The sequence below is a fragment of the Scardinius erythrophthalmus genome (assembly GCF_964197995.2).
Source record: "Scardinius erythrophthalmus genome assembly, chromosome: 3".
NCBI classification, from domain to species: Eukaryota; Metazoa; Chordata; class Actinopteri; order Cypriniformes; family Leuciscidae; genus Scardinius; species Scardinius erythrophthalmus.
Window position 1 is genome coordinate 46,187,603 of NC_138223.1, and position 72,089 is coordinate 46,259,691.

At 37.7% G+C, this 72,089-nt stretch overlaps 1 protein-coding gene across 1 annotated transcript; it reads left to right on the top strand.

The window, feature by feature from the left end:
* Positions 1 to 874: 874 nt before the first annotated feature.
* On the top strand, positions 875 to 36,792 carry LOC308687923 (uncharacterized protein; the record flags this gene model as incomplete). Its single annotated transcript, XM_081360743.1, has 15 exons — positions 875 to 896; positions 4,371 to 4,805; positions 4,965 to 5,933; positions 6,010 to 6,041; positions 6,116 to 6,193; positions 6,321 to 6,495; positions 6,640 to 6,759; positions 19,258 to 19,433; positions 19,769 to 19,930; positions 26,826 to 27,032; positions 27,110 to 27,342; positions 27,561 to 27,627; positions 27,709 to 27,800; positions 27,893 to 28,055; positions 35,700 to 36,792. 15 exons carry the CDS (start codon positions 875 to 877, stop codon positions 35,814 to 35,816), a joined length of 3,048 nt encoding a protein of 1,015 aa, XP_081216869.1. The 3' UTR covers positions 35,817 to 36,792.
* Between the last annotated feature and the right edge of the window lie 35,297 nt (positions 36,793 to 72,089).

Below are 72,089 nucleotides of genomic sequence, written 5' to 3' on the forward strand. Positions count from 1 at the left end.
GCTGCCAACGTTACAGCAACATCACAGTCCTTGAGTTAAAACTGATACAATCCTGATATTGAATTACCATTAAGATGCTGCTGTATAGAAGGTCACAGAAAATGCATTGTATAGGAACTATACATGTAAGCTATTTTTAGGTATATATATTTGCATTTGAATTTGAATTTGAATTTGAATTTGAAGAGGAAACAACAGACTTGGGTTCATATTTCCTCATCCACTTGAAGGACAGATATCTTCTCTATAAACATCACATCTACTGTAAACACACACAAATATCAGTGTTGTGTGTATATGATCACTGAATATCAGGTAAGATCTTATTTATGTTCATAATGATTCCAATAAGTCTCTTTAAACCAAAAACACTGTGGCATGTGTTGATGTGTGATTATGGAAGTGATTTGACATAATTTGTGTGGAATTTTAGTGGAGTAAATTTACAAGTAAATTGGTCAGCACTCTTAAGCCATTTACAGTATTTAGAGAGAAATCTTTATGAATTTCACAAAATGTCAGGTGTGATGTTTTTGGAAACTACATGTTTAATGATTCATGTATAATTTCTGTCCCCTGTTTAGGCTTACTATGATTTTCCATAATTTCAATACAGTTTTTAATTACCCTGAAAACATTTGAAATCTGAGAATCCTTTCATGCTTTATTGAATTATTATTTGACAATAAATGATATAATCTCTTTATACTGTAACATTTAAATTCGTAAATGCAGAGCAGATTTGGTATGTTTGACACAAAGGGGAAACAAACAGCAGGAATAAGCATCAGCGGCAAAGCTAATTTGTTTTTCTCCAACTGTAAAGGAAATTCTTTTGGATAAAGAGAAATACATCAGACTGTCAGAATTGACGATGACGTCCTCTCTTCAAAAAGGTGAGCATTTTGTCATATTTAGCATTTAAAGATTGGTTCACACACTGAAAAAAAAAAAGATACTTTGGATTAACTTAAAAAAATTGATGTAATTTGTTACAGCAATTTTTTTTAGATTTTCTCAAATTGTATTTATGATTTAGTTAAAACCATGAATTTTGATTTAATGTCAAACCAAAAATTAAATTTTTTCCAACTCAACTCAACTCAAGAGTGTTAAAGTTAATGAGATAATTAAGTGATTAATTTAGTGATGATTGAGCATTATTGAAGACACCTGATGTTAACAAGCAGAATCACTGAAGGAGAAAAGCACAAATTGTAAGTCACCGTTATGGCGATCAGTGTTTGCTTTAGTTGGGCTCTTGACCCTTATATGTTTACTTTAGATTTAGTTTGTCTGCTGTTATTGATTTATTACAGTCAGATGAACAAAGAGACAATGTGATCTGATGGTGTTGGTTATGTTTTTGCTGTGTATTTTGGGTTAAGGTAAAACATTGAGTTGGAAAAAAATAAAATTTTGGTTTGACATTAAATCAAAATTTATGGTTTTAACTAAATCATAAATACAATTTGAGAAAATCTTAAAAAAATTAGCTGTAACAAAATTACATCAATTGTTCTAAGTTAATCCAAAGTATTTTTTTTTCAGTGATAGAGGGCGTAACACTTACTTTGAGGCAAAGTGAAACCAGAAGGTATAAACTGAAAATCACAATTTTCCATTGGACCAATGTAAATATATATTTTGAATGAATTGCACTGATGTTTCACTTTTTTCAGTGCACTGCCTCAAAAACATGTATGAGAAAAACAGTCGATTTATGAATTTCAATTCAATGCAATACATTTTAATTTGCTTTATTTTTTTTTTAATTATTATAATTAAAATAATAATAAATGTATAAAATAATTTCATAATTATATTTACATTTTTTTAATGTCAGGTTTTATAAGAGCACCGATCTCTGTTATGTTGTGAAAGTATAAACTGTGATTTTTGCTTGTCTTTTTTTATTGAAAGTTAATATAACACACAAGCATAACCACAATTTATTTGTTTAATACATATTCTGCCCAGTCTGGTTATTCTTTCAGGCGTTAATAAGAATGTAATTGTAAATGTAACTGTATATTTGAACCAGAAAGTGATTCAGAAGAAGCTCTACAGCGTCGGGCTCATAACGGTAGTTAATATGATCAGCCTTTCCTTCCTTCTAATAATCAGCATCCTTACAAAGGCTTTGAACAACTCAGAACGTCATAAACACCTTGTGAAACATTTAATGGGTTGATATAATCCCTCTATATTTGTGATAATATCTTGCACTTGACCAGGGGCGCAACTACCCAGTGTCAGAGGTGTATGCATCAACTCTAGGGGGGTTCGGGGGCATGCTCCCCCTTAAGAAAATGTTGTGCTTTTTAATGTTGAATTCATCAATCTGGTGCACTTTGAGTGTTCAAAATTAAAATCTCCAACCCATATTCAGTGTGCAAATTAAACAAAGAAAAAATTCAATAGCCATATATTGTAAAACAAATGCACTGAAAACTAAAGGAAACTTTCCTAATTAGTTTTGTACTAATTTCTATACTTCACATTAAAGATGTGATTGGGCCAGCCCAGTGTCAGTCAAGATCGAAAAGAAACAATGGGCTGCAAATTTACGAGTGTAATGAAAAATGCAAAAAAAAAAAAAAAAAAAATTAAAATAATGCTGACTTTTTTTTTTTTTACCAATGCATTACAACGGCACTAAGCCAGCGGCGCCAATTAAGCAAAACAAAACGAATGGGCCGCCGATGTACGAGTTAAGACAAAGAAAAAAAAAAAATAGCGTATTACGTAAGATGCAGCCTACCCCACCGGGAATCTCCTAGCCTGGACGTCACACTTTAAATCCTACCTGTTGCCTTTGACCATCCACTTATTTAGCTGCTGGCGCATCAATTGACATGCCATCTCCTTTTCCCTCTTTCTTTTTCTATTTTTAGTCCCGACAGCTTTTTTGCTTTATCCATCTTTTTCGACTCGTGCCGGCTCGCTCAGCGCTCACGGCACCCCTGCCTGCTCCGCTCGCAACGCGATATTACCCCCCCTCTCTATGTCAAAATTATATGATGGAATCTTATGAATATACTACTCTATCCTGTTAGTCCTCTAAAAAAGTTATATAACATTGAGGAAATGCAGAAAATATTTAGAAACGCACAACAGCAGCTACGTATAGATAAAAAAAAAGAAAAAAAAAAAGACCATTGCTTTGGCACCCCCCTGGTGCTGCGCGCCCCTATGCGTCGCATATAGCGCATACCCACTTTTTGCGCCACTGCACTCGACCAAGCTTGAGTCACACACAGACTTCAACATTCAGCATGCAAAACACAATGATACAATGATGTCTGAACACCTGTGGGCGTGACAACGATGCGATGATGCGAAATGAGGCGTAGTTGTCTTGCGCTGGAGGCGGTCATTTGCAAACGATTGCTATGTCACTTCGTACCATGACATCACTGCGTACCATGAGTCCCCAACGAGCTGTAATTAGAGCTTGATTAAATAAATGCTTTGTTTATAATGGACGTCTTAAGCTATGAAACTTGCAGGAAGTTTTAATGGTACAAAGACCTCTTATATACCATAAGATCTAGGCAAATTTGGTTTCTCTTGTCATGACCCCTTTAAGTATTTGCATATTCAAACCAGACCTGTGACTGACATTTTATATGAGTACATGGTGTGAAACCTCAATCTGTCTTTAGGTTTTTAGGAAAAAAAATGGATTTTAGTGTGTTTGGTTTTATTCAGAGAGACAGAAAACATCTGACTTTAATTAATTTAGTTGTTTGTAGTCTAAACATAAAAATACACAAGATTTGTTTTATAAGAGAAAAACTCTCATGGCATTGTGCTGATGTTTAAGTCATTAAACATTGTTATATTTGTCCTCTTTTTTCATGCCAGGTGTTGTACGGTCACTGTTGACTATCATCACTTTAATCCTGTGTAAGTGTAAGCCAGTGGTGTTTGCTTCAAACTCTCGGTTGACCCTGTGAACTGTATTACATTTTTTATACTATTGATTACATACATTTCTCTGTGTTTAGTCATTGTCAAATACGCAGTTGTCTATGTAACTAATACACAGTTAATCTATTACAAGACTCTACAGAAATTACAAGAAACTACGGAATTTGTGATTTTAATTTTTTTGGGGAATTAATTTTGCTTTAGAATGTCACTCTCATAAATGTAGAAATTTTTAAAATATTTTAAACATTTTAAAATTTGATTACTATATACATCATTGAGATATAACTATCTGTTGAACGAAAAGGACATTTCTCAGTTTTGTTTAACAGTGTAAACTCATGTGTTTCAAATTACATGTGCTATGCTGAAGATACATTTACCTGGTTTGTATTTGTGTATTCTGACTTTGATCACATCTTTCTGGTCCTCAGGTTTAATATCCACCACTTCCGCTGAATCAAGAGCAGAAGTTAGTCCGGTTTTGGACTGTGATCTTGATAAAGACACGTACATCTGCACTGGTGCTCAGTACCGCATGCACTGCAACACAACAATGCATCGTTTCTACTACCAGAGATCCAAAAACCAAGACCAGTACCAGTGCACGAATAATAACTGTACCTGTGTTGGTAATAATGACACCTGTAACTGCTCTATTAGCACTTTGTCCTCCTGCTTCTGTGAGACTTACATCAATAACATCACTAACCCTGCATCAGTTACTCCAATCACAGACCCTGACTGTGAGCTTTATAATGACACATACGTCTGCACTGGTGCTCAGTACCGCATGTACTGCAACACAACAATGCATGATTTCTCATACCAGAGATATCAAAACCAAGACCAGTACCAATGCTGGAATGGTATCATCAACACAAATATTTATTTGAAAAAATATTTATTTGACTTTATGAGTAATGGCTGTAACTGTATTGGTAATAAGGACACCTGTACATGCTCTAGAAACACATTCTCCTCCTGCTTCTGTGAGACTTACGGTAATATCATTGCTCTCACTACAGCAGTTCCTCCAGTCTATGACTGTGTGCTTTATAACGACACGTACGTCTGCACTGGTGCTCAGTATCGCATGTACTGCAACACAACAGTGCAAGATTTCTATTACAACCAAAATGAGAGCCGTTGTAGAAGTAATAACAGTAACTGTGTTGGTAATAAGGACACCTGTACATGCTCTAGTAGCACATTCTCCTCCTGCTTCTGTGAGACTTACGGTAATATCATTGCTCTCACTACAGCAGTTTCTCCAGTCTATGACTGTGGGCTTTATAATGACACATCATACATCTGCACTGGTGCTCAGTATCACATGTACTGCAACACAAGTGTACATGATTTCCATTATAATATAAACCATTACCACTGTTTGAGTGATAACTGTAACTGTATTGGTAATAAGGACACCTGTACATGTTCCTATAATACTTCATCCTCCTGCTTCTGTACTAATCATAGCAATAGCATCCCTGCAGCAGTTACTCCAGTCTATGACTGTGGGCTTTATAACGACACATACATCTGCACCGGTGCTCAGTACCGCATGCACTGCAACACAAGAATGCATAGTTTCTACTACCAGAGATATCAGAACCAAACCCAATATCAGTATGAATGTATGAGTGGTAACTGTGAATGTATTGGTAATAAGGACACCTGTACATGCTCTAGTAGCACTTTGTACTCCTGCTTCTGTGAGACTTACGGTAATATCATTGCTCTCACTACAGCAGTTCCTCCAGTCTATGACTGTGTGCTTTATAATGACACGTACGTCTGCACTGGTGCCCAGTACCGCATGTACTGCAACACAAGAATGCATGTATTGTATTACAGTAGAAATAAGCATCGCTGTACGAGTGGTAACTGTAACTGCATTGGTAATAAGGACACCTGTACATGCTACAGTCGCACCTCCTCCTGCTTCTGTGAGAATAACACCCCGACCACACTCAGTCCAACTACTACTACAGGTGAGCATATGTAGACTGGAATGTGGTGTTTGATTATACTGTATTCATGTTTTAATGATGAATTCCCTCATTGCAGTTCTGGATAACATACTGCCGGATCAATGCAAGGTAAGCTGATTTTTTTTTTTCTTCAAAGTGCAGAGTCTTTCAGTTTTATTTATAAAGCTCAGTTGTGATTTCAGAGTCAGACTTCTGCAGGATGTTTTCAAAATCTTCTTGACAACATAGAGAACATTACAGCTCAAGTGCTCCCTTTGGATGTAAGTTTTAAGAGAGAAATCATAAAATAACCAAATATCAGTAATTTATGATAACAGAACATTTAATGCTGCTTGTCTGGAAGTATTGATATTCGTTCATAAGTGTTTTTGTATCATAACCAATTAGGTTGTGACTACAATTTTGGATGTGGCTCTTAACACTTCAGAGATTCAATCAGCTGACCCAACGGAACTAGTGACATTTGGAAACCGTGTAATAAAAGCCAGTGAGAAGCTCATATCTTCACTGGTGAAGCCAACAGACACAAATGACAGTGTCAGTTTTACTCTTGACACCGTAGGTAAGTGAAGACGCAACTGTATCTAGAACTACACACAATTTTCATACTTAATATGCTCTAAAGGGTTTGTGAACTAATCAAGGAATCAATCATTTTTAGTTAATAAAAGTAGACTGACAGATGCATTCCCATTATTTTCTTTAGAGGTACAAATCTTCATGATTGGACCAAAATTCACTTCCGACCAAATCCCTAAGCTGGGCACAAAAAATGCATCTTTGGACATTGATCTTGTTGGGATTGCAAAGAGTAACAATGGAACAAGTATGTAAAACGTATTTAATAAAAAAAAAACTGACATTCACCATAATTACTGACAGTGAGCCTACTGTACACTTTCTAAAATTAACTGACAACATTAACAAACGGTTGCCTGCACTTGTTATACAATCACTGATGAACATCTTTGGTTTAATGAAAACATTGTCCCCTAACATTCTTATAAAGTTTTTAGTGGGAAGTTTCCCAGCAGGCACTGGACATGGACAAATCCAGAAACATGCCAAATATAAAATTAATAACACATATGATCAATGTTTAGACACTGGATGATGAGATCAGTGATTCAGGTCACTATATGGTGATCAATAACTATCCAAACCACCTGATCACATTTTCTCTTCGCTTTTTCAAGACAATGGATGTGTCTTATAAACACACTGTCAAAAAAATAAAATAATGTTAAAGAGTCAAGGGTTAAAAGGCCAATTAAATCAAAAGTGGAAACATTTTCAACAAATCATCTACAACATCTAAACCTCTGTTTATACTCAAATCTTCAACATCTGATAATTCTCTAATTGTTCCATTTTCACCCCTGCTTAAGTTAAACTCATGTGCCTTAAGCAGGGAGAATGCTCTCTCAAGGAACATTTAGGAACATTTCTGGATCTCGCCCATCAGACCACGTTCCCGGATAACTGCCTGTGCACGTGTGGCGGCGTCAGTAACTTCAGTAGTGTGTAAATGCATTAGACTAACTGTTAGTAATGTAGCCAGGTTTAATAATGAGAAGCCCTATTTAGCTGTCTGACCCAGTCATGAAAGGGTTAACTTTAATTTTGTATCTTTGATGGACTTGTAAGTGAGCCAATGGGTGAATTTTATGAGGCACTGAACTAACCAATCAGCTGCCATCTAGGCTCCGTTACAGTTACGCCTCTAGTTTTGCGTCACTGCACGTTCTTTTTGGCGCTTGCACTTGAGCATAGGAGGCTGCGTTATCTGCTTGAGTGTAAACGAAAGCTGTGCCTGAATCCACTGTTGTCACAGAGCTAAAGGCAGTGAATTCCGTTAAAATGGTCAGGTTTTGGTAAGAGTTGGGAACATCGTGCAGAGATCCTTTCCATGGAGTGATACAGATCCAGACGTTCCAGACGTTCTTCCAGAGATTCATTGATTCCCAGTCCAGGTGGCTGGGTGGCGAGCCAATCGTGTTTGACAACGAATCAAATCGCTTTAGACGAACTGCCCGGATCATCCTCTTCATCTTTGTTGTGGTAGGACAAACACTAACTCAAACGAAAAAAAAAAGGGCCCCAACGGTGAAACTGAACTCTTGTCAACCAAGGCAAGTTGAACCGAGGACGAACTGAGCTCAAAGATACTGAAAAGGAGGGTTTTGTTTTGTTTACGTGCGCACTTTATTATTTTAGTTTGTTATTTTTCATAAATGTGTTTTCTTTCTTTGTATTTATGTTCCACCCTGTGAATTTAATACAGGTTATCTAAACTGTCATTCTGGTGTGGCATTTTTTTTTTCATATTGATATTCAATTCTCAGGCTCTTAACAATTTAGCGTCTTCTGATTCTGGTCCAAATCATATTCATGATAGCCTCTACGACTACTTGGACTATTAAACCTATGTACATTATTTCTACTACTTCGTAATAAGGGTTACATTATTGGCGAGCCAGCCAGGAGCCAGAGACATTGAATGTCAATATTGAAAGAATATGCAAAATGGATTTCATACAGAAGTCAGGTGTTAAAATTCCGAATGCAGTGATCGTTAGTTGGGTAACACAGGTAGCAGATCAGGATGAGAAAGTTGTTGACTTCCTTAAGAAGTACGGTTCCATCGAAAGAGCCCTTCTCGTTGATGATTCTAAATCCGAATTTTACCAAAACCTGATCATTGAGTTTTCGAGTGGTTCAGCTTTAGTGAACTTAGAGCCACTTCTGCCATACACATTCACAGAGCAAGGTGATTCATGTGCTAAATATGTTGTAAACGCATTAAGCAGTGTGTACACTACGCAGATTGGCAGTAATGTTACAAAAACATATCTAGCTGAATTAAAGGGCTTAGCCAAGCTAAGTGGCAAAGACTATGGGGAGGTGTTGAAAGAGATGATGTCCCAGGTTGGTGAAGATATCGAAGCTATGAAACCCATAGGTATACATGTCTCCCCTTCACATGTTGAGACTCCAGTTGTGACATTTCAACCTCCTACCCCCGAATATCAACAGCCCCTCGTCTCACTTATGGATGCCCCCCGGGAAGGAAATTGCTTAAGTACCACTGATTCAGTCCTGTTCACTAATGGAGGGAAAGCTCCGTCCCTTTCAGTGAGTGACATAAACCCAGCAGAAATACAGAAGGTGGTGGTTGAGCATATTGTACGGAGGGAAGATGTTAGCCCACACTTGCAATCTCCAATGAGGCTTCGTTCCTTTTCTGGAAAGATTCCCAGACCGAGTAACGAAGCTGATTACGACACTTGGCGCTCACACATCGAACTGCTTTTAAATGATCCCAGCATGTCCCATCTTCAGATTTCAAGAAGAATTCTTGAATGTCTACTTTCACCTGCAGCCGATGTGGTCAAAGGGCTACGGCCTGGATCACCCCCCATCGCTTACCTGCAGCTCTTGGACTCAGCCTTTGGTACTGTTGAGGATGGGGAAGAACTTTTTGCCCAGTTTATGAACACCCTTCAAGACCCGGGTGAGAAACCCTCTACTTATCTTCATCGATTGCAATTAGCATTGAACCTAGCTGTGAGAAGGGGTGGGGCTGCACCGGCTGATGTAGATAAACACCTACTCAAACAGTTCTGTAGAGGATGCTGGGACAATTCTTTACTTTCTTGCCTGCAACTTGAGCAGAAGAAAAGCAACCCCCCTTCATTTGCTGACCTCTTGCTGTTACTAAGAACAGAGGAAGACAGACAGTTAGCAAAAGCTAGTCGCATGAAAAAACACATTGGCACCACCAGGCAGCGTGGCCAGCTTCAGCTCCAAAGTGCGTGGGCCTGTGCAGAGTCAAAAGAGAAGTCAGAGGTCAGTCTCAGTGTTATTGAGGATCTTGGGAGGCAAGTAGCCAGTTTACAAAGCCAATTAACCTATTTGATGGCACAGAAAAAGACAAAGGGGGCTGATAACAGGGGAGCAGCAGGGAAAAGTTCAGGCAAAGTACAAAAACTAGACAGTGCTAACACCGACATGCTAAAACAGACCAAGAAAAAGCAGACATACAGACCCAGGCCTTGGTACTGCTTTAACTGTGGGGAGGATGGGCACATTGCCCCAGTTTGCACAGACAGGGCAAACCCTGCTTTAGTAGCTGAAAAGAAAAGACAGTTAGAGGAGAAGCAGCACATGTGGGACGCACAAAACAGTCTCAACTTGCCTTTAAACGACTAGCAGTTCCTGTTGGGGGACAAACAGGGACTGAAGAGAGCCAACAACGTCCCTCAGACGTAAACAGTATAGACAAGGCTGAAGTATGTGTTAATCTAAAACATGCAAGTAAGAACCACCCTTTTAAACTCCCTAAGGGGTTGGTCGGCACCAAGAGTACCGCTAAAGTCAACATAAAAGGTGAAGAAGTCAGCTGCCTACTAGATACGGGTTCCCAAGTAACAACAGTTTCCCGGTCATTTTATGAACAGCACTTTCCAGAGCAGGAGATTAAGCCACTACATGATCTCTTGGAGGTGGAAGGAGCGAATGGACAGTCCGTACCCTACTTGGGTTACATAGAAATGACTGTAACTTTTCCAAAAGAGTTTATTGGAGCGTCAATGGATGTAAATACACTCGCTTTGGTTGTTCCTGACATTCGAGCCACTTCACAGTCTCTTGTGCTTATAGGCACCAATACGCTGGATGTACTGTATGACATGTATTTCGAAGCCGGATTGACACGCCATCAACCAATCCCACATGGCTATAGAGCAGTTCTTAAATGTCTTGAGCTTAGACAAAAACAGACCAACAACAGTCAACCCAGTGTAGTAACATTGCAAGGCAGAAGTTCTAAAATCATTCCAGCTGGTGAAACTGTAGTAGTTGAGGGAGTTGCTGTAGCTTATTGCTTGCAGAATGAGAAGTTTGTAGTAATTGAGCAGCCATCATTACCCTCCTTGCCGGGTGGCTTGCTGGTAACAGCTAGCTTAGTCGACATTCCCCAGCAGCGGCCCTATAAGCTACCAGTGGTCATCAGTAATGAGTCTGACCATGATATAGTCATTCCTGCTAAATGTGCGATTGCAGAGATAAGTGCTTACCAGAGCATCTTGTTACAGGAGCACAGTGTAGTAAAACAATCAGAACCCCTCTCAAAGTCACCAGAGGCACAGTCAAACAACAAGCACGACCTAAACTTCAATTTCGGTGAGTCCCCAGTTCCATCTGAATGGAGAGAACGCATCACTCAGCAGCTCAACAACATGCCCGACGTGTTTGCACAACATGACTTGGATTTTGGCAGAACAGATAAAGTGGCACACAACATAAAACTCTCAGATGAAACTCCTTTTAAACAGCGTGCGAGACCAATACACCCACAAGACATCGAAGCTGTTCGCAAACACATTCAGGAGCTTCTTGATGCAGGAGTCATCAGAGAGTCAGAGTCACCGTTTTCGTCACCGATAGTGGTGGTCAGGAAAAAGAATGGCCAAGTCCGGTTGTGCATAGACTACAGGCGTCTGAATCTCCAGACCATAAAAGATGCATACTCTCTTCCAAAGCTAGAAGACACATTCTCAGCGCTCAGTGGTTCCCAGTGGTTCTCCGTCCTTGATTTAAAGTCTGGTTATTACCAGATCGAAGTTGAGGAAGCAGACAAACCCAAGATCGCATTCGTGTGTCCGCTTGGGTTCTGGGAATTTAACCGGATGCCGCAGGGAGTAACTAATGCACCGAGTACATTCCAAAGACTAATGGAAAAGTGCATGGGGGACATGCATTTAAAGGATGTTCTAGTCTTTATTGACGACTTGATTGTGTTCTCAAAGACTCTAGAAGAGCATGAAGCAAGGCTGATGAAGGTGCTCACACGCCTTAGAGAGTTCGGATTGAAATTATCACCTGAAAAGTGTGTCTTCTTCCAGACGTCAGTCCGTTATCTTGGGCATGTAGTTTCCAGGAATGGAGTCGAGACTGATCCGGAGAAGATTGCTGCTCTTAAGACTTGGCCAGTCCCAAAAAACCTGCGAGAGCTGAGATCTTTTCTTGGGTTTGCTGGGTACTACAGGAGGTTTGTTAAGGGCTACTCTAACATCGTTAAGCCCCTCCACAATCTAACCTCTGGTTACCCACCTTCTCACAAGAAATTAAAGTCAGATGAGAAAGCAGGTCAGTACCGCAACCCAAAGGAGGTCTTTGGGAGTCGCTGGACACCCGCTTGCCAGCAGGCATTTGACCTGGGTATTGAGAGCCTTACCTCCGCCCCGGTGTTAGGTTTTGCTGATCCCCAGAAGCCCTATGTACTTCACACCGATGCAAGCACCACTGGACTCGGTGCTGTTTTGTATCAGGAACAGGAGGGTCAGTGTCGAGTCATAGGCTATGCAAGCAGAGGGTTGTCAAGGAGTGAGAGTCGCTATCCAGCACACAAGTTGGAATTTTTAGCACTCAAGTGGTCAGTGACAGAAAAGTTCAGTGATTATCTCTACGGCAACCACTTCACTGTTGTTACTGATAGCAATCCACTAACGTACATACTGACCTCAGCAAAACTTGATGCGACAAGCTATAGGTGGCTGGCAGCACTGTCCACGTTCTCATTCAAACTTCTCTATCGTCCAGGAAAGCAAAATGGCGATGCAGATGGACTGTCCCGCAGGCCTCATGGGAAGCTGGCTGATTATCTTAAATCTCAAAAAGAGAGAGAGCGCATAAGACAGTTTACTCAGGGTCACCTCTCTGATCCAGAAAATATAGATGCAGTAGATCAAGCTGTTGTGCAAGCAATCTGTGAGAGACAGCTCATTTACAGTGTCAGTTATGATGGCCAAGATTCTTCAGATGGTGTTGCTTTAGTTGAAACTCTTGCCATCTCAGCTACTGCTGTGCCTGACAGTTATGGGCAAGAAGATCATCTTGGTGGGTTGCCAGTTATCCTCCACCTAACTGAGGCAGAGCTTGCGAGTAAACAAAGAGCTGATCAAAGTATAAAGCATGTCATTTCCCAGATTGAGCAGGGAGAAAAACCACCCCCAACCTTGCGACATGAACTCACTGAGCTTCCACTGTTGTTGAGGGAGTTAAATCGCCTTGAACTCCGTAATAACATCTTGTACCGGAGACGCCAAGTGGGATCTCAGACCTTTTATCAGCTTGTGCTCCCAGCTGAACTGCGTGACACAGTTTTGACCAGCCTACACAATCATATGGGTCATATGGGGGTTGATCGTACACTGGATCTTGTAAGGACCAGATTCTTTTGGCCAAAGATGGCTCTGGATGTCGAGAGAAAAGTCAAAACATGTGGCAGGTGCGTACGGAGGAAGGCGCTGCCTGAGAGAGCTGCACCTTTGGTAAACATTAACACCACCAGACCCCTTGAGCTCCTCTGTATGGACTTCCTCTCCCTTGAACCTGACAAAAGTGGGACCAAAGACATACTGGTGATTACAGATCACTTTACTAAGTTTGCGGTTGCCATACCAACATCTAACCAAAAGGCCCGCACAGTGGCAAAGTGTCTGTGGGAGAACTTTATGGTGCACTATGGAATGCCAGAAAAGTTACACAGTGATCAGGGACGTGATTTCGAGTCCCGCACAATAAAAGAGCTCTGTCGAGTGGCCGGCATACACAAAGTAAGAACAACCCCATACCACCCTAGGGGCAACCCCGTTGAGCGATTTAATCGCACGTTACTAGACATGCTAGGTACTCTTGAAAGCCCAGAGAAATCTCGTTGGCGTGATTTTGTAAAACCCCTGGTCCACGCCTATAATTGCACCAGGAATGAGGTGACAGGTTTTACACCACGTGAACTGATGTTCGGACGTCAGCCTCGTCTGCCGGTTGATTTGGCGTTTGGATTACCAGTGCAAGGGGGTCAGCAAACATCACACGCAGAGTATGTGCAAAACCTCAAGTCACGACTTGAAGACAGCTACAAGATAGCAATTGAAAATGCTGCAAAAATAGCACACAAGAACAAAATGAGGTTTGACAGGCGTGTGACTGCTTCGGACTTGGAAGCTGGAGACCGAGTATTGGTCAGAAACGTTCGCATTCGAGGAAAACATAAGATTTCAGACAAGTGGGAGTCAATTGTCCATGTGGTGGTGAGGAGAGCAGGTACCCTGCCCGTCTATACAGTCAAACCTGAAAATCAGGATGGTCCTTTAAGAACACTGCATAGGGACTTACTCCTTCCATGTGGTTACTTGCCTACAGAGGTCAGCAAGGCGCCTGGCCAGCAGCCCGCAAGACGCAAGCCAGCAACCCGTGCAAATCCTACTGTGGATGAGAATCATTTCTCAGACGATGAAGATGAAATTATTCCTGTTTACTGTTTCAGAGAACCCCCAAACGCTCAGTTTCCCACAGTCCATGACAGTCTAGTGCAGCCTGATCCAACTATGTCTACTGTGCAGGATAAACAGCATTCTGAACCTCCGAGCAATTGTCCTGTTGAGAGTCCTGTAAATGCTCAAAATGTTGATTGCACTCCTGAAATTAACAAACCACCTGATATGTCCAATGGTGCCTCGGACAGTCCCCTCACACTTAATGATCCTAACTGTCACCACCACGACACTGAGGACCTACTTACCGAAGGAGTCATGCTTGATGAACAAGTTGATGAAATTGTTATGACCGAAAGTAACTTACCTGCTAGTAAAAACCCTGTGGAGGAACAAAACTTACCTGATGATGACATTCAAATAGAGCAGTTTCCAGTGTTCTCTGAAATGTTAGAGAGTGAAAAGGAGTTGAGTCACAATGGAGGTAAAGAACCAGAAGAGGAAATAAAGGATACAACAGTCAGGAGATCAGAGAGAAATCGTCAGCCGTCAAAGAGACTTGATTATACTGAACTTGGAAACCCCTTTGTCACAGTTGTTAAATCATTCTTTCAGGGGTTAACCACAGCTGTGGCTGACATTTTAAGTGAGGGTGAAAACTCATATCCTTCTGTCCTGTACCCTGAGATACAAACAGTTCAACCATTGCCATGTACAGGGACGTACATGAGTTCAAAGGGGGAGAGTGTAGCCAGGTTTAATAATGAGAAGCACTATTTAGCTGTCTGACCCAGTCATGAAAGGGTTAACTTTATTTTTGTATCTTTGATGGACTTGTAAGTGAGCCAATGGGTGAATTTTATGAGGCACTGAACTAACCAATCAGCTGCCATCTAGGCTCCGTTACAGTTACGCCTCTAGTTTTGCGTCACTGCACGTTCTTTTTGGCGCTTGCACTTGAGCATAGGAGGCTGCGTTATCTGCTTGAGTGTAAACGAAAGATGTGCCTGAATCCACTGTTGTCACGGAGCTAAAGGCAGTGAATTCCGTTAAAATGGTCAGGTTTTGGTAAGAGTTGGGAACATCGTGCAGAGATCCTTTCCATGGAGTGATACAGATCCAGACGTTCCAGACGTTCTTCCAGAGATTCATTGATTCCCAGTCCAGGTGGCTGGGTGGCGAGCCAATCGTGTTTGACAACGAATCAAATCGCTTTAGACGAACTGCCCGGATCATCCTCTTCATCTTTGTTGTGGTAGGACAAACACTAACTCAAACGAAAAAAAAAGGGCCCCAACGGTGAAACTGAACTCTTGTCAACCAAGGCAAGTTGAACCGAGGACGAACTGAGCTCAAAGATACTGAAAAGGAGGGTTTTGTTTTGTTTACGTGCGCACTTTATTATTTTAGTTTGTTATTTTTCATAAATGTGTTTTCTTTCTTTGTATGTATGTTCCACCCTGTGAATTTAATACAGGTTATCTAAACTGTCATTCTGGTGTGGCATTTTTTTTTCATATTGATATTCAATTCTCAGGCTCTTAACAATTTAGCGTCTTCTGATTCTGGTCCAAATCATATTCATGATAGCCTCTACGACTACTTGGACTATTAAACCTATGTACATTATTTCTACTACTTCGTAATAAGGGTTACAGTAAGGACACTGTTTAAAATATTGCACTTCATGAGTGGTAATTTAATAGAATTGCAGAAGGTTCTTGTGTGGTTCACTACAGCTTTCAGTATTGCAGTGATAGTGTGTTCATTTAGACACAGGATTACTGCAGTTTCCAGTGTTGCACACTGTTAAACCTTGCTGTAAAACCTCTGCCAAATTCTGGCAATAACACACATTTTTCCACTAAAACAATAATATACCGTAGAAAACAATGCATTCTGGGAAATATTTGCAATTTTCGAGAAAGTAGCCCACAGGAATTTAACTAATATAATATTTGCTAATATAGTCCACTTGACAGAGTAAATGAAAATAAGTGAGTGAATTGAGACACTGATGAACACCTGATAAGCAGAATCACTGAAGGACAGAGAAACAAGAACAGAAAAAAGAGAAACAAGAACTACAACTGACTTCCAGCAACACTAAGTGTGAAAACAGTTTACAAACCAGTTTAACATTATTTCTTTCATACATGCACGAACATTCTTGTTGAGAATTAACAGAGGTTTAGATGTTATGGAAGCCCGTTTCCGCCACATTGAGTAAAAAAATAAAGATTCTTTAAGTCATAATAATGAGAAACTTTCTCATAATAATGACTTAACATCTCGTAATAATGAGAAACTTTCTCGTAATAATGACTTAACATCTCGTAATAATGAGAAACTTTCTCATAATAATGACTTAACATCTCGTAATAATGAGAAACTTTTTCATAATAATGAGAAACTTTCTCGTAATAATGACTTAACATCTCGTAATAATGAGAAACTTTCTCGTAATAATGACTTAACATCTCGTAATAATGAGAAACTTTCTCATAATAATGACTTAACATCTCGTAATAATGAGAAACTTTCTCGTAATAATGACTTAACATCTCGTAATAATGAGAAACTTTCTCATAATAATGACTTAACATCTCGTAATAATGAGAAACTTTCTCGTAATAATGAGAAACTTTCTCATAATAATGACTTAACATCTCGTAATAATGAGAAACTTTCTCATAATTATGACTTAACATCTCATAATAATGAGAAACTTTCTCATAATAATGAGAAACTTTCTCGTAATAATGACTTAACATCTCGTAATAATGAGAAACTTTCTCGTAATAATGAGAAACTTTCTCGTAATAATGACTTAACATCTCGTAATAATGAGAAACTTTCTCATAATTATGACTTAACATCTCGTAATAATGAGAAACTTTCTCATAATAATGAGAAACTTTCTCGTAATAATGACTTAACATCTCGTAATAATGAGAAACTTTCTCATAATTATGACTTAACATCTCGTAATAATGAGAAACTTTCTCATAATAATGAGAAACTTTCTCGTAATAATGACTTAACATCTCATAATAATGAGAAACTTTCTCGTAATAATGACTTAACATCTCGTAATAATGAGAAACTTTCTCGTAATAATGACTTATTTTCTCGCACTTCTACGCATGCGCAAAGCAGCGGAGCAGAAGGGCGTGCCACACTAGCGACATCCGCTGGTCAAAGCCGTGTAAATGCATCACAGCAAACTTGGCACGCTCTGCAAAACAGTTGTTTTCATTAAAGTCAGTTTGATCTACTTAGTGCAATCTGTAATATCATTAAATAACATCATCAGTAGGCCTATATCTTCCATACTTTTCCATGCGCACGATAAGGTGTGAAAGTGGAATGCAGAAGCAGGACGGTTACCATGGTAACGAAGGACGCCTGCTTGTCCACACCGATGAAAATTGTTACATGAATTTACAAAACTATCAGATTAAAGTTGGAATATTACATTTATTCGTCAAGTTTAAGTGTAACACATATGTGTGTTAATATAACACGTATTTTGCAGATGCTAGGATATTTGATGTGCAGGTTCATCTGGAAGATATCAATACAGAAATCACCTTTAAGATGTTTATGACTTTGGGGACATTTAAACATAAGTGGGCAGTGGAATGGGGGAAAACGCAAGGTCGAGACGTGTTTTTAAAAGCTGAACTTCTTTTCAATATAGAACGCCGTGTCATGCGCAAGACGCTGCAGAAGAGCGAGCGCAACGTCCGTCTAGTGCGCGTATGCCTAGAAAAGCAATGAAAAAGCGCGTTCTGTATGAACGGACCCTTACACAGATTTCCAGATGAAGTGTTCTTAAACAGATTTGGAAAGGTGTGCTGTCTTATCATTCCTCCGTCTATTTGAAATCCATGGATCACCCTTGTGTTGCTGCTTGTTCATACACAAAAATACAAATGATTACAAATGAATAAAAGACTATCTAGTATGGAAGCCTGTCTCATATACTGATCATTTATCTTTAATGTTATTCACTGCAGAGCGTGCCAAGTTTGCTGTGATGCATTTACACGGCTTTGACCAGCGGATGTCGCTAGTGTGGCACGCCCTTCTGCTCCGCTGCTTTGCGCATGCGTAGAAGTGCGAGAAAATAAGTCATTATTACGAGAAAGTTTCTCATTATTATGAGATGTTAAGTCATTATTACGAGAGTTTCTCATTATTATGAGATGTTAAGTCATTATTACGAGAAAGTTTCTCATTATTATGAGAAAGTTTCTCATTATTACGAGATGTTAAGTAATAATTATGAGAAAGTTTCTCATTATTACGAGATGTTAAGTCATTATTACGAGAAAGTTTCTCATTATTACGAGAAAGTTTCTCATTATTACGAGATGTTAAGTCATTATTATGAGAAAGTTTCTCATTATTACGAGATGTTAAGTCATTATTATGAGAAAGTTTCTCATTATTATGAGATGTTAAGTCATAATTATGAGAAAGTTTCTCATTATTACGAGATGTTAAGTCATTATTATGAGAAAGTTTCTCATTATTACGAGATGTTAAGTCATTATTACGAGAAAGTTTCTCATTATTATGAGAAAGTTTCTCATTATTACGAGATGTTAAGTCATTATTACGAGAAAGTTTCTCATTATTATGAAAAAGTTTCTCATTATTACGAGATGTTAAGTCATTATTATGAGAAAGTTTCTCATTATTACGAGATGTTAAGTCATTATTACGAGAAAGTTTCTCATTATTACGAGATGTTAAGTCATTATTATGAGAAAGTTTCTCATTATTATGACTTAAAGAATCTTTATTTTTTTACTCAATGTGGCTGAAACGGGCTTCCATAAGATGTCAATGTTTTATTGAAAATTATAAAGTTTCAGTATCAGTATTTGCTTTAGTTGAGCTCTTGACTCTTTAACATTAGTTTTTCTCTGGCTGAGTTTGTAAATCACATTTGTTATGGCAAGAGAAAGCCGGGGGGGCTTTTAACATTCATTCTACCACTACCAAATTTACATTTTTATCTTACACAAAATCAGCTGCTGTGGCTTTCATGAGTTACAACACAATGGAGAATCTACTGAAGCCAGACTTCTTCAACACATCAAATGACACGATTAAAACCATGATGTCCACTGTGATCTCAGCTACTCTTCCCAAAACCACCAACACTAAACTCACCAAACCAGTCAACTTCACCCTCAAACACATCAGAGTGAGTGACTTTCATAGACTTAGACTAAATAGAATGAAACTTGATGTAAATGAATATTTCTTTTTTTGTTATTTTAATTGTCTAGTTCTGCTCTTCCCTGTTTTATTCAACACAGCAATAACTTGAATTATACGGAGAACTTACAGGGAGCAGGTGTTGTGAAAGTGCAGCTATCTTAAGAAGCTATTTCTACCTAATCTAGCTTAAATATTTTGTGCAATTTTACTTTTGAAATCATAATTGTTTGTGTACCCATGCAGAGGTTAATTACTGAGCGAACCATGATACTTAACAAAAATCCTTGCACATTTTCTGATTTTTACTTCTTTCTGCAGGAGTTTGAGCCCAACGGTTCTCTGTCCTGTGTGTACTGGAACATCAGCGAGTGGATTGTAGATGGTTGTTCTGTTTTAGAGACCAACAGCAACTACACTGTGTGTTCCTGTGTTCATCTGTCCACATTCGCTCTCATCATGCAAACCAGCCGTCCACCAGAGGTACGAGAACATGTCAGACAAGTAAGATTTATGACGCTGTGTACCAGAAATTTGGTGGACTAGTCATCCACAGACTAGTTGATCTGAATGGTATAGATATTTGTTTTATCTTTATGTTGCCAGTTAACAAAATCAATTGACATTGAAGCACATTTTAGATTAGCTTTATTATTCTCTATTAATTTAACCAATTGTTTACATTTTCTTTGTTAAGATCTGCAATGCTTTGAGCTGAATCGTTCAACAAATAACAGGTGATGATTTAGTATCACTCAACCTCAACCACTCAACCACACTACTCAAATTCCCCACACGGGGTCACCATAATTATATAACCAAGTTTATAAACTCAAAATGGATAGTTCACAAAAAATATCCTCACAGAAAATTAAAGCCTTAAGTGTAAATTTCTAACAATATTTCTTAAACAATAGACTTTACACACACACTGTCAGCATTTATCACGTGCATTCAAACACCATTACACGCAAATGTAATATAACACTCATATGATATTATGCACGTCATTCACATTTGTTATTGTTATGCACATACACATTACATTAACGACTTACCAAACTCTTTTATAGAGACTTCGTAATGCCTGCCATGTGCATCGATCAAACATCTTCGATCATCTCGAACTCTAACCACAAAATACACATTATACATGTTACACTTTTAAGGAGGATGCAATGTCACTTCCTAGGGCAACACATTTATTTCTCTACAAAAGACATGAAAAACACAGGTCAGACAAGGAGCACTTTTCTTTGCATGTACACCGCACTTCATCACGTACTGAATGCTACTTCTATTCTGTTTTTGTGTGATACCTTAAGAGATTATCATAAACAATCACATGTCTGCAAATGTCTAAGCAGGTACATAGCACTAGACATATTACTCTTCATACCACACTAAATTCTCAAGAAATACATACATAAACATCATAACATAGATCTGAACATGTGCTCTCACATGGCGTAAAGGAAAGGTCTGACGAATAACGTCATTAAAGTATCACAAACTCCTTTAAAGGGGGGGTGAAATGCTCATTTTCACTCAATCTCCTGTTAATCTTGAGTACATATAGAGTAATATTGCATCCTTCATATCTCCAAAAAGTCTTTTGTTTTATTATATTTTTAATTGAAAGATTGGCTGTACCGAGTCTTTCCGGAAAAAAACGAGCGGCTGGGGGCGGGCCGTGTGGGCGAAGCTAAAGCTGTGCTAACGCGCCGAGCTAACAACACACAGAGACATTTGTTCAACAGTTTTACTCACCGTTCCAACGCACGACCGCGAACCTTTATCATTGTGACTGCTCGATCCTTAAGCATTAGACGATCTGGGCTTTGTTTATAAAACAATCATCGTCGAAATGCAGGGAACAACAGTCTTACACAACTCTGTTTATGCTCAGGAAAACAAACTCCATCCACGGGTTCCTTAACGCTGGGTTCTTTGGGAATCTGTGCAGGGTTGTCTTGCCCTGGCAACCAAAAACACACTACTTTGGTGACATTGACTTCCCAAAAGCCGGGCAGGGCGCTTTGATGGCGAACTGCTTTCACTCTCTTGCTCTGTTCTACGAGTGCGCGCGCGCCCGCGATCTTACCGGAGAAGTGCCCTTAGGACCCATATAGGGAAATTCCGCTCTATCTTACGTAAGACAGAGCCATACTCGAAAAAAACTTTCCGAAACTTGTGACAAACTGGAAGGAGTATTTTTGGAACAAAAATACTCCTTCAAACGTACAACTTAGTTTTTGAAACTTTGTCCATGTTTAGCATGGGAATCCAACTCTTTACCAGTGTAAAAAACTCAGAATGCATGAAATAGCATTTCACCCCCCCTTTAACATAAATACAAATGAGTCATAAACTCGATACACATAACCATGTAAATAGCTATTTAGTATAAATTAACATTACTCTAGCATTGACAGCTGCACATATATTTAAATACTTTTTCTAATCACTGTTTTAATTGTTTTTAATCTTCTATGAAATATGCTAATGAACTGACTAGCCTATATAATGAACAAGATTTCAACCGATCACCAGTTACTGTGCTCATAATAAGCTCACAAAATGATTAATAAAAGGATTTTACCACTGAATCTGACTGGAGTTCTTATTAACAGTACATACTGAATGCGCTTTTACATGTAATGGCTGACAAAGTAACGCTAAATGAGGTTACATGTTTAAAGTCCCTGTAAAGGCAATTCTAAAACAAAATTCTAAACACATTATAAATGTTAGAAATGTATTGCTAAATCATATTACAAAGACTGTGAACTGTGAAGTATTGAATTGTGGAGTTAGACCGTTAAACATTTTTTCACCGTTGCTGTGTTCCGGATTTTTTGGGCGGGGCTAAAACGGGGGCTCGATGACGCACTGGAGCCCCTGAGCTCCTGGACACGCCCTTACTTGATGACGCACTGGAGCCCCTGAGCTCCTGGACACGCCCCAACTTGATGACGCACTGGAGCCCATTCGCATCAGTTTGCAACTCAATCGCGAGTTACTGTCAGTAGCCTACTATTAGTTACTACATCCTACAGTTTGCTAGCCTGGTTCTACCAGACTCTCGTACATTTCATTTGTACAGAGAGTCTGGCCTCTCTCCATTGACAAGCGTTAACTTCCTTGTAGGCGGGTACTCTGTCGAAGTTTAAAACTATTGGATCTGCCCAGAGTCACTCTGGATCTGCCATAACCAATCACTAACATTTGGTCGTGACGTATGTTAACTCAAACTAGCGCACGATCTCAACGTCATCGTTCTCAGCCACTCCCTCTGTTCGCTGATTGGTCCTACAAAAAATTGATTTCTGGAAACCTAAGAATATACAGCAGTCCCAGACGTAGTACTGAAGGAAAATGAAATTGAGCGGAAGTACGTAGGAGGGCGGAGCCAGGCTAACAGTTTGCTAGCTAGTTATGCCTTTGTCGCGGAACTGCGTATTACCTGGATGTGATCACGTACAATTCCGAAAAACTATCATATCAACAAGAGGTGGATTAATTTTGTGAAGAGCCACCTTGATGGAGAGCTGAGGATCACCGCCAAAACCCGCCTCTGTAGTGATCATTTTACATGGGATAGTTTTATAAACTTTCGTCGGAGACAACTGGGATTCATTCACTGATAATCCGCTGTTACTGGTGGTGAATGTGGCCGAACCGACTGTCTCCCGCCTCAGCCTTCATCCTCCCGTCGCGCCGACAACTGGTGCCATCGTCGGCAGTGCGTGCCCACCAATGAGTGTGTTAGTTGCCTTGTGTGCTTATGTTATAATTATAGTAGGTAGTCCAGGCTCGAACAACGAGCTTTGTAAAACAAATCAAGCTGCTACGAGCATCCATAATAAGTAGCGGTGACAGTTGAGTGTCGACTGCAGCGAGCTTTCCCGCGAGTGGGCGTGGTTTCAGCGCAGCCAGCGGACACGCCCCCAGCGTTTGAGAGCAGAGACTACTGCTCATTTTTTCAAGATTTTGATCGCTTATTTTATGTACTTGCCGGCTTTTTTTAACATTCAAATTTGGCTGGGTGGCTAATAACACATTTTTCTGTGGTGTGACAAACTCAGAACACATACTTAATTTTACAGGGACTTTAAGTGTAGACTAGCCTAATCACAGACATGTGTGCCTTCTTAACTCAGACTGCCCAGACTCGTCACTACACAGAACTTAATCAATGTTCGTACGTACACATCTATTTGGTTAATTATTCCTCGTCTCGCACTAACATCTCGAGTATATATCTTTTTAGGCATTTATTCCTCCTTTTTGCTCACGTTAAAAGTTACTAGTTTTTTCTCTTGAGTTGTTAACACTCTCGTCCGCCATTTTACGTACGACACAGTCAAATTAAACTTTTGTTAACGTCTCAGGCACAAACTACGGCTCTCTAAAAATACAATAATGTTGGGCATTATAAAGATTATTGTCATCTTACCTGTACAAAAGACATGAAAAACACAGGTCAAACAAGGAGCACTTTTATTTGCATGTACACCGCACTTCATCACGTACTGAATGCTGCTTCTGTTAGTCAGCTAATGATGCGTAGTGTAACGCTTGGGTGCCCCCTGCTGACGAACCTGAGTTTAACCGAAATGAACACTGTGCAATCCAGTAATATAAATAAATGTAACAATATTGTTTTTACCAAGTTCAAAATTTAAAGGGGGTGCAATTTTATTTGTCCCTTTTGACATCCTCAGTGCTACATACATACACAGGATGAAACAAACAGAGCCTATTACAGCAGATTAAATGATGATCATCACATTTACTCACATAGAACATCAATTAAATCAAGAATTTATTTACTTGACACACGACTGTATTCGTCCTCATCAGGGCTCGCTTTTCTTAAAGGGAAGAATAAGTTTTCCTATTTCTTATAAGTTCAAATACCACCCGGCTACTTATATTTGATAAAACATATATTTTTTTCTATTTTCTATTTGTTTTATCTATAATATTTTGCAAGATGGGGATTTTAAGCAGATTAATTAACAGGCGTAACTTCCTGGAGTGAAAATTGTTATGTCCTACAGTCAGAACCCTTCCTAAACACTCAGAGAAGTTAAAAATCTTCTCTTTTAAAAACCTCTTTTAAAAATCCTCTACATTGCAAAGCTATTAAATGGCTATTCAAGCAATGCTTTGAAGACAGTTGTAGACAAACTTAAGGTAATCTGCTGTGTGAGATGATCATTTTATGTCCATTTGTGAGGACTGTGATATTTTGTGTAAAGGAGCGGTCACATCAGCGAATTTCTGTGAAATTTTGCAGGCAAACATTGTTTATTGTAGTGATGTATAAAGCACAGCTCACAGAGAAGGCACTTTCAAACCAAGCAGCTGTAGGATTATCCTTGAACAGTCCATTTCATATTAACCCAACACCACATTCCACAGTTCGGAACGATTCCCCAGTGAATCATTAGTAAGTCATAAAACACAGTCATGGTGCCGAGATGGCTAAAGGAGATGTCACCCCCCTTTCCCTTGTTGTGTGTGTCTAATCTCAAACCAGCGATGCCAGGACAGCAGGAAAAGATTCCTCTTTGTTCTACAAACTTAAGACCAAATGGCCAAGAACCCTGTGGTGACCCCAATGCATAAATCCACAGCCTTATCAGGAAACGAAGGATGCTAAAGCATTCTTATGGCCCAGAATCACCACAAACCCTAAACCAGGGGACACCCCCCTTTCTGCAGTTGTAAATTCCAGAGACTTTTGTCTCCAAAACCAATAGACTGAAATTAACCCACTTGTGGTTTAATACAAACAACGATCTCAAAATTGCTTCCAATAAGCTGAATTGATCACCAGTATTTACCTCACATATATCTTAAGTATCATGTATATTTTATGTAACCTGTGGAGTTCTTTCTGTGTGTTTAACTTTCATTACAGCCTATTTGTAAGGTTTTCTACCTCAGTTATAGGAACTAATCACCAGAAGTTGCCTCATACATGTGTATTCTCTGTAGTATGTATGCTGTATATTACTGAAGTTAATTTTGTGTGTTAAACACTTATCACAGCGAAATCCTTATTTAGTTCCACCTCCACTATGGGAAGTATATGTATTTTGGTACCTACTTGATGGGTAAATGATTTCTAGAATGTTGATATAAAGTAGATGTGTGTAGGATGCACCATATTTAAACTATTAAGTTTACTTATTAAAGTGTTTAACTAAACTCTCAGGAGTTTGGGCACACGTGATCATGTGGACTTTACGCTAATTACATGCAAGAACCGGAGAACGGGGCGTAGGTCCCGCCCAAGACAATATCTGATTGGCTGTCGCACTAGGAAGGACGGGTCAGATGGACACGCTTATAACCCAATGACAAGCAGCTATGAGTTGCTTTTTGCCTTGCTTTTTGCCTGCCTTGTGCCTCGCCTTTGCAGTGACGTTTGCTCTTGCTGACCTTTCCATCGTCCAGTGTGTATGCTTACATACTCTTCAAACCACCAAGAGCTCACGCAAAACTCATCAACTCTTCCGTAAGATCCTTCGCTGAACTTCGTCAAAGAAACCCCTCTCAGAGTCGCTCCAGACTCAGAGGAAACTCCGTTGCATAGCAACCCGCAATCCAGGAAATCCCGCGAACGAAGCGCCACCCGGCAAAGCCAACCAACCACTCACCATCGAGTGCTGTCCCTCAGAACGCATCATCGACCGACTGCCAGCCAATCAGCGCCGAAGAGATTCCCTCTCCAGCAACTTCGTCACAGGGAACGCACGCGCTCAGGAGCATCTAAACGCAAGTACACAATTCTCCTAATTCTGGCTGAAGTGAACTGGTGCAAATCTTATTAAGAAAACGAACTAAGATTAAAGTGCTAGTAGTTTGATTCTCTCAGGTTGCGGTCAAGAAATAGTGTCTAACGCTAGACATTTGGGACTCCATTCACACTCCGTTAATAACCTCACTCTCTTGTCACTGTTTGAATGAATGTTTGTGTGTTTTTGTTAGTTTAGTTTGTGTGTATTAGAGTAGTTCAATAAAGTCTTGGTTGATTTTACATACAAGCGTCTTGTGCTGTGTGCTTACAAGTTACTGCCTTAAACTAAAAAGATTTTGCTACCTTGCTCATATTAATCAGTTATCATAACTTTATGATATTATTACCGTAGGCCACGGGATAATATTCTGTCCAGAATTGATAAAATACCCTAATCTCAACTTATCGGTGGACGAATAGTTGATAAAGTGTTAAATATTAATTCTGAATAATTTGCATATTAATTCGGTTCTTATTCCCTGTAATTCAATCCCCTTTGAGTTATATTGATGCTATTCCCTTATTAATCTTACACAGCTGTCTAAAATATTTTAGTTTTCTCAGAGCGACCCATTGCTGGAGCTGTTGAATTTGGTGTGTGTGATCGTGGGGCTGGTGTTCTTCAGTTTGGCCCTGTTGACCTTTGCCCTTTGTCAGTGGAGTCCTGGAGTGAATAATGTGGCTCGAATCAACCTCTGTGTGAGTCTTCTGTTGGCTCACCTTCTGTTCCTGCTCACGCAACAGTTCCTGAGCCTCATACACCCTCATCAGGTGAGGATGATGAAGGAGCCCTACAGCTCAGCACAGTCTCACTGAGAATCATCATAACCGTCTCTCATGATCTCCAGGTGTTGTGTGCCGTGATATCAGGTGTGCTGCACTTCCTCTTTCTTTCCGGCTTTGTGTGGATGTTCATTGAAGCTGTGCTGCTCTTCATCCGTGTGAAGAACCTATCACAGATCAGCTCCAAAAATAGGGAGGTGCTTAGCAGTGGATACCTGTGTGTGATTGGATATACGGTTGCTCTGGTTGTGGTGGGCGTGTCTGTCGGGCTGTTTCCTGAAGATTATGGTAGTGAAGAGTGAGTTATTGTTTTTTTTTTTTTTTTTTTTTATTGTTTGTTTTTTTACTTCTTGGATAAATTATTTATTTATTAAAGTAAATATTTTATGTTTATTACTGACAACATGTATAAAAATAACCCAGAAGATAGAAATGCATTAGTACTTTTTTTCAACACCTGAAATAGTTTTTATTTATTTATTAATTCAGTTCTTATATTATGTTTCCTCTAAACAGCTGCTGGATTCAAAGGGATAAAGGTTTTATCTGGAGTTTTCTTGGTCCTGTTTGTGTCATACTAGCAGTGAGTTCTAGTTACAGACATATTTCTCATGGGCTGTTGAAGTCAAGAAAACTAATGTGATAATTTCTTATTTTTCTGCAGTTGAACATGATTCTCTTCATCAGCATCGCCATCAGTCTGTGTTTAACTCTCACCAAACTGAATGCTGAAGTTTCTCAGATGAAACAAACCAAGTAATGTGCACTGTTTGTCGCTCTGCCACTATAGAATATAAAAAATAAAGACAACAAAGACACATTCAATCTTTCTCTCTCTTTCTCTGCAGGATTATGACATTTAAAACACTGGCTCAGTTTGTGGTTCTTGGTTGCTCCTGGATTCTGGGTTTCTTCACTAATGGCAGGAAGGAGCTGGAGATCCTCTTCCTGATCTTGAACTCCCAGCAGGGAACCTTCATCTTCCTGGTCTATTGTGTCCTCAATAATGAGGTCAGACATCACTCAATTTACCACCATATTCCATGAAAGACTATTACAGTTGTTTATTACAGTTGTTTTCTTATTATAGGCAATCCATGACTTTTAGAGGGAAATGTCAGAGTCAGTTGTTTAATCTGTTACTATTCTTCCATTTCCTTCCTGTGACGGAATGTTCAAATGATCCAAAACTTTTCAAACTCCAACTGTCAAAAATTCAAACTTTTAGGCCCATACAGCAAAATCCCCAGTGTTAAATTAACACTCCTCAGTGTACATACAGTACGTGTCCACACTACAGAGTGTTAAAATGAACACTGAAGCAGTGTTGAAGTTAATGAGATAATTAAGTTAACACTGAAGCAGTGTTGTAGTTTATGAGATAATTAAGTGATTAATTAAATGATGATTGGCCATTAGTGGTGACACCTGATGTTAATAAGCAGAATCATTGACGGAAAGAGAAAAAACAATAACAGAAAAAAGAAAAAACACAAGAACTACAAATGAGTCATTACACATTGTTGCACTTATATTTACCAGTTTGACTTTATTTCTGTCATACATCTACTTGAGATTAAACAGAAGTTTAGATGGTAATGTTTTATGGAATTTTTCGTTTCAAGTTACCATTATGGTCTCAGGGTTTGCTTTACACTGTTAGACTTTTCAAGGGTTTTTTACAGTAACTTACTGGCAACACTGTTGCCAGTAAGTTACTGTAATTAAGAGTTACAGTACCAAACCCTATTTCAGTTTTGTGTAATACAGTGCGTTACTGTAAAAACGAAGCTAATCGGTACAGTGCATTACTGTAAAAACGAAGCTAATCGGTACAGTGCATTACTGTAAAAACGAAGCTAATCGGTACAGTGCATTACTGTACCGATTATTTGATAATTTTATGATTTATCATATGATTAATTTTATTTTTATCCTACATAAGTACTATTTTTATCATACAAACCAATTAGACAAAGTTATCACAAAATACCATTTTTTTTATTTAAAACATTTCATATATATCACAAAATAAACATGCCAATGCTGGAAATGATGTGTGAAATTTTTACACATTAATGGGTGAGTTTAGAGAACATTTTTTGTTAATTTTAACTCATTCATTATGTTAATGATTTTAACCAAGTAAATATGTCAGAGAGGTTAGCACAAAGATGTGTAAACGTGTTAAATTAACACATTATGTGCTGTCCTTCACTGCAAACATTTTTGAAAACATACATAAAACCATAAACAAAACATTAGCATTTGACTAAATGAATGTAGAGTCATTGGTTATACAAGCTTATACAAGTGAAGAGTTCAGATGCAAAAGCCTCTAAATGCCATCTGAAGTTTTCTTCTAGAATGATCATTTTTATCAAGCTCGTATATTTAAGTTCAGTAATTTCACTTAAATGACAATTAATAGGTAATCTTCATTGCCATTTAAGTGAAATTACTGAACTTAAATATACATGGTTGATAAAAATTATCATTCTAGAAGAAAATTTCAGATGGCACTTAGAGGCTTTTGCATCTGAACTCTTCAAGTATTATAATGAAATATCAACCATTACATTCATAAAACTGCAGAATATAAATAAATTTTTAAGCATTCAAAAAGGAAATGTCCAACACAGGACAAAACACAGTTCTTTTCACAATACAAGACACATAACCCCACCTTAAAAATAATTTCACTTATTTCCAAAAATTTGTTGGATTCATGTACACTGGTGGCCAAAAGAAGTATTTAAGTGTCTTACCGGTAATGTTTTTGAAAGAAGTCTCTTTGATGCTCAAGAAACATTTCTTATTATTATCAATGTCTGACTGTCTACTCCATCTTTTCTACAGCATAGGAGTAAAAGTCATCATCAAAATAATCTTTAAAAAGCCAACACAATGTTTTTGTCCACCTTTGTGAATAAATGAACTTCTCCAAAGATTGGTTCCTGTTCAGAACTTGATTGACAACATCAGAATGTTCCCTGGTCTGCATGCGTGCCCACAAACACAAATGTACTCAGTCCTTCAGAGGAGATCCCGGTTCCAACACTATATGAGAGAGAGAGAGAGAGAGAGAGAGAGAGAGAGAGAGAGAGAGAGAGAGAGAGAATATTAGTGTCACATTATTTTTAACCTCCTTTTTTGTTAATTTTTATTATTATTTTCACAAAAACTTAAGAATATATATATTTGTAAACAGCTTTTGTCAATAAATAGCATACAAAAGAACTAAATTAAATTATGCCAGATTAAATTTTAATACTTACAAATCCTAAATTCTGTCTAAAAATGCAGAGATCCATAGAAAGAACGACTGAAATCGATGATTTTAGCCCATTTCAGCTTGTCTGCAGTGAAGGAGAACCTGTTTGAGACAAATACACAGTAAGATACATGCAAGAAATCACTGAGTGATGATCGTTCTCCTTCCTACAGTAGTTAACCCACCTGTGCGCTGATCTTAGGACCTTCCTAGTCAGGTGGGACAGCAATGGTAGAGTCTTCTGGCTAATAAAATATCAAAATAATGCAAAAATATAAACTTAAGTTGTTTAGAATGCTAGATTTGGTATGAATGAATTAGTGAGAGTTTTGACCGCAGTGCTTACCTGGATACATTTAATCTGGTGAGACTGAACAAAGACAATGGTCCATCTTCTGATTTGCTGTGTAATAAAGTTAGACATAATGCAAATGTCACTTATTTGATATAAAATTAGCCAATTTTATATAGATTTTATAAGATATTGTTAGCTACCTAGTCTGCACCAGTGGCTCAAAAGCAATTTTCACATAGCGTATTGCTAATCATTTCAGCAAACTTATCTCAAAATATATCACAAATGGGCTGGCTTACCTCTGGAATCTTGCTAGAAGTCACTGGCACGAATTGGCGCTTTGTTGCAGTTGCCTTTAAACACAAAAATAGAAGTAAATATTAAATTCCATTTAAAAAAAAACTATAATATGGTATAGTTTGCAAACTAATGCTAAAACTATAAAGGTTCTCATCAGTAAGCCAACATTAGGCTTTAAACAGAATTTCACATTAGTTTATTCACATTTATTGTTGATGTAAACGCGTTGCTCGTTGGCATATTTTAACTCGACAATTCAATAATCTAACAAAGTGTGTAAAATGAAACGTTAGCTCAGTTTACCATGGTAAAGTTCGTTACCGCCATGTTGACGACGAGTAACGTTAGGCTAACGTTAACGTAATAACATAGGTTAAACTGGGCACAATCCTGTCAACACACACAGAATGTTTTTTTTGTTGTTTTTTTTACCTTGCTTGCTGATCTTTCTCTCGGTGAAGTGAATTCCGTCTCTTCCCCGGGCCAGACACGAACGTCGCAATCCAACAAAAGACAGACCCCATTACCTGTACACTGCATGCTCTGACGCGACACGACAAATCCCAGACAGTGCAGTGATGCGCCGCGGCCGTTATATTTCTGACGTAGTCCGATACGAGTCCATGCGCTCACGCTATTTCTGACAAGGGACAAACAGGTTTGCATTTAAAGGTCCGGTCGCTTCAATGTGTCCAATATATAGACAGCCTCTGGCTATTATAGCGTTGTAGACACGCGGTGTAAGGCAAAAATTAGGGGGAAAAAAGCACGGTGGAATGGTGCCAGCCAGAGAGGCAGTTACGTCAAATAGGCTACAGTAGTATACAGCAAATTTAAAAAATACAGTAAGTCTCTGTATGTGGTGTTAGACGTCACAGAAAATTCCCATGATGCAATGGGAATCACAGTTATTTACTGTAAAGAGAAATAGCAGTATAATACTGGGGGATTTAAAGTAAATAACTGTAGAAATTACAGAAAAGTCTAACAGTGTAGTTGGGCTCTTGACCCTTTTCATTTTTTGATGTAAGTTTTTTCTGACTGTTCCAACATTGTGTTTATAAAGCACATTTGTTACTGCGAGAGAAAGCATGACCTGCTCACAATATGTTTTGATGATAATGACATTATCATCATTGTAGTGTCTGGACCAATCAGACACACACACATTATTAATTTATTTAATGATTAATCCAGCAAACTCCCTCTCCCAAATAAGGCCTGTGAAACATTCCCCAAATAAAGCTAACACACTGGCAGGACGCAGTGTCTTTTTACAGGACACACACTGAGACTGGGTTTTACGACAGGAAAGAATGTCCTGAGAACTGTGACTCTCACTTAAATTCTTGTAGAGGAAGAGAAATAAAAACCCTGTTAATCCTATATATATTTTTAATTCTATATATAACCACTTGATAAATGTGTAAACATGTATCTAATTTTCCCATCTTGTGATTTTCCCTTTTAATGTGGCGTTTGTATTCTTGTAAACTCAATTGGGTTAATGTTTCATACTTTGCATATTATGGTTAACCAACATTATATGTGCGCCATGTTTGGTCTCTAAAAAATCAAATCTTTGTCTCCGATTTGTTAATTTACATTACATGTTGCTAACTTTCTGATGCATTAGTATTATAAGAATCTTAAAGATTATTTTCTTAAACACCCAATGAAAGTACATATTCAAATGTTCAAATTTTAAAGTCACTGATCAGCTTTTAGCTCGCTCTAACTCGTTTTCTGAAATGCTGACGTGAAGATGATGCTGAACTAGAAGCCTCTAAGGACCCACCAAGCTTGTGCCAGGCTGCGGCCTTGTCTTTCCATTCACCAAAGATACTCTGACTACCACTGGTTCTTTCTCATCAAGACCACATCAGCAAAGATCAACTGGAGCCTCAACAAATTGCATCAGGACAGTTTAATTCAAATGGGCGAGACATGCAAGTATCAAACTTAGTCTCATTATTTGATACATTAAGTATCCTTACCCCTTTAAAGAAGGGTGTGTTAGAACTTTACTGATGGTTTGCTCAAGGCTGTTGATCTTCTGAATTTCAAACAATGCAATAACTTCTTGCTTTCCTGTATTCTGCTTCAGCTCTTTTTCCCTTGGTAAACTGTATGCATGTATGTGTGTGTATGTTAGAGTAGTTTAAGTGTTTAGACTAGTTAATAAAATCTTGTTCATGTCACACGTAAAGTTGTCCTTGTCTCAAGCTCATAACTGGAGTCACTAATCATTTAGATTTTTGCTACTGCTCTTAGTAGTACTGTAAATTAAGAAAGAAATTTCCCATGCCCCGGAAATGTACATTTCTTAGAGTTAATAAACAATTAATCCTGAGTGTTCATGGGACAAACAGGGTAATTGATTGTATTATTAATTTACGACAGTAAGTTAATTATATTAACTGATCCAAATATTCATAATCAATTATAACCAGTTATTATTGATTATTAATATTTCATATAGAGCTAATTTTCTACATCATGTAGCGTTTTGATGTCATTCAGAGTTTAAATCTTTGACTATATGCTTGATATCTTGTTTTAGTATTGGTGGTGGTAGCTCTGAGATTCTACAGTTTGAGATTCAACAGCAATCTAAACAATTATTAAAATATTTTGTGCACAGAAGTTATTGTGTTTAAACACACAGACATCAAGAATCAGCATTTGAGTCTCAACAATGGTGACAATAAACAAACTAGTGACAAACAGATCAACTCTGAACATCACAAAACTAAAGTCATAACAAAACAATAGCAAAATAAAAGCAAACAGAAAAAACAATGAAAATTACAGCACAATTCAGCTGCATAATTTATTCATGCTGCAATGCATGATGTCTGCCATTGATGCATTCTGATTGGTGGCTCCCATCATGCACTGCAACATTAAGCATTTGTTTGATTGTCACCATTGTTGAGATTCATATGTAGATTCTTGATGTCAGTGTGTGATTTAAAAACATCTAGATTATTAAAGCATTGTTAAAAATAACTATTGTAATTACCTTTAATGAACCATTTGAATAATCTGTTTATAATGCTGGGTGACATTAGTGAATCAGGCCACTAGTAATATTATCATCAAAACATAACCAGGAGTTCGATTCTTAAAAGCATTTTAAGCATAACTTGATCGCTGACCAACTGCAACAAATGGTCTATTTGGTCAAATTAGGCTTACGATGCTTTTGGGAAACACAGCCAAAGTCATAGTTTTTTTTGCCACAAAACGTGTTTTATAAACACAGAGTTGGAGCAGCCAGAGACATATTAATGTTAAAAAGGAAAGGGTCAAGAGCCCAACTAAAGCAAACACTGACCACCATAATGGTGACATGAAACGAAACATTCCATAAAACATTACCATCTAAACTTCTGTTAAATCTAAATAAGACCGTGTGTAGATTTATGACAGAAATAAAGTCAAACTGGTAATATTAAGTGCAATAATGGTTCAAAGTCAGTAGTTCTTGTGTTTCTCTTTCCTTCAGTGAGTCTGCTTGTTATCATCAGGTGTCACCACTAATGGCGAATCATCACTTAATTAATCACTTAATTATCTCATTAACTTCAACACTGCTTCAGTGTTAATTTTAACACTAGTGTGGACACATATGTACACTGAGGAGTGTTAATTTAACACTGGGGATTTTGCTGTGCAGCTTTCTCAAGCTTTTTTTTTATTTATTTATTTTGGTCTCAGTAATAAGTTCAGCAATTTTATGATCCTGCTCCATAGGAAAAATTGCACTCTCTCCAGAGACATATCCCACTAAACATTGGACGTCGAATAGACGTGCAGATCATATCTATATTGGGTCCGTCGGTCCATGACCAATTCTGGACATCTATTCGACGTCCAAACTAGGTCCACTATTTGGACGTCCAACCATGACCCAACTTGGACGTCATTTTGACGTTCAACATTGGACCTTTGAACTGGGTAATTTTTTTCGACGTCCAAACTAGGTCCACTATTTGGACGTCCAACCATGACCCAACTTGGACGTCATATTGACAATAAACAAACTACCTTTGAACTGGGTTTTTTTTTTTTTTTGGACGTCAGTTGGACGTCTATGACAGGTGCAGGAAATTTACATGATTATTATTTTTTTGAACGCAATAAACGCCATTTAAAAAAAAAAAAAGAGTTTGTCATGTCATTTTGCTGTGTACTGAACCTATTCGCTCCATCCACGTTTCATGCCAAATCTCTATTTCCTTGTTTAAAATGCGCCGAACCTATTTTTAGCCTAAACGCGATATATCCTCTGGACTAATCAGAATTATCTCACTCTCTCTCGCTCTCTCACCCTCAAATCACTCGCGCGTATCGCGCCAGACGCTCAATTCGCCTCATTCGCTCGTCCGCGCCGTGCTGCGCTAAACGCCTCATTCGCGCATTATCAACATGATTAATACATATTCGAATAGGCCTACAGATTATTTATAATTATTTAAGATCATTTTCCAAAAACTCCATTGATCGTCTCAGCATCAGGTGATAACTGGAGTGGTGTACAAAGGTGTGATACTCTAGCTCAAACAGTAGAGCATGGTGCTTGTAACGCTAAGATCACGACTTCCATTCCCAGGGAAAGCAAGAATAAGAGGTGTGCGTGTGCGTGTGCGTGTGCGTGTGCGTGTGTGTGTGTTTTTCTTTCCTGTTTATTATAAAGAAATTCCACTGTGGTTGATGAGTTTCAGAGGTTAAATGGGATGTCATGAAGTCACTCAGCTCCTCTCGTCTCATTCTTGTCCAGGTCAGACAGCAGTTCAGGAAGTTCTTCAGATGTCTTTGCTGTGGACTCAAACCCAACAACATCAAAAGTGTCCAGAAAAAAATGCTGAGGACTACAGCATCCATATTCAAGAGATGAATGCTACAGAACCAGTGCTTTCAGATATTAATGCCAGTCTCCGATTCTGCCAGTAAATAAGCAATTAGCCTAACGTTATACAGGTCTTATTTTTTAGCTGTCATTAATTTTGATGTAAATCTTTTAACTTTTTTACTATTAGTTTCTTGGTGGAGGGTTTGTTGCCTCATTCGTTTAGACCTGTGTGTGGGACTAAACTATTTATTTGACCCTTTAAGTGATTTGTGTTTCCTTTAGTTCACTGTAGTCCTTCAGTTAACTTTAAGAATATTTAGTATGACAAAGATAGTAAATGATTGTAATTTGCTTATTGATATGAATCAGTAAATAATGTTTCCCTTTTATTATTTTATTATTATTATTAATACCACACCGACTAACCGGCACATCAACAACGACAAGCATAATAACTGAACAAAATATTTTAAAACGAGCCAGAGAAAATATGTATCGAAATTTTAATACAGAATCAGCACAGAAACAAAATATGTGTGAAATGAGATACTAGTAACACTTTCGCGGATATTCTGTATCATAACAAGGAAAGTGTCTCAGCTGAAAAAAACTCTGAAGCGTGTTTTCAGCAAGGCGTTTTTGGTGGACACACGGCCTAAGGGTTATGCTCTGTTTAGTTTCATTTTGATGGATTTTAGTCTATTTCTCCTCAGTTACACGTTTCCTTTGTTCTGGTTTCTCGTCAGTCATTAGTTGTCATGGACATTCATTAACAAGCACACATGTCTGTTGTTTTGGATATTGGATTGATATTGTGATGTACCTGTTTCAAATAAGTTATTTTGCTTGCTTTTGGGTTAATGTTATATAAAGATGCTTGAATGCTATTTGCCTGGAAAGCAAAACATAGAATGATCTTACAATTTAACTTTCTTTCTTAAGCTGATTTAAAGTTTTATTTATTTTTTTGCATTAACTGCTTTTTATTGTAACTAATAAAATAAGTATTTTTTATTGTTTCGATTGCCTCCTGTGAGACTTTACTTATAACTACAAACTGAGCCTCAAAAAAGAACAACCACATCCCTCATAGCAACATTGTGCCGGCTCAGATGCGGCCCACATCTGGCACACGTGTAAAGCCACAAGCAGGCCATAGCAATGCCACATGTCAGCCAAGAGCAAAGAAATAAACCAGAACTGAACCATATCTGAGCCACAAAACCTGTGTATATTAAATATGGAGCCATCTCAGCCTTAATAAGCCTGTTAACAAGCAGAATCACTGAAGGAAAGAAGAGAACAGAAAAAGAGACGAGCAGAAACACAAGAACTACAACTGACTTCAGACACAGACTTAGATTAAGGCAGCAAAGCAGCTTTACAGTGATAATAGGAAATTAAAGTAACTGAGATTGTTTTGGTTTTACAGCAGCTCTAGAATAAAGTTATTGTCCAGCTAAAGTTAGTTTTGATTGATTCACTTCCATTGCAAAGATCATTAGTTATTAACTTAGAGGCCGCTAACACGACACCGTCCTAACATGAAACCCTTAACACACTCCGGCCACTCATGTGCACAAAACAGTGTCTGAGGCTCGAGAACGCAAACCTTGAAATAGGATCCAAGACACAAGCTATTGTAGAAAAATTGTATATAAAAAAAAGTAATCTTTGCGCAAACTTCAAAAGCGCAAACCTGTGAGAACGTGTTTAGTCTATAGGGATGCACATTGGAATATATATGTGCTCAGGCGTGTATTACTTCTTTACAAACCAACCCTCGACAAACTACTTGTCTGGCCTTAAAAATTTACAATACAGAATTTTTTTGTGCTTCCGCGTAGCGTTAAAAAGTTTCCCGCCCGTCATTAGTTGTCATGGACATTCAATAACGAGCACACCTGTCTGTATTTAGTTCATCACCATGACTGAATCCGAAATCGCCCCTTAAACCCTCATTCACTATTCCCAACATTAGTCCACCAATACTGTTCACTTGAAGGAGTGAATGAAAACAAGTGAGCCAACTCGGACAGGCGTTGAGCGTACAGCGGTTGTACAATCGTTATTGTGGTGCAATGTGGGATCGAATAAGTGCACTCAATAACATCCACTATGGTTTCAGACACCACTACAAATGTCTGTCTCCTCAAACAGCACTCTATATGAGGATATAGGGGGCGATTTCGGATTCAGCCCATGTGTTTTTAAGTTCCTCATTTCCTTTAATTTCTTGTCCGGTATTGTTTGTGCTTGCACACTGATAAGTTTGTGTTTCATTACTTTGTTTAATAAACTGTTTTTATTGGAATTACTTTGTTCACCTTCTTCATCCCTTGGATTCAACTTTACAACTGGTCACCTCATCGATTATGTTCATGATTATGATGATGATGATGATGATGATATTATCATATAATTAGAGTTTTAAAGTTACATGTTAATTTATCCACAAGATATTATTCACATTGACCAATTTGTCTCCAGAGTTTTCAGGTATTAAGATATCCATGTTTAGAAACTGCTTTACATACTTTGACAAGCATAGTTATAGAGCAGGGATGGGCAAACTCAGTCCTGGAGGGCCACTGTCCTGCAGAGTTTAACAAGCATTTGTCAGTACCACATACTATTCCTATTTCACTTTACTTGCTTTTTTTTTTTGTTTTATTTTTAAGGCAATCAGTTTGCATGCTTTTTAAAATTATGTCTAACTAATTAGATTTTACAGTGTATGGTAAACTTTTTAATGCAGTTCAGGCGTTCTGCATCTTCCTCCTGCAGTCTTTCAGTGGCGTTTCAGGCCAGATCGGGCCTTTTTCTGCCACAGGGTTTTTTTTTTTAAACATTTTTTTTTTTTTTTTACTATTCACATCTAGAGTGTATTCATGCATAGCTATGTCATATGCATAGCTGACATGCATTACATTTTGTTTGTTTTATTGAATTAATTTTCAGTAAAAAGTATAATTAAGTATTGGTCAGCATTTATCATTGTTGTTATTATTGTATGTTTTGGGGTGGGATAGCAATGCAATTCATTCTGGGGTAATATAAATTTTTAATATGAATGATAATTTTTTCGAGTATAAAACAGAATCTTTGCACAGCGAAGGAGGAAAACCGTTCTAGGTACACTGTTAACCCTTGCTGTAAAAAAAGGCCTAATTCTGACAATATCATACCATTTTCCATTAAAACAGTAATATACCGTAGAAAACAAAACTAGCCTACAGGAATATACTGTGAATTAACAGAGCTCAAAGTCGACACTCTGAGGCTGTTTTCTCAATCACACCCTATACCCTCATTCACTATTCCCTACATTAGTTCACTAATAAAGTCCCCTTGACAAAGTGAATGAAAAGAAGAGAGTGAATTGAGAAACTGATGAACACCTGATAAGCAGAATCACTGAAGGACAGAGAAACAAGAACAGAAAAAAGAGAAACACAAGAACTACAACTGACTTCCAGCAACACTGAGTGTGAAACCAGTTTACGATTATTTCTTTCATACATGTACAAAAGTTCTTGTTGAGAATTAACAGAGATATAGTTAAAGTGGTCATGACATGAGAAACCAAATTTGCCTTGATCTTTTGGTATATAAGAGGTCTTTGTACTATTAAAACTTCCTGCAAGTTTCATAGCTTAAGACGCCTTCCCCATTATAAACGAATCATTTATTTAATCAAGCTCTAAATACAGCTCATTCTGGATCCATGGTAAGAAGTGACGTCACGGTACGAAGTGACGCACCAGTCGTTTGCATATGACCGCCTCCAGCGCAAGACTACTGTGCCTCAGTCATTTCGCATCGTCGCATGATTCGTTGTCACGCACCCCACAGGAGTTCAGTCGTCGACGTGCAGCGAGTGGGTCTCTTTACAAGATTGCTATGGGGCCGCCAAAGCCTTATTTGATCGGTGAGTGATGTGTAGAGACGATTGTGACAGGGCGCATGTTACTGAACGAGCAGAGAGTATGGTGAGCGGAAAGTGACTTTTCTAAGGCTACACTAAAGAAGGCGAAGGAGCAGTCTACCCTTCCGTCGCTGTCAGTCCGTGTCTATTTTTGAATGGGATTGATAGAGTTGCAGACGACAGACCGGCGGCGACGGCACAGTAGTAACGAACACCTACGGCGACGTGGCGAAGGCGTACGCGAGAAATGTATAAAAAAATCATAACGTCTGAACTAGGCACGTCGCCTAATAAGACGCCTGATACACAGGTCGTTCCTCAGTACGTCGCCTAATAAGACGCCTGATAAACACGTCGTCCCTCAGTACGTCGCCTAATAAGACGCCTGATAAACACGTCGTCCCTCTGTATTTCGCCTTTAAAACATTTCAAAGTTTGCATTAGTAGATGTAGGCCTACTTGTTATAGGCTATTGCTTTTACAGTAATTAGTTAACTTATTTCCCAAAAAGGGCCACTGGTATGTAGCCTACTAAATAAGTCAATGTTTCATACACTACCAGTCAAAAGTTTTTGACTAGTAGCTTAGCCTAAGATATTTTAAACAGTAATATTGTGAAATACTTATAATTTAAAATAAATGTTTTTTATTTGATTATATTTTAAAATGTCATGTGATCAAAGCTGAATTTTCAGCATCATTACTCCATTCTTTAATGTCACATGATCCTTCAGAAATCATTCTAATATGATGATTTGATGCTCAAGAAACATTTAAGATTATTGTCAATGTTAAAAACAATTGTGTACAATTTTGTTTTTACGATTATTTGATGAATAGAAAGTACAAAACAACAGCAACTATCTGAAATTTGCCAGCACAGAAATAAATTGCATTTTAAATATAGGCTATTCAAATAGAAAAGTTTAAATTGTATAAAATATAGATTGGGGAACCGTTTAAATTGTATAAATATTTCACAATGTTATTGCTGTATTTTGAATCAAATAACTGAAGCCTTGGTGAGCAGAAGAGACTTAAAAAAAATCTTACCGTTAAAAAAACGATGTAGTCGCATATCTGTTACGTTAGTGTGTAAAAGTTTTTTTTTAACATGTTTACATTAAGTCCTTATTTCAACATAATATCTCGTTATTTTGACATAAGTCGTTATTTTCGACATATGTCGTTATTTCGATATAATATCTGTTATTTAGACATAAGTCGTTATTTCGATATAATATCTGTTATTTTGACATAAGTCGTTATTTCGAAATAATAAGGGGACATTCTAATCTGCATTAGGCCACATTAAGCGTTCTTATAGGCCTGATGGTTTTCTATAGGAGGAAAATTCGTTTACACTTAACGTGTAATTAAACATGATTTTTTGTACACTGTTAGACCTTACCGGGTTTTTTTACAGTAAAATACTGGCAACACTGTTGCCAGTAAAATACTGTTAATTGTACAGTTCTTTACTGTAATCTACAGTATGTTACTGTAAAAGTGCACTAAAACTCGAGTTAACTAATTTCACTTGCAGAAACCGACTGCCTTAAATTGACCAACTGTCATTTAAATGTATTTACTAAAATTTATAAAGCATTACTAACATGCACAAAGTATTACTGTGCATTTATTTCATTTGAAACCACAACAAAACTTCTGTAAATAAAGAGATTTCCACTGGACCAGCAACTACACAAGCACTGCTTTTTAAATAAAGCAACATGCAGCATATCATCAATGTTTGTAGATCTTCTCCTGGACTGAAGAACAGGCTCTACTCTTCTGCACAATGGTGACCCCAAAAAACTAGATTTTACAGTAAACTACTGGCAACAGTGTTGCCAGTATAAACCTGTTTTATAACTTACAGTTTATTACTGTAAAATACTTTCAGTGGGTGTGTCTTTTTATCTTACACTGTTAACCCTTTCAACCCCACAGGGAAATCCACACTACAAAGAGTAAAAGTAACATTGAGACAGTGTTGCAGTGAGATAATTAAGTGAATATGTAAGCGATTGTTGAGCATTAGTGATGAACACCTGCTGTTAGAACAGAAAATAGAGAAACACAAGACCTACAACTGACTTCCAGCCATTACACATTATTACACTTATTATTAACCAGTATGACTTTATTTCTGTCATACATCTACAGAAGTTGTTATTGAGATGTTTAATTGAAAATGTTTGGTTTGAAGTTACCGTTATAGAGATCAGTGCTTGCTTTAGTTGGGATGCTGATGCTAAAACATTAGTTTTCTTTTGCTGCTTGAGCTGTGTTTTTGCAAGTCACACTTGTGTACACACACAGTTTATGAATAATTGCGGTTATGATGACAAAATCATCATATTTCCTGTTCATTCACTAAGGAAATTCATTCTCACTCGTTCAGAGTTTAATCCTCAATCAAAAGTATTTCATTAGCACCACTGTGAAACCACAGCAATAAATTACAATGACTCAATTTTTAACACATCATGCATAAACCAAAAAAAAAAAAAAAAAAAAAACAGGACTACACTGTCTTAAAGAAACACCGAGATATCACAATTTAGCACATTAATCTCAACAGTGGTGGCAATATTTTTTTATTTATTTTTTTATTCATGCAGCAATGCATGCTGGGAGTTTATATTATCCTGGAACCCAGCATGCACTGTGACATGAAACTTTTCACCATTGTTGAGATTCATGTGCTGATTGTTGATGTCTGTGTGTGTCTGAATCAAGCAGGAGCTCAAAATGTTTTAATGCACTATATGATTACGATATTCCTTATTACCGAAGTATTGATTTCATGTTGTAGATTTACCGATATATGCTAAATATGAAATACCCATAAATTCAAAGAATAAATACAGAAAAGATCAGAGAATCAGACATGTCCAGAATGATTGTGACATCATCACTTAAGCCAAAAACACCTGATCATCTTCCGCTTGGCTTTATCTTGCCATAACAATTGTGTTTTATAAACTCACTGTTACAGCAGCCAGAGAGAAACTAATGTTATAAAGTCAAGAGACCAACTAAAGCAAATACTGATCTCCATCATGGTGACAACAAACTTTATTATTAACTAAATCTCTGTTAATTCTCAACAAGAACTTTTGTACATGTATGAAAGAAATAATGTTAAACTGGTTTGTAAACTGGTTTCACACTCAGTGTTGCTGGAAGTCAATTGTAGTTCTTGTGTTTCTCTTTTTTCTGTTCTTGTTTCTCTGTCCTTCAGTGATTCTGCTTATCAGGTGTTCATCAGTGTCTCAATTCACTCACTTCTTTACATTCACTCTGTCAAGGGGACTATATTAGTGAACTAATGTAGGGAATAGTGAATGAGGGTGTGACTGGGAAAACAGCCTCTGAGTGTCGATTTTGAGCACTGTTAATTCACAGTATATTCCTGTAGGCTATTTTTGTTTTCTACGGTATATTACTGTTTTAATGAAAAATGGTATGATATTGTCAGAATTTGGCCTTTTTTTACAGCAAGGGTTAACAGTGTAGCCTACATATAGTATAGCCTACTTTATTATGATTTTAGTATCATAATGATTTATAAAACTCAGCGTTTGTATAAAATTGTATCAAATAAATGAAGCCTTGGTGAGCAGAAGAGACTTATTTTAAAAAACATTTAAAAATCTTATCTTCAAATACCGGTAGTGTATTATATTGTCTGTATTATTAGTGTGTAAAAACAAACAAACATATTTTGAACATCAAAGGCATTCTTTTTTAGGCCTTAGAGCCACTAGCGGCGCCAGGATTTTGATTGTAGGTGGGACTCCAGAAAAATGGATGGGCCAGTTAAAAAAAAAAAAAAGGGGTTCCCCTTCATCTCCGTTTCAGCGCTTTTCTGCGCACCGAGGACAGCGACTCAGTAGCCTACCTGAATTTAATGCGTAGCACAGGTTTAAGGTTTAAAAAACTTTCATTTCAAACTTGCTTTTTAAAATAAAATTACAATTTAATTTAATGTGTTTAATAAAATTATAGGCCTATTATTTTTAGTTTATTAACAGCAGCAACAGCTGTAAAGATGAAGTTGTCGATCGTCATCTCCGTGAACGTCCCTATAGAGAGAAATGCACATCATTACATAATCAGAGAGTAGCCTTTTTCTTTTTGTTTTAAATTGTTAAAAAGACATTTCAAGCTTTAAGATATATTTCATGTCTGTGAGGCATATGCTGAGTTTCGTTAAGTTAGGATGAGATGTGCTCCTGTTCACAAGAATGCAAGTGACCGCGCGGGCGCCTATATGATTATATTGTCTCCTATATTTATTAAATCCAGGGAATTGGTTGATAAAAAAAAAATTAAATTAAGATAAAATGTATACAAAACGAAATTCACTTAAAAAAGGGTTTTCTCACTTAATTAAGTGGTCAAAATCATGTCTGACCCGCTCCATGTCTCTTTCATAATCAACATAGATGAAAAAATAACATTATAATATTTTAACAAATATGAAACTAAATGAGCTTGATGGCTACAACACATATAGTAGGCCTACAGACTCTCTATTTGTACAAATTGCTGCACATTAATTTTATTCTGAATTTTGCACACATAAGTTAAAATGCATTTGTTTGTGCATGCATAGTAAAACATATCTGCAACATTTATCAAGTTCACTGATAATTATGCGTGCATTTATTAGTTATTATCTTAATGAATAATGTAACAAGGACGAAGCATGTAGGCTAAACGGCGTTGTTTGTTTAGAATGGAATGAATCGCAAATAGATCCGAATGAAGAAACCTGCATAGTAGAAAATGGGTGGGCCCGGCTGCTTAGAGCCCATGCACATATTTATTTTCTTTTTGCCTTGTTAGTGATCTCGCCTTAATTCTCATTTAACATTTTATTCAACATTTAATGACGTGGAGAAAAAGGTATTCTGAGAAAACATCCTTAGTTTCTTATGTTTTATCAATTTATTGTAAAAAAAAATTGTTTTTTTGTTTTTGTTGTTTTTTTTACAACAAAGGAAAAACATGGTAACTTACACTGTTAGACCTTACCGGGTTTTTTTACAGTAAAATACTGGCAACACTGTTGCCAGTAATTTACTGTTAATTGTACAGTTCTTTACTGTAATCTACAGTATGTTACTGTAATGTTAGTGCACTAAAACTCGAGTTAACTAATTTCTATATATTTATATTTATAAATAACCAACTGTCATTTAAATGTATTACCTAAAATGTATAAAGCATTACTAACATGAGCAAAGTATTATTATGAACTTATTTCATTTGAAACCACAATAAAACTTTTGTAAATAAAGAGATATCCACTGGACCAGCAACTACACAGTCACTGCTTTTTAAAAAAAGCAACATGCAGTATATCATCAATGTTTGTAGATCTTCTCCTGCACTGAAGCACAGGCTCTACTCTTCTGCACAATGGTGACCCAAAAAAATAGATTTTACAGTAAACTACTGGCAACAGTGTTGCCAGTATATACCTGTTTTATAACTTACAGTTTATTACTGTAAAATAAATTTTGTGGGTGTGTCTTTTTATATTACACTGTTAACCCTTTCAACCCCACAGGAAAATCCACACTACAAAGAGTAAAGGTAACATTGAGACAGTGTTGCAGTGAGATAATAAAGGGAATATGTAAGTGATTGTTGAGCATTAGTGATAAACACCTACTGTTAGAACAGAGAATAGAGAAACACAAGAACTACAACTGACTTCCAGCCATTACACATTATTACACTTATTATTAACCAGTATGACTTTATTTCTGTCATACATCTACAGAAGTTGTTATTAAGATGTTTAATTGAAAATGTTTGGTTTGAAGTTACCATTATAGAGATCAGTGCTTGCTTTAGTTGGGATGCTGATGCTAAAACATTAGTTTTTCTTTTACTGCTTTTTTGCACACACACAGTTTATGAATGATTGTAGTTATAATGATTATGATGACAAAATCATCATATTGCCTGTTCATTCACTAAGGAATTTCATTGTCACTTGTTCAGAGTTTAATCCTCAATCAAAAGTGTTTTATTAGCACCACTGTGAAACCACAGCAATAAATTACAACGACTCATTTTTTAACACATCATACATAAACCAAAAAAAAAAACAGAGCTACACTGTCTTAAAGAAACACAGAGATATCACAATTTAGCACATTAATCTCAACAGTGGTGGCAATATTAAAAAAAAAAAATATTCATGCAGCAGTGCTTGCTGGGAGTTTATATTATCCTGGAACCCAGCATGCACTGCGACATGAAACTTTTGATTGTCACCATTGTTGAGATTCATGTGCTGATTGTTGATGTCTGTGTGTGTCCAGGATAAGCAGGAGTTCAAAATGTTGTAAAGCACTATATGATTTTGATATTCTTCAGAAGACCTGATTACAGAAATATTATTTTCATGTTGTAGATTCACAGATATATGCTAAATATGAAATACCCATAAATTCAAATAATATATGCAGGAAAAATCATGTTATGACATGTCCAGGATGATTGTGACATCATCACAAAATCCATAAACACCTGATCATCTTCTTCTTGACACTTTCTTGCCATAACAAATGTGTTTTATAAACTCACTGTTACAGCAGTCAGAAAGAGATGAAAAGTATGGAGTCAAGGGACAAGTGACCAACTAAAGCAAATACTGATCTCCATCATGGTGACAACAAACTTTATTATTAACTAAATCTCTGTTAATTCTCAACAAGAACTTTAGTACATGTACGAAAGAAATAATCGTAAACTGGTTTCACACTCAGTGCTGCTGGAAGTCAGTTGTAGTTTTTGTGTTTCTCTTTTTTCTGTTCTTGTTTCTCTGTCCTTCAGTGATTCTGCTTATCAGGTGTTCATCAGTGTCTCAATTCACTCACTTCTTTACATTCAAGGGGACTATATTAGTGAACAAATGTAGGGAGTAGTGAATGAGGGTATAGGGTGTGATTGGGAAAACAGCCTCTGAGTGTCGATTTTGAGCACTGTTGATTTACAGTATATTCCTGTAGGCTAGTTTTGTTTTCTACGGTATATTACTGTTTTAATGGAAAATGGTATGATATTGTCAGAATTTGGCATTTTTTTACAGCAAGGGTTAACAGTGTATGAATACAAATGCCTGTAAGGAATCACTTGCGCAGGTAAAACTGGACAGTTTATATTTTTTTTCTGAAATGAGCCATTGTGTTTATCTGAGGAAATCCCAAAAATCATATTTTTGAGTGACGTATAAAAGTCTTCCATAAGTCTTGTATTTTTTATTTTCCAAAGAAGAACGAAAAAATACGGTTGTGGGACAACATAGATCCTTAGGCTATACATTTAACCCATTGGTACTATTCTCTGTTCAACAGAGTTGAGTTTGTGGCAAAAATGGACATTGTATTATTTTATTCTATGCTTCGGTATTTTCTCACAATAACGTGCATTTGGGAATATGGACGAAACTTGTGCTGTTGAACTTATTTAGCAACTTAAAAACACGCTAACAACAACAAAAAAAATAACCAATATATTTCTAAGAATGTAAATAGATGTTTGAGGTTTCATACTAAAAGCTATTGTTCACTTCAGATCTATCTTTATGACCAAAAAAAATATATAAATAAAATAGTCGACACTGACAGCCCTATAGTTTTGAACATGAACCTACATTGTTTTGCATTTTGTGACTAAAATAATATTTCCCTGTCTTTTTTCATTGTTGATTTCTTGAAAATAATAGGCTATTAAAATAATTTATTTTCACCTTCTCCTGAAAACAATATCGTGAATAGTTTCATATTGTGTATTCGCCCATTATGGTCAACTGTGTTAATTAAAATTATTACCACCTTCAAAAGTAAAAACTCAGAATGACACATTCCAGAATATTATGTTTATAGATAATGAATTCATCTGTTCAACTTTAAAGTTAATGTTAATAATTGTGCAAAAAGTTGTGACTTTGGTGAGTATAATTTGCATAGTCCTCATATCCAGTAGAAAGTGAGTGAATTATTTAAAAAAAAAATATATATAGCCTATATATATTATGTTCGTAAACCATTCAGAGATGACATTAATGACATACACAACTTAATACAAAATTTGTATCAATGATATTTTCAATGTCATCAGAACACAAGAAAAGAATGATTGATTAGAAATATAACAAAGGAAAGATAAGAAAAGCTAGGGGGAAAAATAGATATTAATTTATTGTGATATGACGTTGGAGTCACGCGTTAGTGTCACGCGTCTGTGATGCGACGTGCTGTGGCGCGACGTTGGAGTCACGCGTTAGTATCACGCGTCTATGGTGCGGCGTGCTGTGGTGCATGTTCACAACCTCAAAACTAACTAGCTCATGGCGTTTTAAAAACGCGGCGCTCCCATTGAAAACAATTGAAAAACACGCCAGCCGCGAGTAAAAACGCTTTGGTGGACACACGGCCTTAAAGTGACAGTACAGGTATTAACACCATGGTCTGAATACAACATTCAGGCATAAATATTGGCAATAAAATACATCTTAAACATATAGAAAACAATGTTCATCAGGATTTGGTGACATTTCAACCGTAAAAGTAAAGATATAATTTCAACCCGGATACATAGGCCTGTGATGGAACAGCATGAGATCCAGCAGTATTGTGACAATCAGATCATTTGACACATTAACATTATTTTGATGGTTGCTATCAATCTGGGACCCTAATCAAACACACATGAACCAGCTAATCAATGTCTTCAGGATTACTAGAAAGCTACAGACAGGAGAGTTTATCAGGGTTGGAGCTAATCTTTGCAGGACAGCATTTGCTCATCCCTGTTCTAGAGTTTCTTCTAATGAGCTGATGAGTTGAATCAGGTGTGTTTGATTAGGGAGACAAAGACAACGTGCAGTGTTGGGGGTCCTTCGGGAGCAGGGTTTGGGAAACACATGTTCTAAGCTATCTGGGTTGCTGACGAGATAAAACTGATCAGGAAAATGATTTATAAAGCAATCTTAGCAGAAGTGATAGTTCTATATTTATAACACAGAGTCAGCTTTGCAACCTTGTTTTAATTAAGTATACATGAGATTAAATAATGATCTGAGATGTCATCGCTCTGCTGCAGAATTTCAACGACATCAACATTGATTCTGTGTGATAATGTTAGATTTAGGGTATGATTACAACAATGAGTAATACTTAAGATATTGCTATAAATTACAGCAACACCTCCCCCTTTGCCTTTTAAACAAGCCTTGTGTTTATAGCAGTAATCTTGCGGGGTGGACTCATTCAGTTATGTAATTGTCTGGTTTTACCCAAGTTTCTGTCAAACACAGCACATCTAGATTATAGTCTGTCAGTAACTGTGGTCTAAAGATAAACCTCTGAACAGTAAACTGATCACTATACACGGCCTCCGAGGAAGATTCATTTGCATTCAGTTTAGAATAACACACAGCCCTCACATACAAAAACTGTAGCTTTTAACACTCTTTCGTCAAACACTATTATGTAAATAGTGTTTGACGAAAGAGTGTTAAAAGCTACAGTTTTTGTATAATATATTGGAGATCTTTTGTGTATCCTTTACAAGACGATAAAGGGTTGTGTTGTTTGGCAGTAAGTCGAAAACCAGCATTCAGATGCTCCAATAAAGAACAAAATGTTGCAGAAGCAGTACAACTGCAGGAAAACATCCAATTTCACAACAGAAAACAGATTTGAGCATCTCACCATTTTAACCCTTTCAACCCCACAGGAAACCCAGCTAACAGATTTTTGGGTAACACTTTATAATAACTGCATGCTAGTAATCATTAGTTAAGCATTAGTAAACAGTTAATTCATCATTTATAAAGCATTAATATACATAAATGAGCAGTTTATGAATACAGCTATATATGCTTTATTCTTGATTTAGAATCATATCTATAATGTGTTTAATAATTGTATTTACATACTTTATTAATGATCAGTTTATCATTTCTGAATTAAATGCATTACAAACCAGTTATTTAGGAGTTGTCAGTGGTTCATAAGATCACTTAGAAAGTTATACAGTTTTAGGAGTTTCCCAGCAGACACAGGACTGAACCTCTTCAAAGAGGTTTAGATGTTGAAAGTAATAGTTTGGTTTGGTCTCCATTGTGGAGGTCAGTGTTTAGGTGGACACTTTGGTCTTGACTTTTTAATGTTAGGTTTTTGACTCGGAGGTGACACTTTCGTCTCAATAATGCATAAGGGGGAGTTCAAATGTTAATTTTCAGAGAGGTCCTTTGTCCTCTCAGGGTCTAGTCGCTCTTCAACCAGACTGTCCGGCATTTTCTATTTCTCAATTCATACACTAGAAAGCTACAGGCAGGAGAGTTTATCAGGGTTGGAGCTAAACTCTGCAGAGCTGTGGCTCATTGACAAAAAGAACTTCATGTTGTACTAGTGTGGTTGGGAAACGTTTAAAATGTGTTCAGAATTTGAAAGATTGATTTGTTTATAAAGAAATGTGTTATAGAACTATTCATGCATTCCATATTTGCATAAACAAACTTTGTGGACTTATTCAAACTATGACAGACTTTTACAATGTACAAAGAGCAGTTTGATGATGATTTTGGTCACTTTGGTCATGGTCGTTTTTGCAAACCCACTTTTTGAGCACAACTTCGAAAATATGCATTATGGCAAATATGAAGGTCTAAGATGATATAAAGGTCTAAGGATAGAGAAAAAACATAGTTTTTTTATAGTAAATAGTAATTTTTAAATCTCCTTTAAAGCAAATGTACCATGTTTTTAGAAATGTGATCTTTGTATTCATTGTATTCATTCATTCGTCTAAATTTGAATGTTAATTTGAATTTTAGCAGGAAGGGTTGACTTTTTTTTTTCTCATTGGATGAGCAGATAACGGTCATATAATCTTCTGACACACATATTTCTGTGTAGTCAGTCTAGTTGGGTGAAGAAACTCATATCAGGTGAGTCTCTCTTTATTAAATGCTTTAGTGTTTCTATCAATCTACACGTTTTTGCAGTTTTGTCATTGATAGCTGTTTGTGATACTGTAGACTACATGTTTCACAGTATTTATGGAAGAAATTTAGTGAAAGCAAGTTTAAAATTCAGTGAAAGTTTTGCTGCTATTAGATTAATGCTCTGCTTTTAACATGGTCAACACAGTATCTGGTCTCCATTATGGAGAGTTGTGTTGGACTATGAGGCACTTTTTTAAAATGCTGATAACAGACCAACACTGAATCAAGATTGATATTTAACATTGATTTTTTTTCATCAGGTTTGCACTTAGAAATAATGTTATTTCAATTAAAAAGAATATTTCAAGATGGACATTAAAAGAAATCACTTATTTTACATCGAATCAACATTGAAACAATAACGAATCAATCTTGCTTTATGTACAACACAATCTTAATTAAATCTTAAATAAATAGAACAAATCTTACTTTATTTCTATGCTGGTGAATCACGTCCATTTTTACACTTTTCAAGCAGAGACTATGTTTGATTTCATTTAGAAAGTGTGTTATATTATTAATGCATTTTACAGCAATCAGTTATGAATGATTTCAGTGATGAGGGAAGAAAAAAAGCATTATCAGCAGTTCAGATCAACAGTTTCCCAAAATCACCTGATCATATTTTCTCTTGGCTTTATATATATATTTGATATATGTATATAAAATAGACTGACTCTAATTTGAGAAGAATATCCTAGTTTGTGAAATAAAAAATGAAATTAAGCCATCTTCTGCAACATATCTATTTAAAATGTAACATACAAAAGTCTTAACTGTAGATATCTGTGAAATAAACAGAGAATCTGATCACAACGTCTATGTACAATTTATATTTATGGCATGAGTCAATAATCTGAGTTTGAGGGATGGACGAGACTGTTGGGAATGTTGGGATTATCCATGCCGGGTCGCGTCGATCTGAGAAAAATAGGGAGATGGGGGAACTGAGGAAATTACACATATTGTGTGGAAAGTTGTATTTGAGGAAGGAAAACAGTGGACTTGATTTCATATTTCCTTAGAATGATGGACAGATAACTTCTTTATATCATCTCAACACACACAAACTTTTTCTTCAGTCAGTCATGTCGGGTGATGATCACTGTATATCAACAGAGCATTATTTAATTCGACAACTGATTTGTCTAAACCCCAGTTTAGGGGCAGAGTCAGGGGTGGGTTTAGGGGCAGAGTCAGGGGAGGGTTTAGGGTCAGGGGAAGGTTTAGGGGTGGGTTTAGGGACGGGGTCAGGGGTAGGTTTAGGGGAGGGGTCAGGGGTTGGTCATTCGTACAAATTAGCCAATAGCCACCTCATAAAATATGAGAAATTGATCAAGTTGTTTCTTCCTTTATTGCATTGTGCTTGACAATAACGGTTTTAAAAGTCTCAATTTGAACTCTGATCCAAAATCAAATGCTGTGGAATGTTTTACATGTGTGTTTTATAAGTCATGCGTCAATGCAATGGCTAATTTGTTTATTCTCTAACTGTAAAGGAAACTCGTCCTCTGATAAACAGAACTCGTCCTGTGGATAAACAGAAATAAACTGATAATGGTTTCCTTTCATAAAGGTGAGTATTCTTCTTGTGTTTAAAGGTTGCCGCTCATCGCCCCAAAAACCTTATGAACTGTGAAGGTATGATGAATGTAGTTTTCTCAGACTCAATCCAATATAATTTCAGTGTTTTTAAGAAATTTTTCTTCATATTTCAGGTTTTATGAAAACTCATCCTCTCATCTCTGCTATTCTGTGTAAGTCTAAACAGTGTTTTTTGCTTTTGTCTGTATGCTGATGTAATGACCAGTGAATCAGATCTGGTTTATCCTTCACACAGTAAATTCCCCGGTGTTGAATTACCATCGCTCAGTGTTCATAAGGGAAACTCCAGCAGAGTGTTCAAAGAAACACTGAAGCAGTGTTAGAGTTAATGAGATAATTAAGTGATTAACTGAGTGATGATTGTTTGATTATTGAAGAAACCTGATGATAACTAGCAGAATCACTGAAGAAAAGAGAAACAAAAGAACTACAACTGGCTTCAACCACAGCTTAATATGAAATCAACTGACTTCTTTTTCTGTCATTAATCTGAGAATTATCAGAGGTTTAGATGTTAATGATTTATTGAAAATGTTTGGTTTTTATTGAATCAGTGTTTCTTTTGGTTGTGCAATCTTAGCTTTTTATATCAGTTTGTGGTTTTTGTAACAGTGTTAACAAAACACATACTTTGTTGCAAGGAAACAATATACAAAAATGATCAAGTGATATAGTTTTATTATAAATAAATGTTTGACTAAACTTATAACTGACCAAACTATTAGTTATTAACAGAGGTGTATAGTCCAGGGGTCAGAAAGTAGAAGTCCTGCCATATGTTTATTCCACCCATGAGCCAGGAGAACACTGAGGAGTGTTCATTTAACACTGGTGTATGATGCAATAATAATCAATAATAAACCATGCAATAATTTAAATTGATACAACTACAATGTGATTGATTTATCTGTGAGAAACCACTCTAAACAATAACTAATGCAGGACAAATGTCTAGCACTACATTAGTTACCTTTTGTATTGATACAATATGATTAATTTATCTGTGTAGAGAAATCACTCTACAACCACTTCTTCCATTTCATTCTGCTCTTCACATAAAGCTGCTGTTTGACTTCAGAAGATTTGGAATATGACACACACATCATACAGTACTTCATATAGATACTGTAGTGCTGCAATGGTGCTTTTTTGACAGAAAAGGCTTGAGAGTTTCATAATGTGGAAAGATGGATGAGGATAATAATAATTTCTAGGATAGACAATACAATATTCTGTGAAAGAAAAAGTCATGATGACAGAACTTTCATTTTCGGGTGAACTATTATTTTAAGTACAAGCTTATATTTATATATGTTTATTTATATTGTATTGTATCCTAAACCTGTTGATTCATTTGTATTTATAATTATTTTTTAGATGTCTTTAGACTGTACTTGGCCTTTTCAACTGTCTCACCGGTGACGACTGCAATAGGTAATGTACACTAAAAAAAAAAAATTGTCAGTTCAACTTAGAAAATATACTTCATGTGGAAACATCTACAATAACTGGTTGAAATGTTGAAATAAAATAAATTATTTAAGATTACTGATTATAACCAGAGGGTTAGTTATTTAACATTATTATGACTGATTTCAACCAACCTAAAAATAAACAAGGTTTTATTGAAGCTGTAACTGTCAGTTGATATAACCTGTGAACCTGTAGATATAGCCAATGAAATAAAGTAAAAATTGGACAGGAAATAGGCCTATATTAAAATATGAATATGAATATCTTATTCTTCATTCAGTTCTGAACAGAATCAGATTTAACCGATTTTTTAAACGCTTATCAATATAGAGTAGTGCTACAGCGCTATTATTATCAGAGCATGTGAGCAGAAAGCAGGGAGAGGACGAGTGAACGAGAGGAGAGCGTCATTTACCAGCGTTGCCCAGCACTGCTACACACACCATGATAAAGCTCAGAAGATTTGCAAACAGAAACAAGTCCAGAGAAATTTTCCAGAGCACATTTTTAAGCAGACTTTGCTTTTACACACACCACGGAGTACACACACACACATCACACACAGCGGAGAGCACACACACACACACACACACACACACACAGCGGAGAGCACACACACACAGCGGAGAGCACAAACACACACAGCGGAGAGCAAACACACACACACAGCAGAGAGCACACACACAGCGGAGAGCACACACACACACACACACACAGTGGAGAGCACACACACACAGTGGAGAGCACACACACAGCAGAGAGCACACACACACAGCGGAGAGCACACACACACACAGTGGAGAGCGCACACACAGCAGAGAGCACACACACACAGCGGAGAGCACACACACACACACACACACAGCAGAGAGCACACACACACAGCGGAGAGCACACACACATCAGAGAGCACACACACAGCAGAGAGCACATACACACACACACAGCGGAGAGCACACACACAGCGGAGAGCACACACACACAGGGGAGAGAACACACACACACACACACACACACACACACACACACAGCAGAGAGCACACACACACACACACACACACACACACACAGCGGAGAGCACACACACAACAGAGAGCACACACACGCAGCGGAGAGCACACACACACACACACACAGCAGAGAGCACACTCACACAGAGGAGAGCACACACACACAGGGGAGAGAACACACACACACAACAGAGAGCACACACACACAACGGAGAGCGCACACATACACACACACACACAGAGTGGAGAGCACACACACAGCGGAGAGCACACACACACACACACACACAGCAGAGAGCACACACAGCGGAGAGCACACACACACACAGTGGAGAGCACACACACACACACAGCGGAGAGCACACACACACACACACAGCAGAGAGCACACACACACACAGTGGAGAGCACACACACAGTGGAGAGCACACACACACACAGCGGAGAGCACACACACACAGTGGAGAGCACACACACACAGCGGAGAGCACACACACACAGTGGAGAGCACACACACACAGTGGAGAGCACACACACACACACACACAGCGGAGAGCACACACACTCAGTGGCGAACACACACACACAGCGGAGAGCACACACACACAGTGGAGAGCACACACACACAGCGGAGAGTACACACACACAGCGGAGAGCACACACACTCAGTGGAGGGCACACACACACAGTGGAGAGCACACACACACAGTGGAGAGCACACACACACACAGCGGAGAGCACACACACTCAGTGGAGAACACACACACACAGCGGAGAGCACACACACACAGTGGAGAGCACACACACACAGCGGAGAGCACACACACACAGCGGAGAGCACACACACACACAGTGGAGAGCACACACACACACACAGCGGAGAGCACACACACACACACACACACACACACACACACACACACAGCAGAGAGCACACACACACACAGTGGAGAGCACACACACAGTGGAGAGCACACACACACACAGCGGAGAGCACACACACACAGTGGAGAGCACACACACACAGCGGAGAGCACACACACACAGTGGAGAGCACACACACACAGTGGAGAACACACACACACACACACACAGCGGAGAGCACACACACTCAGTGGCGAACACACACACACAGCGGAGAGCACACACACACAGTGGAGAGCACACACACACAGCGGAGAGTACACACACACAGCGGAGAGCACACACACTCAGTGGAGAACACACACACACAGCGGAGAGCACACACACACAGTGGAGAGCACACACACACAGCGGAGAGCACACACACACAGCGGAGAGCACACACACTCAGTGGAGAGCACACACACACACAGCGGAGAGCACACACACAGCGGAGAGCACACACACACAGCGGAGAGCACACACACACACAGCGGAGAGCACACACACACACACAGCAGAGAGCACACACACAGTGGAGAGCACACACACACACACACACACAGCGGAGAGCACACACACACACACACACAGTGGAGAGCACACACACAGTGGAGAGCACACACACACACACACAGTGGAGAGCACACACACACACACACACACACACACACACACACAGTGGAGAGCACACACACACACACACACACACACACAGTGGAGAGCACACACACACACACACACACATACACAGCGGAGAGCACACACACACAGCGGAGAGCACACACACACAGTGGAGAGCACACACACACACACACACAGCAGAGAGCACACACACAGTGGAGAGCACACACACACACACACAGCGGAGAGCACACACACAGTGGAGAGCACACACACACACACACACACACACACACACAGCGGAGAGCACACACACACACACACACACACACACACACACACACACACACAGTGGAGAGCACACACACACAGTGGAGAGCACACACACACACACACACACAGCAAAAACTCCAGTGTTAAATTAACACTCCTGGGAGTGTATATGAGTCCACACTCAAGAGTGTAAAGTGTTAAAATAAGAGTGTTAAATTAACACTCAAGAGTGTTAAAGTTAATGAGATAATTAAGAGATTAATTTAGTGATGATTGAGCATTATTGAAGACACCTGATGTTAACTAGCAGAATCACTGAAGGAGAAAATCTCAAATTGTAAGCCACCGTAATGGCGTTCAATGTTTGCTTTAGTTGGGCTCTTGAACCTTTTATGTTTACTTTATATTTTGCTTGTCTGCTGTTATTGATTTATAACAGTCAGATGAACAAAGAAAAAATGTGATCTGATGGTGTTGGTTATGTTTTGACATAATCATGTCGTGATCTGAAAAACTAACTAAACTTACTGAGATAGTTTGGTTTGGTTTCTAGCTAATTACAACAGCTCTGTGATTCTACAGCATATGATTTTCAGTATATTTCATATAATCAAAAATATTTCATAAACATTGTTCTGATCAAAAGACTTTGAAATGAATTAATTTAGAAACACAGACATCAATAATCAGCCTGTGAATCTCAACAATGGTGACAATAATAAAGCATGATGCAGTGGCTGCCACCAATCACAACTCATTAATGGCTCCCATCATGCATTGCGTTATGAATAAATTATAATCTGAATTGTCTATGTAATTTACTTTTTCCTAATTGAATATTCTGCTCGTCACCATTGTTGAGATGCATAGACTGAATCTTGACGTCTGTGTGTGCCTAAAAGAAAGTTTTTTTTTTAAAACAACTTTTAAGAAATCCTTTATATTATTTCTAAAATTGTGGATATGTATGCAGATTCTCAGTTATGCGTTAACCAAATCTAAGTCAGAAAGAAGGATCTTAACGAGTTCAGTGATCAAGTTCACATGATGATTGTCATAATATAACCAACACCATCAGATCACGTTGTTTCTTTGTTCATCTGATTGTTATAAATCAATAACAGCAGACAAGCAAAATCTAAAGTAAACACATATGGGTCAAGAGCCCAACTAAAGCAAACATTGATTGCCATAACGGTAACTTACAATTTGTGATTTTCTCCTTCAGTGATTCTGCTAGTTAACATCAGGTGTCTTCAATAATGCTCAATCATCACTTAATTAATCACTTAATTAGCTCATTAACTTTAACACTCTTGAGTGTTAATTTAACACTCATATTTTAACACTTTACACTCTTGAGAGTGGACTCATATACACTCCCAGGAGTGTTAATTTAACACTGGAGCTTTTGCTGTGCACACACACACAGTGGAGAGCACACACACACACACACACACACACACAGTGGAGAGCACACACACAGTGGAGAGCACACACACACACACACACAGTGGAGAGCACACACACACACACACACACACACAGTGGAGTGTTTGTTTTTGTGGTTTATGAGGACTTTTGACCTGAATACGCACCGCACTATGGGGACATTTGGGTTTATGAGGACAGGGACCATTACATGTCCTCATTATTCCGACAGTGTAGATGTAATTTACTACGTCCCAGAAGCTCCCTCTCAAATTTTGGAGCCATGTCCTTATATACCACAAAACCCTGAAATGTTTTACCATACACAGTGCATCCTTGATTTCGAGAGTGCGCTCCCGGAGCCAGGTCCTGGTATTACACCTGCACCATCAAAAATTTGCATTTTTCACACAAGTTTATTCTTTGGGGCCTGTGATTGGACAGATCGGTACCGGGAAATCGCGAAAACAAGATGGCGCCAGTGGGCGGAGCTTCATTCAGCTTTAGCATATCTGTATAACAAGCAACTTAATGCAAAATACTAATTATTTAAGTATTTTTGCCTGTAATTTATTAATTGTGCATTAAATATATGATAAATAAATTAATAAAATCCCGTTTATATTATGATAAGTATGACGTAATCAGAGGTGTAGTCATTCGTCACGGTCATATCCTGTTTGGACTGGACAGAAGCTCTGCACCTGAGAAGACATCTGTGGGCCTGATGAAGGCAACTGTTATCTGTAAGGTAAGTTATAATGTTGTTGTTTTTTTGCTTCTCTAATAGCATGGGGGTCTGTTTGGCTTGTTTGTGCATGTCCTGTAAGCTCTTCGCTGCTCGTTTTACAGTTAGAAAGCAGCTAGCGCGTGCTAGCGGTCCTATACCCAGATAGCAACATTGTTTCGGCCCAGATCCGGCCCACATCTGGCACTTGTGGAATGCTGATCTGACCCACATGCAGCGTGGAATGACAGCACTTGGGTGGGCCGCTCCTGTTTGCCAGATCTGGGCCACAAGCAGGCCATAGCAATGCCACATGTCAGCCAAGAGCAAAGAAATAAACCAGAACTGGACCTTATCTGAGCCACAAAGTATGTGTATATTAAATATGAGGTCTTCTCAGCCTTATTAAGCCTGTTAACAAGCAGAATCACTGAAGGAAAGAAGAGAACACAAAAAGAGACGAGCAGAAACACAAGAACTACAACTGACTTCAGTCACAGTCTAAGAGTGAAATGCTATTTCATGCATACTGAGTTTTTTACACTGTTAAAGAGTTGGATTCCCATGCTAAACATGGACAAAGTTTCAAAAATTTAATTGCACGTTTGAAGGAGTATTTCTGTGCCAAAAATTGTCCTTCCGGTTTGTCACAAGTTTCGGAAAGTTTTTTCGAGTATGGCTCTGTCTGACGTAAGATAGAGCGGAATTTCCTTATATGGGTCCTAAGGGCACTTCTCCGGTAAGATCACGGGCGCGCGCGCACTCGTAGACCAGAGCAAGAGAGTGAAAGCAGTTCGCCATCAAAGCGCCCTGCCCGGCTTTTGGGAAGTCAATGTCACCAAAGAAGTGTGTTTTTGGTTGCCAGGGCAAGACAACCCTGCACAGATTCCCAAAGAACCCAGCGTTAAGGAACCCGTGGATGGAGTTTGTTTTCCTGAGCATAAACGGAGGTGTAGACTGTTGTTCCCTGCATTTCGACGATGATTGTTTTATAAACAAAAGCCCAGATCGACGGATTTGCAGATTGTTTAATGCTTAAGGATCGAGCAGTCACAATGATAAAGGTTCGGTGAGTAAAACTGCTTCTATTGTCTCTGTGTGTTGTCACTAGCTCGGCGCGTTAGCACAGCTTTAGCTTCGCCCACACGGCCCGCCTCCAGCCGCTCGTTTTTTTCCGGAAAGACTCGGTACATCCTATCTTTCTTAATATAATATAATAAAACAAAAGACTTTTTGGAGATATGAAGGATGCAATACTACTCTATAGGTACTCAAGATTAACAGGAGATTGAGTGAAAATGAGCATTTCACCCCCCCTTTAATCTCAACATTTTCCAAGACATTTTAGGATCCAGTGTTGTATCTGCTTATTTAATGCACTGTGAACTAAAATGGACTCACATATTTTATTAACTCACATTAACAAAAGTTTTTATCTCTGTTAGTTCATGTTAGTTAATGCAATAACATTGTGAAGTTTTACCAAAACATCTATTGCTTTACAAATAATAATAATAATAAATAAAATTAAATTAAAATGCAAACAAGTTATTGGACAACATTACTTAGGCTACATATAAAGAATCAAAATGCATATGCCATGGATAAATAAAATGAAATAGCCTCCGCATGGACAATAAGGGAATGATTTTACTCAAACCATATTGTTGATGAAAATGATACAAGAACAATAAAAGTACTTGTTATGAATAATAACGCATCAGTGTTTTTGAAAACATATTAAACTTTTTAACATTACAGTAATATTAAACATCTTTAATATTTCTGTTTCAAATAACGTTGTGTTTGAGCTGCGTGCGCTAAAGCTAAAGAGCTGAAGAAACACCCCTAAACTAAGCTTTGTTAGATGGTTTTAGCTCAACGGAACATATGATAAATTAGATATGTATACAAAATAAACACAATATTACAACTTATACTTGCACAAAATCATGCACAGATTAACTTAATCAACTTTTACATAGTGAAACAGCTGTTGTGGATGCACTCCTCCCAGGACAACACGCTGAAACACACAAACTAAACTCAAAGAATTCACAACGTTTTTAATGCAGTAGTTTGCTCATAATAATGTTATGTATGACAGTCCCAATCAAAATTAATGTTCTGCATTGAAGCTAATGATCATCACCGGTACAGTGAAGTGTGTTCTGCATTGCTGTAGCCTATGAGCGTGCGTGCTGAAGAGATGACCACCGGTAGGCCTACAGTGAAGCGCTTTACTGCAGCGCTCATTAACTAAGCCAAATGCATTCTATATGAGATAAATCAGATATATATAACAAAATAAAATAAAAAATTACAACTTACAATTCCACAGAACGCTGCGAATGCACAAGCGAACTCTCCAACGCGCTGATTTCACAGATTTGTGATTCAAACATTTCAAAACCTTCATGGTTAACAGCGCACATCTGAAGCTGAAGGAAGTAATCCGTTATTTATTATTGTTAATACATCGGCCTAATTTTCTTATCGGATTGACAACGCTAACATTAAAAATTAGCATTTATTTTCCAATACTGATATGGTGTCCAATATATCATGCATCTCTGATTGGTTATGACCATACATTTATAGGTGTAGTACATTTAACATTAGCTCAAATGATCTATAGGGAATTTTAATAATTAATCATGAATATGATTAATATTTTGCATATTACAGTTACATTAATTTATTCGAAGTTGAAAATAGATTGATTTGTATATATGAATAATCAATCACAACGAATTATAATTCATCATTCATATATCAATAATCCTATTTCAGATCGATTATGAGATAACCCTTAATGGAAATGAATGTAATCATCAAGCGGTTGTTTGTCCAGCAAAACGGCCGTAAGATTAACTTAACAATTTCTCAACAAAAATTATCTCTTTCTTATAATTCAAAGAAAGCTATTTTCTGGCCATGAAAACAACTCTCCTGTTCTTATAAAATTACATACCTGCCAACCTTGCAAAAAATGTTTGCATACTGACGATGGGGGTGGGGTGGGGGGGTTATTGTATGGGGTTTGGAGGATGACACACATGCATTATATTATTGCACTGCATATAATGCTGGTCAACTAGTCTAAAATTAAGAAACCCCTAGAACACAGTAAAAAAAAAGATAAAAACAGGAACATTTTTTGTACAATTAAGATTAGCTAATTAATTTATTTTCCAATATCCTAATATGATACTAAATACCACAGGGAAAAGGGCTTATTTTTGTGACGTGCTGTCTTTGCATTTGAACATTGCACTTTTTAAACAGGACAGGCACGCATTAGCTGGATAAATGTTAGCCAATACAAACATATTCATAGAAAACAGTTGACAAGAATAGACAGGAGTCCAATAATAGAATAACCAATCACTTATTCTAAAAAGAATCCGACATAATGAGGGCTGTGTTAACAGTAAAACGTCCGCCATTTAACGAATTTTAAAAGCACGGATGGATAATACAAAATGATTTTTGACAGAAAAAAAAACAAAAACAAGCAAGAACAAAATTTAAACTTAGCCCGTCAATTATCATTTTACAATGATCTTCTCTCTCTCTGTGCACGCGCGTCGCGTTTGTGAGAGAGCTCGCGCAGCACTGATACAACGGTACTTTTTTAACCATAAGTAATTAACGCGCTAGTTTTCATACAAAATAAATATGTAACATAATTAGGTACTTTAGTTATTATTAACACAATAACGTAACACATGAGGCTACGTTTCTCAACACTGAGAGTGAATGAATAAATAAACGCCTGTTTCTCCAGACTCGCGCTTATCAGTATAGTTAGGCTAATCCACAAATCACAGCACTTTCATAATCACTAACGTTAAGCCATAGCGATTTCAAGATTTATAGTTCAGCATTACTTGAGCATTTTATTATTTGCATGACTGAATGATGTCTTCCTCTTTTCTGAGTGACCATGAATAACTTAACGGAGTATTTTAAGATAATCCATGCGATCTGTGTGATCATCGAATCCATAAGATTAAGTAAACTTAACAATCAACTTTCCACATAGACCCCAGGCCGTTTACCTTCAGGAGTCAGAAGTACCGTACTGTACTGTCCTCGCTAATGAAATCAGTCAGACGGCGGCCGCGGGAGTGGAAGGGGGATCGGGCGGGAATCTTTATTAGTGTCGATTTTCAGTCCCTTTTTAATGATAGGCCTTACGCACCTGCAAACAGCTGCCGATGCGTTGCAGTTTTCCCTTAAATCACTTGGGGATCAAGTAGGCGAGCTCGAATTTAGAGTCAGTTCAAATCAGGATAACATAAATGATCTAGAGCAACGCATCGAGACGCTGGAGAAGCAAAATGCTATCTTGTTACAGAAAGCCGAGGACGCCGAAAATCGGAGCAGAGCCCTAAATCTTCGCTTTATTCATGTTCCTGAGCGAGCTGAAGGCACTGATACAATCGGCTTTATTGGACGTCTACTCACTCTTCTATTTGGCGAAGCCAGCTTTCCCATTCCACCTGTGATCGAGCGCGCTCATCGCACTCCTGGAGCCTCCTCCAAAGGGAATTTCAAAGCTGGTTCAAGACCCATTCTGGCAAAGTTTCTCCACTTTCAGGACAAACTTAAGATTCTCCGCCTCGCTCGGGAGAAAAAGGAGCTGATGTACCAAGGCTCTAGAGTTTTCATTTATCCTGACTTTAGCCACGGTTTGACGCAGAAACGCCGCCTGTTTGACCCGGTAAAAAAGAAACTGTGCGAGATGGGGATCCGCTACGCGCTGTTGTATCCAGCTACCCTCAGGATCCACATCAGTGATGAAGCTTACCTCTGCGACTCTCTAGATGAAGCGGAGGTGCTTATTCGGGATGTTCTGATGAAGTCCCCCTAGTTCGGGTCTGTTCTGATTTAAAACTCTCCTTATATTTTGCACTTTGTAACTTTCCTATCCTGCACTCAACTCTTGAATCTTTATTTGCCGTAAACTGTGGTGCTTTGAGACTTGACGCAGGGTCATGCTATATTGACGCATGCCCCCATTGACGATTTTTTGTTTATTTATTTATATGTATGTACTTATTTTTTATTTATTTTATTTATTATTATTTTATTTTTTTTGCATTATGACTCTCTAAGAAAGGAATAAATAACACTGGTATCGCTACATACATATATTGTTGTTATTTATTTATTTATTTACTTATTATTCTTTTTCATTTATTTCTCTTTTATTTTACTTTATTTGTATTGGTTTATTTTTATTAACTCCTTCCCGGACTACAACATTTGCAGACTGAGACTTGGATCTTTTTTTTTTTTTTTTTTTTTCGCCTAACTCTCCTAAATTGGAATCAATAAAAAATATTATTTCTACTGTATCTTCCTTAGTTTCTAATAAGGAAATGATACTTATGGGTGACTTTAACATTAACTGGCTTCATTCATCAACACTAACCGAAATAAATATGATTAATAGCTTAAACTTGACTCAACTTATAACTGAGCCCACAAGACTTACTCTTACTTCTGAATCTCTTTTGGATTGGGTCTTAGTTTCTCACCCTGAACGAATACTTAAATCTGGGGTTCTACCAGACTGCTTTAGCGATCACCACATGATTTATTGTATTTGGAAAATTGTGAAGCCATGTCTCCCTCCTAAATTTATCAAGATAAGGCAAACCAAATTCTTTAATAGTGACCAATTTATTAATGATTTGCAAGAAATTAACTGGTACAGGCTCAATTTAATTCCATTTATTGATGATGCATGGCATTTTCTATATACTGAGCTTCTAAATGTTATAAATAAACATGCTCCTTGGACCACTGTTAAAGTTAAAGGTAGTCATCTACCGTGGGTAAATGGAGACCTTATTAATCTCCTTAAACAGAGGGATAGGGCTTGGTGCAGATTTCGAAGTACAAAACATACTGCTGACTGGAAAGAATACAAACGATTAAGGAACATTTGTACTATGCGAACGAGAAACGCTAAATCTAATTATTTCAGAAATTGTCTAACGAATGATTTTAAAAACCCACGACGATTTTGGAAACAGGTTAATAATGTACTTGGAAAATCAAGAAGGGCTACAACTAATTTGAACCTGAATAATGGAAGTATAGATGATTCTGCTACTATTGCTAATGCCTTTAGTCTGCATTTTTCCCTAACACCACAAGTACAGACTTCTACTTTTCAACCTGATTTGACTCCTTGTTTCCAGCCAGGCAGTTCTTTTTCATTTACTGAGGTCAGCCCAGCTGATGTGCAAAGGGCCTTAAGTGAACTGTCCTCTATCGGTGGTGCTGGTCCAGATGGCATCGAAAATAAGTTTATTAAAATTGGTTTTCATGTACTAGCAGTGCCGCTGGCCTCACTTTTCAACTTGTCGTTTTCTTCTTGTAAATTTCCTTTAGCCTGGAAATGTGCTAAAGTTATCCCACTTCACAAGGGTGGTGATTCTGAAAATATTAATAACTACAGACCTATCTCAATCATCAATAGTGTTGTTAAAGTTTTTGAGAAAATTATCTTTTTCCAATTATCAAATTATTTAGCTGACAGAGGTACTAATCATCGGTTCAAAAAACCACCCACAAAACCTCTCACAATACAACTTTAACATAGTAGGATGTCCTGTTACTTCATCCTCTACAGTAAAAGACCTGGGTGTTATATTAGACTGCAACCTGTCTTTTGAAAATCATATTTCATATGTTACAAGAACAGCCTTTTTCCACATTAGAAACATTGCTAAGCTACGTAACATGCTATCTGTTTCTGATGCAGAAAAGCTAGTTCATGCATTCATGACCTCGAGACTAGATTACTGTAATGCTTTATTAGCTGGTTGTCCTGCATCCTCAATAAACAAGCTACAGTTAGTCCAAAATGCCGCCGCTAGAGTTCTAACTAGATCAAGAAAATATGATCATATAACACCAATTTTATCATCACTACATTGGTTACCTATAAAGTTCCGTATTAATTACAAGGTATTGATACTCACTTAGAAAGCCCTAAACGGCTTAGCTCCAGTCTATTTAACCGATCTGCTATCGCCCTATAATCCATCGCGCTCTTTAAGGTCAGTAAATTCGAGGCTTTTGGTCATACCTAGGATATCCAGATCCACCAAAGGAGGGAGAGCATTTTCACATTTAGCACCAAAACTCTGGAATAGCCTTCCTGATACTGTTCGTTGCTCAGACTCGCTCTCCCAGTTTAAAACTAGATTAAAGACGCATCTCTTCAGCCAGGCATTCATATAATACTTTTAATCCTACAGTTAAATCCGACCTCTAGTTCATAAACGCCAGAGGAGAACTGGCCCCCGACTGAGCCTGGGTTCTCCCAAGGTTTTTTTTTCTCCATTAGGTCACTTGATGGAGTTTTTCAGTTCCTTGCCACCGTTGCCTTAGGCTTGCTCAGTTGGGGATATTTGGGAATATTTAATTTAATTAATCAATCAACGATACTACACTCTCAGAAATAGGGGTACAGCAGGAGTCCATTTCTGTCCCCCAAGGTACATATATGTACCTTTTTGAGGGTCAAAAAGGTACATATATGTCCCCAAGCATTAAAAGGTACAACTATATACCGTTTCTTTTAAAGGTTAAGGTACAATATCAAAAGACAGCCTCTGCTAAGTAATTTTATTTTATTTTTTGTAAAAAAAAAAGGTTAATGGTACCTTAATCATTTAAGGTAGATTTTAACTTATCACTATATTTGAGTAGCCTTGAAATAAAGGAAATAAAAGTTTTGTAAGTCAATTTACTGCTATTAAATCATTATAACACAGCAAAAACTCCAGTGTTAAATGAACTTTCCTGGGAGTTTATTTGGCTCCAGACTCAAGAGTGTTAAAGTGTTAAAATATGAGTGTTAAATTAACAATCAAGAGTGCTAAAGTTAATGAGCTTAATTAAGTGATTCATTGAGTGATGATTGAGCATTATTGAAGACACCTGATGTTAACAAGCAGAATCACCAAAGGAGAAAATCTATTTTTTAAGACACCGTTGTGGTGATCAGTGTTTGCTTTAGTTGAGCTCTTGAACCTTAAACTGTTAACATTAGGTTTTGTTTGGCTGTTGTATCTGAGTTATGATGGCTAGGTGAACAAAGAGAAAAGTTGATCAGGTGTTGTTGGTTATGTTTTGACAATTATAATTTGATCTGAATCGCTGAACTCATTTAAAGTCTAATTTCTGACTTAAATGTATATTGTTGATTACAGCATCACTGTGATTCTACAGCATAAGATACAGAGTTTTTGAAATAATCTAAAGGATTTCTTGAAAGTTGATCTGATAAAACAAATCTTTCTTGTAGGCACACACAGACATCAAGAATCAGTGTATGAATCTCAACAATTGTGACAAACAGAATATTCAATTAGGGAAAGGAAATTAGTAAAACAATTAAGATCATAATTTATTCATACCGCAATGCATGATGGGAGCCATTAATGAGTTGTGATTGGTGGCAGCCACTGCAACATGCTTTATTATTGTCACCATTGTTGAGATTCACAGGCTGATTATTGATGTCAGTATTGATGTCAGTGTCTTCATAAAATAGATTTCAATGTCTTTTGATCAGAACAACTTTTAAGGATTTTTGGATTATATTGAAAATGCTGAACATCTTTTGCTGTAGAATCACAGGCTGTTGTAATCAACAATATACATTTAAGCCTGAGATTAGATTCTAAATGAGTTCAGTGATTCAGGTTAAATTATGATTATGTCAAAACATAACCAACACCACCTGATCAACTTTTCTCTTTGTTCATCTGGCAGTTATAACTCAGATACAACAGCCAAACAAAATTTAAAGCTAATGATTTAAGGGTCAAGAGCCCAACTAAAGCAAACACTGATCTTCATAACGGTGTCTTAAATTATATTTTCTCCTTCCATGATTCTGCTCGTTAACATCAGGTGTCTTCAATAATGCTCAATCATCACTCAATGAATCACTTAATTATCTCATTAACTTCAACACTCTTGAGTCTGGAGTCATATACACTCCCAGGAGAGTTCAACTAACACTGGAGTTTTTGCTGTTGGACCTCAAGGTACATATATGTAACTTTTTGAGGATCAAAAAGCATTAAAAGTTACATATATGTACCGTTTCTTTTAAAGGTTAAGGTACAATATTGTACCCTTGAGGGTACAGCCCCAGTGACAAGCCATTGTACCCCTAAAGGTACAATTATGTACTTTATTTTCTGAGAGTGTATGTGGAGCCAGCCCTGATTGGCTGCTTGAGTCTGGAGTCACAGTCTTGAGTCTGGAGTCCCAGTGACAAGCCATTGTACCCCTAAAGGTACAATTATGTACTTTATTTTCTGAGAGTGTATGTGGAGCCAGCCCTGATTGGCTGCTTGAGTCTGGAGTCATATACACTCCCAGGAGAGTTCAACTAACACTGGAGTTTTTGCTGTTGGACCTCAAGGTACATATATGTAACTTTTTGAGGATCAAAAAGCATTAAAAGTTACATATATGTACCGTTTCTTTTAAAGGTTAAGGTACAATATTGTACCCTTGAGGGTACAGCCCCAGTGACAAGCCATTGTACCCCTAAAGGTACAATTATGTACTTTATTTTCTGAGAGTGTATGTGGAGCCAGCCCTGATTGGCTGCTTGAATCTCAATTTAAAAGAACGTCCAGTTCGCGGTCTTTCTTTCTTTTGGCCATCGGTGGAGAAGAAGTCATAGCACGGTTACTCATGGTTCTTAAAGGGCTTTCAACCGAGGAGGTCCTTCAGAAAATATCAGAAGCAGGCATAGAAGTAACCGTCGTCGAGATGAAAGGACATGAAATGGACTTTCAGGCAAATGACACTTGCTCAGATGATAATAATTTATATGTCACAGTTTGACATTGAGTTTAAAATGAAATGTTGGAAAATGTGAAAATGAAAAGGATTTAATAAATTCTGATTTTAATTCAGTGTGTGTGTAATTATATATATATATATATATATAAGATTATAGTCAACGATTGTACCCTATCAAAGCCAATTGTATACCATTTTTGAAGGGTCCATTTTTGTACTGTTAAATAAAGGTACAAAATTGTCACCACAGGTACAAGACTACAAATAACAAGGGTACAAATATGTACCCTATGCCAAGGGTACAATATTGTACCCTTGAGGGTACAGCCCCAGTGACAAGCCATTGTACCCCTAAAGATACAATTATGTACTTTATTTTCTGAGAGTGTATTGATCAGCATTACCAAACGTGGACGTTTATGGGATGATTATAGTCTCAAAAAGATTAACACGTGTAAGCACACTTATTAATGAACTTGATACATGTTGCAGAAATGTTTTATCCATGCCTTTCAACTTGCGTGTGCAAAATTCAAAATTGAATGAATGTGAAGCAATTTGTACAAATAGAGACATTTTTGTGAATACAAATGTTTTCCTTTGTATTAGTGTATCATAGTTTGCGCATGCAACACAGAAGATGTGCATGTGTGGATCAGGTGACACGCATGCATTCGTTGACGTCTCCTCTGAGTCGATCTCATTTGATTCATTTGGATTTTGAGACTTTCTTTTCGCGGTTTTTAAGCATTTCACAACCCACACACAAACAACTACAAATGAATAGGTCTGGTGCTAATTATTAATGTGTGCACAACTACCCATCTATTTGACAAATTCACAAGTGTGCGTCACTACATTTAAACTAATACAATACAACTTGTGTGTGCAAAATCCAAAATCACATGAATGTGCAGCATTTTGTACAAATAGAGACATAGTTGTTAATACAAAACCTCGATCTTGTATTAATGTAGGCCAGAATTTGTGCATGCAACAAGTAAGATGTGCATTTGTGGATCAGGTGACACGCGTGCATTCATTGACTCGTTTCTGAGTCGATCCTATTTGATTCATTTGGATTTTGAGACTTTCATTTCGCAGGTTTCGCTTGCACGATCCACACACAGATGTCTGAGAAAACCTGCTACCACTAGATGGCAGTATTCTGCTAAAACAGACAACGGCAGCATAATAAAGCGTTCTTCCCCATTTAAGACGCTTAATGAGAGTGATATTGAAGCACCAAATTTAGTACAGAATATAGGCCTACCTTATTAATAAAGCATACTTTATAGAGGCAAACAGATTACATCAGATTATGAACAACACCCATAGAAAACCACAATAAAACGCTTAACGCAGGGCCGGAGTGGGGCCACTTTTCAGCCCGGGAGTTTCAGGCCCAAGACCGGCCCACTTTTTCCATGTTGGATTTTTCCAAATTGGATAAATTAAACAACAGTTCAGCTCTTACTATTGTGTAGTTTGTAATGGTTCAACATGTAAAGGTTAAATAATAATTCACTTAGACTTTATAAGAAGCAATTGCGACTTTGTTTCACACAATTCTTACTTTATATTTCGCAATTCTGACTTTATAACATGCAATTGCGACTTTATCCCCTGGTTTCACAGATGAGGCTTAAGCCTAGTCCCAGATTAAAGTGCATGTTTGAGCTGTTTTAACTAAAAGCAACTTGTACTGACATATCTTAAAATATGTCATTGCCATTGTTTTGTCTCAAGATGCACATAGTAATGTTTTTTTCTAAGGCATGTTTATAAAAGCTACTTAAATGTCCTAATTGAACTAAGGTCTAATCCTGGCTTAATCTAAGCCCTGTTTGTGAAACCAGGCCTTTATCACACAATTCTGACTTTCTCGCAATTCTGACTTTAAAAGAAGCAATTGCAACTTTATTTTACGCAGTTCTGACTTTGTATCTTGCTATTTCTGACTATAAGAAGCAATTGCGACTTTATATCACGCAATTCTGACCATATCTCGCAATGCTGACTTTATAACACGCAATTGCAACTTTATTTCAGGCAATTCTGACTTTATAACACGCAATTGCGACTTTATTTCAGGCAATTCTGACTTTATAACAAGCAATTGAGACTTTATTTCACGCAATTCTGACCTTATAACACGCAATTGCGACTTTATTTCACGCAATTCTGACTTTATATCTCGCAATTCTGAGAAAGAATTGTTACAGTAGATGTAAACTCGCAATTGTGAGATAAAAAGTCGCAATTACCTTTTACAATTTTTTATTCTGTGGCGGAAACAAGCTTCCATACCTCCTGGCCTCTTCCTCCCATCCATCCTCCCTGACGCGTACCGTTTACGGTAGGGCCAGCCCAGCTTATCGGTAGGCGCCGGCGGTGCCGCGGTAGCCCAATATTTACCTGAGAAAACGTTTTGGAAAAGACGGGCTATGGACCCAACCAACTCTATAGGAGGGGAGGGGAGAACTCCCTCACATGGTACAACCCATGCAGAGGCTGCGCGCTGCGGTGTCAGAATGCCAAACGTGTAATGTAGCCTAACTAACGTGACATTGAAATGTGGAAAAAAAAAAAAAAAAAAAAAATTTCCTCGACCGGCCCAAAAGTGAAGCGGCCCACCGGGATTTCTCCCGATTCTCCCGATTACCCACTCCGGGCCTGGCTTAACGTGCAATCGCGCGATGCATGTTCAATAAGGTGTATTGGCTACTGAGTTTAAATATCACCGTTTTACTGCATTGACGTTAAGCTTTTTCTTTATAATATGCTCTATGGGAGGAAAACTATATAGCCTACAGACAAGAGCCTATGAACGCGACGCGCGGCGTTTCATGTTAATGGCATTTCCCTTCATGTTAAAAAAAAAATGTTTCGCAGTTGCGTTCATATTATGCTTATTTTTTATCTGACTACACATAATATACATAGTATACAAGCTTTGGAATTTGAAAATGTCTGTTTTTAAATGTTACAGACAATTTTCACAGTACATTTGTTTTCCCTTGACCCTTAAGCCATTGTTAGGCTAGTCTTACTATAGCACGATTAGTTTTAACAATATGCAACCAGGGCCGTTTGAAGGAATTTGGGGGCCCCAAGCAAAATGGACATGGAGGCCCCCCAATAAAAAAACATATTATAATATGTAACCATATTCCGTCCGTTCGAAAAAAAAGTTGCACTAACTGTTTGTTACAAGCAGCATTTGCCGTCAGGCAGGTAGCTAACATAAACATATTTTTTCTAGCCTACCTGCTGTAAAATTACACCATTTGTACAAGACAAGTGGAGCTATTTTATCCAGTGTAATTTATCACTTACCACTAGGGGTGTAACAAAATTCACGGTTTGGTTCAATACGATACACGTGTTAAGGTTTGGTATGTTTTCGATACAGCAAAAAGAAAGAAATGCCAATTTCCTTGAT